Here is a 68,299-nt window from a genome sequence, read left to right as displayed (position 1 = left end):
GACCGTAAGTAACGTTTTACAGCTACACTAGCGTTCGTGAAGTAGAATCCCTACGTGTTGATTGTTGTATATTTTACACTAAAAATATCATCACCCTTCACCGGGCTCGCCCTCTGCGATCCCTATGGGCACACCGCCGCACGGTTAGTGACTAGTACAAATTCAGCTATATTTTTATATGATCGATCGATCCCTTTCCCGGGGCAAATTCCATAACCTCAACAATAGTCCCAACACTACGATTACACCGACGAGATTAGATCCTTTCGGGTTGCGCGACAGGAGCAGACCACCACGCCTGCCCTCCGCCGTGCCCTCTACAGTGCCGTCCGCTCGTCGTACACCACCACTGCGTCCTGATCGGTGGCGAGCGGCAGCGCGGCCAGGTTCTGCGAGCGCGACCGACATAACGCAATGATGGCCGCTTCATCGTTCCGCATACGGTTGCGTCGTTTTTTGCTAAAATTCACCTACAGAGCGGACCGAGACAGACGGAGGACTTTAGGATCGAACCGGAGACCGGATTGTTGGGAAGAACTCACCTTCGCGTACAGCTCTTCCAGGTCGTCCGCATTCGAGAGGGGTCGCTGCCTATTCTTGCCCCACGAGGGCAAGGATCGTGTCCGGTAGGAGGTGCTCGTATCGCCCTCGTTATCGTCGTTTATTACTGTGAAGTGAAAGGAGTGCTACTTAAACCGGCGAGCATCGAAACCAACGGCGCCATGCGTTTACCTCCACTCGAAGCGTACAGTGGGTTGATGGCCCACATCGATTTGTGCAGCTGACTGTGCGCGAGCTGACTCTGTGGTGACTGATGATGGCCAGACGATGATTGCCGATGTTGCTGTTGCTGCGGTTGGCTGTGATGCTGGTGATGATGTTCCCTGCAAAACGAAGACAAACATTAGAATGATTCGTGGGAACCGACTGCGAGCGTTGCAAGTACCTTTGCTGTAGTTGCTGCGGATGATGCTGTTGCTGATGTTGTTGATAGTGTAGGTACTGTTGCTGTTGCTGCTGCTGCTGCTGCTGATGCTGGTGCTGCGCGGGATGATGATAGTACTGGTGTTGATTGTACGGATATTGTTGTTGCCCATGGACATGGTGGCCATGGTGTTGTTGTGCGTGCTGTTGTTGGTGCAATTGTTGATTATACTGTTGTTGCTGGTGTTGCTGCTGCTGTTGGTAGTGTATGCACTGGTGTTGATGATGTTGCGCGTGATGATGATGCGCGTACTGCTGCTGGTGCTGCTGCGGCTGCTGCGAGTAGTGTTGCTGCTGTTGCTGCTGCGGGGAGCTTCCGTACTTTACGTGGCCATAGTCCTGGCCTCCGGATGCCATGCTGCACTGCTGATTGCCGACGGCCGATGCGTTGCAGGTGTGGTGTGCCGACGGCCCATGAGAGGCATGATGAAGCGAGCTGTTACTGCCGCCACCGGCGCCGCTCGAACCGTGGTGCGATTGCGAACCTTGTTGCTGTTGCTGCTGGGACTGCTGGGGCGGTGGAGGGGCACTATACTGTGGGGGGCATATGCCAATCGAAAGGGGCATCACTAGCTGGTTCGAGTCGCTACTACCGGTGCACGATTTCGTCACGATTGAGCTCTGTGATGCTGTGGAAGAGAAGCGCACGATCAGACGGTGTAGTGCCGCACGGGGATGGCTCTGGTCACTTACCGTTCCCGGTGCTCGTGGTCGTTGTGTAGTAGCTGGAGTTGAGCAGCTTGCGGGTTCGGGGCTGCAACCAGCAGCAAAAGAAGAGTGTCGCTAGGATCAGCAGTAGTACCACGATCGTTCCGATCAGTACTGCCCAGATCAGCGTCGGTAGGCCCCAGATCGACTTTGCCGCCGTGGCCTCAATCGGATACATTCGGGCGGTTAGCGTCACCGATTGCTGGTACAGTCCAGTGGTTGTGTTGAGCAGTAACACATCCTCTGGCCCTGGCAGTGGAAGAAAAGTCAGAGAGAGAGAGAGGGAGACAGCAGATTACAACAACAATCCTTGAGGTTGTTGGAAACTCCATCGACGTCGGTCGGAAGCGGGAAATCAAAACAGAATCGTCCCAAACACACCAGTACCTGGATGGACAACAAAATCGTCTGTCTGCACGACCGTGGTCAGGACGGTCGAAGGAGTAACGGCGAACGGGCCATCGTTGCCCGCTGGCAGCCGAATGGCGCCCGGTACGGTTACCGGATAGACTCGGGCCTCCTGGAGCACCGTGGAGCTCGCCAGCTTGTCGAGCAGACTGACGCCTCCACCGTACGCGGTGGCCACCGTGGACGGCATCGGGGCCGTAGTGGGACCAGGCACCGACGCTTGTCGGGACATGTCGGTCGGACTGTCAGCAGAAGTGCCGGAGAAGTTCGTCTAACCGGTGCCTACGTGCCCCACTTGTTGCACTGTTCTGCGGTCGTTGGGTAAACACTTCACCACAAGCCTGGCGCCGGCCAAACGATAACACTCGCTCCAAACGGTTCCACCGGTCCGACCCGTGCGGCTACAGGGCGGACGAAGCACCAGCAGGAAATGATGTTAAATGAGAACCAGAGACCAATCGAAAGTGAAACCTCAGTCCGGTCGGGCCAATTCCTCGCCGGATGGGCGACCATGTTGACAAACTGGACATTATTTTTCACTCTCCGGCCACGTGAAACGATGGCCCGGCGGCGACGACAACCAGGCGACCAGATTGCCGGGACGTTCGCTGGGCGTCACTGGGCCGAAAGGGAACGCTCACCGGTTGCAGGAAATGAAAAGGGAAGTTCCAGTGTTTGTTATTGAATTATCAAACATTCACATTGGCAGCGGACCTTCTTCGGACGGTTCGACAGAGTTCCATGGTCCGAGCGGAATGGGGCGTCGCGCAGTTCGGGGTCCCCTTTCTCGGGCTGAACACGTTTTATGGTAATCGCTTTACTTCAATTAGTGCACGACTTCGTGAGGTGACGCGAATCGTTGACCGCCCGGTCTTTCATTTTCTGCAATCGGTGCCCGGCACGTTACTCATTCCGGCAGCCAAATGTGGCGCCGAACGAGTTGCCGGGGCTTGTTTTTGGGGACTGCCCAAAACGGAAGGGCCATTATGGTGCGCTTCGAACGCACGCCGTGTGAGGGGCTCCATTTTCGAACGACGTGAGGGAAACAAATCGAAAATCAAACACGTCAAACCCGGTCCGCTACCGGGTAGGATAGGAATGCGTTCGTCACGACGGCGATCGACCGTGATACTGAGCGCCCTTGGATGTGGTCAAGGTTTGCAAGCGAAGAGTATTTTGGCTTGGCCCACAGTCTTCATAAAACATACACAGAGTAGACAGTGGAAATGAAACATTCAGAAGCCATCCGGGATAAGATGAAAATGTGTGTTTCTTTGGAAAAATGGTTGGCCCAAGTTTGGAGCCGACTGCCGGGGAAAAAGGAATTTTTAATTTGCTGCTGCTCTCCGTACAAAATTCCACACAAAAAAGCTGCATTATTCCCACCCGGAGCCAAGGAGAAAATGCCGATGAACTTCCAGTACGATTGACAGCATTCCGACAGCCGTTTCCGATTGACAGCAAACGTTTTGTCGGAATTTACTTTCGACTTTGAGCTACAGATTTTTCCATCAATTTTGTGAATAACTTAAACACCTTTTACATTTTATCATGTTTCAAGAAAAAATGATGTAATGTTCTACATCGCCGCAAGCTTTCTTAAACGGGTGACTGAATCTGCGACGCTGTTTTGTGACATTCGTCGTACATTTTGCGGTGCAATTTCCAATGCCTGCTACACATGTGCGCTTCCTTCCTCCGGGTTCCGTGTTATCACTTGGCGCATCATTGCGAAAATGGTGCCAACTCATTTTCGCTAAATGGTCGCTGGCAAGCAACCCCAAGAGCAAAAAAAAGGGAAAAAATAGAAAAACCCTTCGCAAGAAAGGCAAGCTTTCTCCATTTTCTTAATTCTTGCCGCGCGCTCTATTGTAAACCACTGGCGCACAGGGTTTCCCTTTTCTTTGCTGGGAACCATGTTCTTCCCCCATTTTCGTCCGGGAAGCCCCAGGAAGCGCCACTTTCTCTCTGTGCGGGGTGGGGACCGGCCGACGACGAGGATGTCTTTTCGGCTTCCAACCGTGAGAGGTGACCCATTTCGCGATGGCGAATGCATTATTGTGCGAAATTATTTCCGCCCCCAGGAAACTCCGACCAGCTCCGAAGGAAGATGCGACCGCGTATGGCCGCGAAACCGCGGGACACTCTGCATCCGAGGCGCGGCCCCCCACTCTTAGGCCGAGAGTTGTGGTTTTGTGTGTTTTGTGTTGTTTTTGCCTTCTGCTCGCCCTCGTCAACTGTGTCAGCTGACGCGATTTCGACGAGAGTCCGAACTACAGCATAAATGCCACTTACCGCGGCCGGTGCAGGGCCGCGAAGAAGTGTGCCAACATTAACATACGCTTGTGTGCGGCAGAGGCACCATGTGGTTAATTATGATAATGACGATGGGCCTCTGGCGGATGATCAACAATAAAGCGTGGAAATCTGCAAAAGAGAAACCCCGCGGTTTCTATACTTTCCATTCCTTACCGTGGCTACCTCGCAGGTCCTCGCGGGTCCTTACCGCGGCAAGACCGTGGAGCGTGAAGCAGCGGCACATTAATTACGCCGGAAATCAAGGTGGAAATGCGCATAAATCTTTAACCTCGGTGCGCTCGGAGGCGTGCCCAGTACACAGTGGGTCACAGGCATGTAAGCCTATTCGCATTAACGCCGCGAGCAAAACCCCCGGATGATGGTGACTTCTTGTGCATCGCATCTTACATCTGTTTCGCGCGCACCAGAACGCGGTGGACACGGTTCGTTTAGGGGTGTTTTATTGAATTTTTACCTCACGCAAGAGGCACTTTAGGGGAGTGAAGTTTCCGCGTGGCGCAGGAAATTGATGCCCGCAATGGACTGCTTCTTCGCCCCGCCCCGCCTCGCTGCGGCACTTGAGGTGGTCGTGTGGAAAACTAGCACCTTAAGCATCTTGTGTGCCGCACGCGCAAAAAGCTCGACTTTGATCTGCACTCTAACGCAACGCCTTGGTTACCGAATGGGGTAAGCCAGTGAAACAGCGGAATTGTCCACGCATCCATGCGATTTTCTTGGCACAAGTAGCCACTCTTCGAAGTAGCCAATTCACTCTACTTTACCGACGGTGAAAAGTGTCCTCCGAAGTGGCGAATTAATTAGGATTGGCAGAAATGTCTTTCGGTTTCGGGAGGGGTTACGGTTTGGGATCATTCACCAAATTAGCAAAACATTGCACCCGACTAATTAATGAGTGTCGTAAAAGTGATGGTTTTTCGGTATATATTAAATGGGATTTAATTAGCAAGGGTGAACTGTCGGTGCTTTTCAAGCGGTTGTTAACCAGATGTTAGCCCACCCACCGGACGCGATCTTCTAAAAAGTCCCTCGAAGCCAAAGTGTGCCACTGATGCTGCTTCAAACAAGCAATAATAAAGCGAAGTGGAGCCACAAAACACAAAGCGTGTGTCCCACGTAAATGCACTTCAAACGGCACGGGATCGCGTGCAACGACGGCACCCCGGTAATGGTAATTTATTTTGGCTGGCCAACCGCCAGATCCGGACCAGATCCTGTCGAGAGCGGAAAAACTTTTAAGGGGTCCTTGTTTCGGTCCAAATATTTCGGTTATTTGGTTCCATTCGTTGGTCTGCGTTGTTACCGCCAGCTATGGGGACTTTGTAGTGTTTCAAGTGCACAGTGGCAACGAATGCATTTTTAACTAAATTCTTCTAAAACTACGTGGCAAAATGTAAGGTCAAGTGTCTCCAAAATCAGTGCGGAACATTATAGAAGGAATCTACTCAAAAGCATACTAAAAAACACGAACACGAAGGACAAGTGCTAGAGGTCATCATAATTTCGGGCAGCTAAGACGAAGGCGAAAATGTGAAGATTTTTGCTTCTCACATAAAGGCTTTCCCCTACGGGCTGTTTGAAGAAACCATCCATGAGCATCGACCGAACCTGCAACACGTGGCACGGTTCCGCACGTGTAGCAAGGTGTACGGAAGGTGTAGTAGTGCCGGCAGCGAGCTGGCAACCGAATGGCTTTAACATGTTTTGGGCACACTTGAACAAAAAACGAATTCGACGACCTGTTTGGAATTAATTTGAAACTTTCCCTAGGCCCATCAACGCGTTCGAGCTGGTTCGAGCTCCGGCAGGTGACGGTTTTAATTTTTCAGCCACCCCAAAGCTCAGCTCAGCTTCTATTCACTCCGGACCGACAGATCGGATTCGGCACTAATTCACTTAATTCCAAACGCTGCGGCGAAGGTGCGCACCATAGCACAGGATTGAAGTACAGGTGTCGGTGGCGTTCGATTCGGTTGTCATTACCCGGCACGGCCCCATGACCGTGGAAGGAGCTCACAGAGGAATCCACTCCACCTTCACCCCTCCTGTGTGTGTGTGATTCGACCAAGGATCGGCCACCAGGCCCCGGGACAAAGCGAGGCCACAGTTTAGACGCAAAGAAGGTCACAGAGTTGCGGTACTGCACCGAGAAGCCTTCAGCAAGGCGACCTGCGGGCTGCGAAGCGATGAAGAAGTACAATTTCACCACGTAATCCGACTAATCCTATTACCGATCCGGTTCTAGCACCCGACACGCTGAACCGAAACACCGAACCGGGTTCTAGGCGTAGCTTTGTTTGGTTCGTTGTTATGCGCCATGACATTGGGTACTTGGAGTTGGAGGACCGAAGTTAAGGCCGAATCACTCCTGCCGAGCGCTACATCAAAAACGGATTGATCTCCGTCGAGTGTGTATTTGAGCCTTAACACAAGTGTTGGGTTTACAGTACCCAATTCGCGGGATTCGCTGGATGTCCTCATCGAACACTCCGAAAGCAAATAAACACTTTCGCAAGCGAACCACAAAATCTTAATAACAAATCGCGACGTTTCTGTCGGGCTCATTCCGAGAACGAATCGGTTGATGCTGAACCGGTACTTCTGCGAGCCCCATAAAGGACCACTGACGTGACAAACAAATCCTAATAATCACACACACGCGCGCTTGCGAGATCTCGCAAGGTTCCCGGTGCTCCACCGTGGAAGTTGTCGGCGAAGGGCCGGAATCTACGAACAAACAACAATGCGGCTAGAAGTTGTAGTGATGCGCCGTTCGGTTTACGATCATTTTACTGTCGGATCACACACATTGACACGTGTCGCGGAGTTATTCTCGGATGGCACGCGCGGTTTGTGGTTCCCACCGCCCGAGGGAAGCAATATTAATCATTCGCAATCCCGTCGCGAGGTCGTCCGTCACCAACTGACTCATCACTGACTCGGTCTTCGTCGTCGTTTCGGAAAGTTTCCCACTTTCCAGAGAAGGCGCGCTTATCACACACGAAACCGACCAACCAGCTGATGCGGGATGATGTAAACAGAATCGACACTTTGGCCGGCACTAAATCACTCTCCGGTCACAGCTCACAGGTCGCTGGAAAAGCTCAAACGTTCTCGCGCCAATCTGACCCGCTCCGAGGCGAATCGTCCACCTCGCTCGATCGCTGAGCGCAAACTGAGTTGCGTGTAACGCGAAAGCTCCGTTGGTAGCTCCGTTCTGGGCCGTTCCGTGCCGTATGTCTGTCTCGGCTACCGGCTAATGGCTCTCGCTCGTTCCCGCTTACTGCGACGGGAAACTGTTGATACTTGGAAAGCTTCCTCGTGTGCGCTCTCTGTTTCTTGCTTGGTTGCTATCTCTTTCGCCCGACTGCTATGTTGCAACAGTAAAGTCGCGCGGTGACGATCGCTCGGCGAAGCGGCACCCTCGACATATTTCGGTATTTTTGAGGGTTCCGACAGAAGAACCCCTAGAAAAACGGGGCGTCTATTAGTCCACCGGTCGCTGAAGTTCGGGCTCCGTTGGACGTTTTTCAGTAAACCACCAACTCCGGATGGCGCAGTGTAAGGAACCATCGAAAACTCGTTGTCATTTTCATCACTCATCGTGCGGGCCACGTGGCTGAAGGGGTCGACACGCCGGAAAGCCCCCCCGAAAGGGTGGCTGCAGTGGCTTAATGCAAAACTAAATTGCACGGGCTGCATTACCACGGGTTGCTTACATACCGGTGTGTACGCTCCCGGACCCGGAAGTACACTCCGCAGTCGGCCGGCCCGCAGTAACACGGATTTCCCCGGACTCGGTCGGACGGACGGACGGACAGACGGACGGACGGGGATGGTGATAAATTGTTGCACCAACCGACCGGCGGCTCGAAACGGGATAGCACGTGGCCCCGTTTTTACGGTGTCCGTTGCCTGGTCGTGTTTTTCTTTTCATGTTTTCTCTCCACCCGGCTCATCGTTCGCCAGCCTGCCGGCAGGGACAAGCCTCAAACCACCACGAACACAATGAAGGAACGGTGTAAAAAATCGACATTCTGGCATTCAGCGACAACGGTTGGTTGGTTGGCTTCAAATTCATTTAGATAGGTCAACCAGATTGTTTCGTTCGCCTCCGGAACAGGATAATTAGCGGTGAAGTTGGTTCGTGGTGTGGCCGCCGACAACGGCAGCAGTGTTGGGAGTGAACTAATGGGAGACGCTGCTTTAAATAATTAAACCACGTCTAAACGTAACGATGATCGGTAAGTCATCGTTATCCCGGTGTTCGTTCGCCTGCGGCTTATCTTTAAAAAGTGTCCAAACAAGTGTTTGTTTTTCACTAAAACGGAGGAAGACTGAGGAAGTGTTGTGTTAGGTGACTCGCACCAAACCCAACGTGACACGAAACGCTTATTGGCTTAGGAAAGTACAGTGAATTTCCTGGGCGCCGCTGAACGATAAAAAATCCTGACTAAACATTATATTTTTCCGCAAAACCGATGAGGTTAGAAGTTGGTAGGACAAAAAAAAAGCGGAAAAACATCAAACGCGTGCCGCAAACCGTAAAACAATCAACTGACAGTCACAGCGACTGGGGAGTTATGGCTGCAAACCTAGCAACACTGAATGCACCATTCGGTCAAGTGAGATTGTTCAATTTCGATCATAGTAATGTCCGCCACATAGTTTATGCAAAGCATTGGCCGCCCAGCGCACATCAAAGTACGGCATATACTCACTTTCGGATCGTTTGAATTTTTCCAGAACTTTCCGGTCGTTCAAAGGCAACTTCAAAGGTTCCGAAGAATGCAGATACGAACACCGGCGGCACCTGTTTTGGCGCGCATTTTCCCTTGAATGCAACGATTCCGAAAATATCCATAAATTTCTTTGCAAGCTCATTATGGAAACAACAAATGGGGCTGAAATGATGCGGTCGGTCAAATGGTACTTCCGCGGTCGCCCATGTGTGGTCAGTGATTTAATTCCGAATTTTTGTGGTTGCCATAATTGGTCCATAATTAAAATTCGTCGAATGTTTTCGGCTTCAATTTTGAACGGCCACAGGACTCGTTTACAAAACCTAAACAAACGATTTTTGCATAAAAGCCATCCTGTTCCATCCAACGATAACGAATACAACTGGCTTTGAGCCTGTCGGTTCCCGCAGACAGGTCCCGTTAGTCCGTCAACTAATCCGTCAATCCGTTGGCCGCGCATATGCGCTTTCACCACCCGTCGACTAATCGATAAGCCACAGTTATTGCAAAAGATAATTAACATCAGCAGGTGGGCTCGCCCGAAAATCGTGCCCATTCCGTGGTCTGATTATGGAACGCAACATATGACCACCATCAACAAAGGTTTCATCCGAGCGAGGTTCGTTCTCATTTCAATTAGAATGTGGAATGGCTGTTTGAGCTCTGACAACAGTGCACAATACAGCGATGGATCAAGCTCCACGGTGGTGGCAGCAGCCGCCCGGGCCACTCGTTGTCAGAATATTAGTTATTGCTTTGTGGGATCCCATTGCGAAGCGATTGTTTATCTTCCTACAATGTTTCGCATTAGGAAGACGCAGCCGAGCTTGAAACACGACAAACAGAGCCACTGTCACTGTGGGGTAATTATTTTGAAAGTTTTTACTCTGTCTGGAAGTGATTCGAGCAACAGTAGTTTTGCTTTCATGTTGGATTAACTATGAAACATGAACCTTACTATTCAGTTTAAGTGGCCCTTCAGTTTGTCGCCTTGCTGATGATGGCAGGTTCAATTGGTAGCTAAGGCTCAACAACGGGGGGCATCCACCACGGGGGGCTTTTCGAAGTGATGCAACTAAGGAAAATGATCCTCATCAAACGCCCGTATTTGTTTGAAAATTTCAAACAATGCTTCGCTTCGATACACAAAAACCAACCGCAGATGAAAGACAGTGCAACAACTTACACAATTAAACAAACTAACGTGTCGCTAGTTCTTAGACCGTTGAAGATGCCGAGCGCAACGATGCAACTTTTATTTGTCGGCCATGTTTTGATTGATTAAAATTTGCCCACCAACAAGGCCGGCGCGACGGCCGGGACTATCAACACCAGCCGAAGACGATTGCCGACAAGTTCGCTACGAATGTGCCCACCACCAAGGAAAGAAAGTTGTCGTGTCGTGCCGTCCCACGAGAATGCAGACAATTTCTTTGTAATTCTTTCTGACGTGCATAAGAAAATGTGTTCGCGTGAGAGATAGAGAGAGAGAGAGAGATGCACATTTTGATGGGTTTCTAGTTTTGCCCTGCTCAGCGGAAAGAGTTTAGTGTTCGCAAACAATAAACCAACAATGGTGCGGCGCCCGGGAATTGAGCCTTCGAATTGCGCCTGAGAAAAGTGTAGACAAGCCGCGGCAGCATAGTAAGAGACACAATTTATGTGGCGCTGTAAAATGCGCCTGTCTGATAACGCATACCTCGGGTCTGTGGTGTGGAATTTCCTTGAATTTGGCCATTCCAGCGGCCGACATTCCGTGACCGACTTTCCGCGCGTCGCGCTGCTGACAACGCGGCGCATAAAAACCAGGCGAACCAGTCGCCAGTGGTGAGTGGCGAGAAGCGAAATAACTTGTTGGCGGCTTCGCAGGGAAATGAATATTTTACACCATTAGACGGGAGTATTGCAAAAGTTGAGATTAAAAAACAAAACCCGGGCCACAACCCACATTGCCAATGGCACCAGCAACAATAAAGCATATCGCTTCCCCGCGTGGCAAGCATTGCGATCGCTATGTCCCCTTGGAAACAATGTTGTACTGTGGCCAACGAGATCCACGTTCGTTGAAGTGTGTCGGTGGAAGATAGCTGGGTTGTTGTAATGTAATTGGAGAGCTGTGGCGAAATGCAAATGAATAAAACAGAGGGCCCACCGAACTGTGTCACTGACAGAGGCAGCAATTCCGTAAACTTTGAATAAATTACGAGCGATTTTTATAGACAGATGTGTGACACTCGTTACCTAAGCACCAAATGTGTGTCATGCTTTTCAATTAATGAATGAGTAGAAGATTATCGGTTCCATATCAATTTAGCGGCCAGCCCCGCAGGGATATTGGGAACGCCAGTTACGTATTGTGTCAGTTGAGTTGTGGTTTTTTCTTCGATCCACTACCCCCCCGGTGGAGGCGCCTGGTGGCGCGCGTGTCGTGTGAAGTGAAAAGTGGCGCGACCCTCGACCGGCAAAGGTGTCGGTTATTATTAAAGGATTTTTATTGTTTATAGAGTCAGCTTAAGCAGACCGGATATAAAGTGAAGCGGATCTCGGGACCGGTTGCCACCGTTAAGCAACCCGCAGTGGTTGAGCAAAAAAGCAAAATATGGCTTGGAGCTTGGGATTCGTACGAAAGGGTCGCTGGTCCGGACCCGGAGGAAATAATTTTCCCATCCCTACGAACGCCGGTCTGTGGCGAATGGGCTGCGTGGCTCCCCTCGTTTATCAAGGGCCCGGCCCCCTTTTGCGTTCGGCCCGGAAGGGACACGGCAGCAAACGCTTCGGATGACTGTGGGTGAAATTTATTGGGGATTTACTTCGCTACACGAAAGCCCCAAGGATAACATTCTGCAATAATGTCACCGGTGGGGATACTGTGGAACGCAACCGGACGCGGTTTCAAGGGCCCTCGGCCCTACCGGTCCCTTTGCACTTTATCAATCGAACGGAGGAGGATTGCTCGAAGGATAATAACCTTCCCCGCACGTTAACATGTTGTAAAAGCCGGTATAAGTAGTGGTATGAAAGAAAAAACGAGGCAAACGCACACCAGGCGAGCGTTGTAAAGGAATGTAAAGGAAATCCGACCGATAGATTGAGCCCTGAAAAGTTTATTAAAACCCGCGCCACCACCCGGGCCGAACTTTACACATCCCGCCGCCGGTCGGGGCCACTCTTTGCGTCGGCTTTGCGTCGGCCCGTTGCGTACGCGATGAGCGATGGGGCGAAAAGTTATCAAATCAAGAGCTTTCGAAGCCAATTCACAGCAAGTGGTAACCGAAATTATGACGGTTGGTTCCGTAAATGGCGACAGAAGTTAAATGGTCCCCGAATGGGTATTTTCGGGAGCTTACGGGTGATTTGAGGCGGCCCCTTGTGAACCGTCTTTGATTCCCCTTTGTATTTATTCATTGGAGTTTACTCCCCAACAGAGTTCGAACTGAAATGGAGCCCGACAACCGACACAACATTGTGCCAAAATTGAAGAAATTACTGTGTTAAAGATGGTGCAATTGTTTCGTGAATCTTGTTCAGTTTCGGAGTGAATGTATGTGAAATCAAGGAACATAAAACCCCGTCTAACAGCATGGCTTCATGCTGGCAAAAGCAAACTCGGAATTCATTTTGGAACGTCTCAAAACTTTGGCTTACTTTCCCTACCTTTAACACAACGCAACGCCCGTGCGGTGCTCTCAAACTTATCCTCAAACATGAAGGTAGCGCACCCATTTAGGACAAAATCAGGGAAAAGGGACCGACGGTTTACGCAAGGGGTTCGACGGCAGGGTAGTAAACATGGAAATGTATTTTAAAATGGAACAAATCTGTGCGTTCACCGCGTTTGGAAAGTTCGGCAGAAAAGGCACGATGCGAGAATGAATAAACCGACCGATCGGAGCGGCTGGGTGACGGAACGAACGAACCGGTAAAACGATATTATTTTCGGATTTCTTCCCGTCTAGCGAAGGGGATTGTTAAAGATTTTCTTTACAGTTTTTCACCTTGCGCTACCATGTTTCGCAGGCCAACGGTAGACCAAGCTAGAAGCCGGCGTCGGCGACCGGCATCGCTTCGAAGCGGGAAGCGAATAAAAATATGGAAGCAGAAAGCCCGTCCGCTGCTGGCAGAGGTTCGATTATTAAAGAGAGCATTTCCACGGCCACTGGAGCTCGGTATTGATACAAAGTTTATTGCTTTTCCGGGTGGGTCGGCCCCAGACATGGGCACAAAAAACGAAAAGGTACCCTCGACACCGTCGCCGGGCAGCGAATAAAGTCCAAACGGACGGAGAAAATGTAATTGCAGTTTAATAGTTTGTCGCACGATCGTGACATCGACTAATCCCGGTCCCCAAAAAATCGTGAGCCCTTGGACGAAGCAAAGCGTTCGAGCGGAAGGAAATAAAAATTCAGAACATTTCCGGTCGGTCTGAAATTAAAAATTCTTTCACCAGTTGCTTCGGGCACCGCGGGCGGGCTCACGGGTGCGGTTTTAAGCCGCAATGCAAAGTGATTTCGGTGCAGTGCCGAACTGCCGAACGATTAGCGGCCTATTTTCGTATCCCCATAACCGTTGGTGTCGTGGCACCACGGAGTCATTTGGAAATGGGAGCGAATATTGGAAATAAAGAAAAATTTAGATACATTCCTTAGGCACAAAATATATATAACAAAATTGCACCGAAAAAGCAAAGCTAATCACGCACTGAGATTGATTATTTGGCCATCGGTTGCAGATTCAATGGTGAGCAGTTTTATTAACGTGCCCCACTCTTAGTGGATGCTATGTTCAAGAGAAAATTGATTTTTGCCTTCATTCGTTCCTTGCTGTCCCTTGTCCAGCGTATGTGTACGGTAACGTCCTGTTCGTTTCAGGATTTGTTACGAGTAAATAAAATAAATCCCATCCCGAACTAAATCCGGTAAACCGATTGACAGCAGCATCGTTCGGTGGAGACGCCTGGTCGCTCGTGCAACTGACCGAACGCACTGGTCTGGGGGTTAGTTGTTCTTGTTTTACGGTGCCAAACATAAACAGTCAAACCGGTCGGGTGCCCCAGCTGCCCTGCGTTGCAGACCCAAACGCTGCATTAATAATGCATGCTTGTTTACCCTCGGAAAGCCCGAAAGATTGTTGGGGAACCGATTGAAGCGCAAAATCATCGTCCCTTGCGTACGTGTGTATGCGTTTTGATGGTCCGCTTTTACTAGCCTTTCGCTCCGTCTCTGCTCCGAATGGGCGCCAAAAATCGACCACTCGCCGATTCTCTTCGCCGAACTGCGATCGGTAACAACAAGTCAATCAACCAGAACCGCCGGAACAGCTGTCTACTAACTTCGGCGGGGACCTACGACATTTTGTTTTTGCTGTCTGGCTGTGGAAACAATGCACTGACTCATGCCGTATGATTTGATTGCTCTGGCCCTATTGGTTGACCTATTATACGAGTAAAAGACGGAGAAAAAAGGCACAACACACACAAACACAAACCGTGGCGAAAGTAAAAATCGATTTTTTGCCCAAACACAGGCCAGCGCCATCCGTCCGCCGAGCATGTTTGGGGTGGACATTAATTCTTCCTCTACGGTCCCGGTGTCACCAGCCATTTTCCCTGGCCTGTGGGTGTATTTGTGATGCGGGGGCTGAAGATTGCATTTCACTCGCTCCGTCTCTTTCTTTTCCTTTCGGACGCGCACTTGCTTTCATTCTTTCTCTCGCAGTGAAACATAAAGCCCCAAACAAAGAAACCCCACAATGGCGCCCACCGTGAGGTAGTACCTTGTGCTGGTTTTAGCTACCATCGCACCGTCGTCGTCCACGACGACTTCGCGGAGACATTATAACAAAAGGCTCGTGCCATACTTACATCACGGAGCGACACGAAAAGTTGAACGCCTTCAGCGAAGCGGAGCCTTCCTTTTACATAATCCGGACCGCTGTGAAGAACACGGCAACAGTTTTTGGGCTCGTTCACTTGTTTCCGTTTTGGAACTGTTTCACTTAATTATCTCCAAGAATCACGAGAATGACGATGACGATGATGATGATGATGTTTGTGGCAAAATAGTTTCGAGGCCAACACCATAACAATAATATCACATCGTGAAGGACACGCTAAGGCGCGCGCACATCAACCACAACGCACACACTGTGAGGAGAAAATCTGGAAAATCACCAATCTCGGCCACCGCGGAATGTACTCGACACTTACTTTGCTTCCGAGAAAACCCGAAACGGGACATAAATCACCAACGGCACGGCACAACACTCGGCAGGCTCAACGACCTACGGCACAGCAGACGGCAGTCCGATTTCGGATGCAATAAAACGCCAATTAACTACCTGTGTTCGTCCTACCATCAAACGCGGACGCGGACCATCGAGGGGCGAGCGATGTTGTTGGCTCGCCGAAGAAAATCGACTCGCCACCCGGTTGCCATGTGCCTGAGTGCAGCAACGCACGCAGCAGCAGGCTGTGCCTCTGTCGGCGCGACCACAAACATGGGGAGCATGAACACACCACTGGCAGAGCAACAAAAACGGGGCTTCTTACGCGCGTCGAACGCGTTAATGCTATTAATGTTGGTTCGGTTCACGTGAGTGGCCGCCAGTGTACGTGTTTGCGTGCGAATTCGGATGCTGCTGCCGCGGGCTGCTGGATGCTGAGTGGAGCCCGTTCGCTGCACCTCGTTCAGTTCAGCGAGCGACACAGCAGAACTTTAAGATAAACAAAATTCGGAAACTAATAGGATTGATTCTTACGGTCATTTCTTCACTTTCCAACACATTGCACAACACACAGGCCCGATGGCTAGAACAGTATTGAAATTCGACTCCATTAACAATTTTTCCTCCCATGGGGAGATCCTACGGCGAGTCAGTGGAGCCCAACCAACGTGAGTTTCAAAACATTGGTCACTCAGCAGGAAAAACTGTGCAACTGTCAAACGGCGAGGCACTCATGAAAAGCCTTCTTCAGAACAGGCTGTAAAGCGATTGCTGAGAGAACGCGTTCTCTCTCGAGAGAGGTGACTCGACTCGACTCTGGCCGTTACCGAATCCTTGGCCCACAGTTTGTCCTCGCCGTTTTGTGCACAATTCGTCCGCCAGTCATCGCTACTTGTTGCCAGACAGGATGTTTCGTGTTTCCGTTGAGCAGGGCGGAACCGGGGACAAAACTGGTGACAGCGCGAGGAAATGATTTGTGTTTGCCACGGCGTGGTCGTGGGGGCCAGGGCACTGTTGGGGGCTTGCTTTATTGGCTTCGGCACCGGAAACGGGCGCATGTTTGCATTACATTCACGCACCAATCGGCCACCGGTCGGATGGTGGTGGTGGCAAAAAACAAAACAAAAATCAATGACCGTAAAATATAAGGGACGCTTTCCGTAATGGGCCACCACATTATTGTCAGCCACCCGGAACCGCCCGCTGAAACAATTTATCAAACCAAACGGTTGGTCGTTACGCATTAATTGTCATCAAAATGGCACACTTTTCCTCACCGCACCACCGAGCACCGTCGGGTTGTTTATTTGAAATAATCTCATTTATTTCAGCACCTTTCCACCACGTGAACACGTGGGGTCCTTCTCTCAGGGGCTTCTTCGTGGGTCTGTTGGGCGATTTTTAATTTGGTCATTATGTGTGCAGCAGGTTAATTTTCTGGCAGAACCACAAAACCGGTGTGCTTAATATGAAGACTCATAACTCATCACTAACCGGAGCGCCACCGCAAGATCCAGTGTAAGGTGTGTATCATTATGTGTGTTTATTGATTTTTTGTTCACTACGATTTTTTAAACTCTGCGGCCCCCACCCAATGGCCAGTTCTCACAGTTGCCATTTTCGAAATGCTTACAAATATATAAATTAGTTTCATCTGTACCATGCCCCTTGCCTGGCCCTTTTTGTGTCGTCTTTTTTTACTCAACGTCTTTCATGCCCAGTTCCCGCCACGGTGCCGGCCACTAGCACTCACACGATTCCCTTTTGTTTGATTTTCCTGAGAGCTCAAAACATTGCTGAATTCTTAACTGTCTCTACGGATTCCCTTGTCACAGGGCGTGAGTTATATATTCGACTTCGTCGCAGCATCCGTCATCCCATCTAACAAACCCTGTTTCAAACCATCCCGCACTATTCGCTCACCGCGGTGTCACCGCCTGTAACATTCTAAGGTTCATTTGCACATGAATTCTAATTAAAAAAACACACTTTATACATCACTAGCAACAATCATAGTACTTCCACCCTTCGAAAGCGCCCCTAACGGGCGCGTGTGACACAGTCTAACAGTGGTACTTGAGATAAGCAGTTGGGATGCGCTTCATTGATCCCGCGGGAAGGACGCGGCGGGAAAACGGGTCCCGCGCAGGAGCAGGTTGCAATCGTTAATAAATATTTGTTTTATTGTGTGAGTTTGTGCCTTCGCTCGGTATCGCTCGATCAACAGGTCGTACAGTTTCACTCATTAGTTGTGTATATTACGCTTATTCGCTTTGTAGAGTCTCTTGCCGTGGCACGTTGTTTCACGTGCGACCATAAATACCCGATTCACGGGTTCTACAACGGGTGTGGTAATACTTGAAAAATAATGAGCTGCAGGGAAGTAGGTAGCATGTTGGTATTACTACATTGTTGAGGTTACTCGTCGTAGTAGTTTTTGTGTAACAAAAAAGTGTGCAAAACGAGCCTACGAAACGTACCACAAACTGTCCCTGGACGAGTGTCACTGATTGCGCAACGTGCGCTCCCAATGTTTTCTACAGCACACACCATCTCTAGCATCATTCGGTTCGAAATAGATTATTATACGAATGAGTTGAGCGGACACTACCGGTTCCTGAGCCATCCGCAAACCCTTCACACATTTCGTAAGAGAGCCAAAGCCAACGAATAAGAGTGTAATAATAAAAAAAAGAAATGGGAATAACAATACTTTACGAAGTAATGAGACTTTGCACGAAGAACCCACGAAACGCATTGCGTCGATTGAGCTTGAGACAGTTCCAGTGACCCGGGAAAGCCTACATAAAGTCTGCATCGCCCTTCGAAGGGCGATCTTTAACGCGTGCGGTTCACTATGTGCATCTATACCGCTTCTTGCTACGTGTCTGAAGGATGAAGTGTGTGGTTTGTTCTTCTTCTTCTCTACTAACTTCCTCAATAGCTTACACACTAGAAGACTGAAACTACGTAAAATTTAAACATCTTTTCCTCCGGACGCCATCGCCATTCATTCGCACACTCGCATACACACGCATTGTCTTCTTTCTCGCTCATGGTATTGCCCCAGGTTGTCAACCGATTTGGATCGGCAAATTTATTTCATTAGCTGCCAAATGTCACACACGCCGCACACTAGAGCGGTGCCGGCCTGGCATACCGTGTCCGTGTCCGACATTTTAGATCACCTTCACCCTTATCACTTTATAGCTATTTGCTTACACTGTTAACGGGATTAAGTTTGAGTTTTTGATAAAAACTATTTGCACCATATTTCATTTTGTTTTGTTCCTTCTAAGTTCTGTTCTAAGTGTGTGTGTGCCTGTTTGTTGTTTGCTTCTTGCACTTTCCTTTATCGAGTTCTGTTCTCTCGTCCTATCGAGATTTCTACCGTCCTCAAGCTTTCTCAGCACATTCTGTTTATGCACCTCGAGCCGAACCTCGGTAGTAGCGGCGATTTCTACGTTATTTTCTAATGCAATGATGTATGGGGGACTTTTGCTTCACAACTTTATCAGCATCACACTCCCGTTTCCTGGGTATTCTGCTGTTCATCGTTTTCCTAACAAAAATGTGTGTTTTTTTTTGTGATCCGTATTACATGCTAGGTTTACACTTGCGCTCACTTGTGCAGCACGTTGTGAATGAGGAAGAGTACATGATGCATGATGTTTGTTCTGTGAACAGAGCGGCTCACTTAACGGGAGCTTGTCAACGGTGCCCAACTCTACCACCTCGCATGCAGGCTGTTGTGCTTGAAAAATGCAATCGAAAGTAGTAACCCAAACAATCCGGCGTCTGTCAGCGGCAGAAGTAGGATCAGCAGCACCGAGACGAGGAGTAGCGTACAGCCGCGCGGCACCCTTTCGTGCCCTGCCACCTACAACGGGGTGTCGAGCATTTCAATGATAAAGTTGTCCAGCTGCTTATCACCGAGCAGCCGTAGAAAGTTGAGATGATCGATGCACTTGAGGCTGATCGAGCGAAGGGCTGGCAACCGCAGCAGAAGCTGCGCAAACCGCCCATCCTCCGATGGGTGCTGCGTTTTGCAGTACTCGTCCAGACAAGCGTAGATCTTCTCGCGCATCTGATCGATCTCCTTCCGACACTTGAGTCCTCGGATATCTGAAACAGAATGAAACGTCGATTAGGTGTGTCCAGTCAAGGGGAGCTGTGGAATCAGTGCAACGTACCGGAGTTGAACAGGATGATCGCTTTCAGTATGCCCAGCTCGGCCCGATTCACGTCCAGTCTTTTCATTTTGATCGCCAGCTCGCATAGGATGCGATCGAACAGCGAGTCGACACCGGCCTGTTGAGCGCTGTTCCGGTGCAGTGTAAAGTTCGGTCCCAAGCACATGAGCTGTGGCTGCCGGATCGTCACACGGCCATCGCTTCTTCCATCCGCCGGTCGCTCAGTTTCAATGTACTGGAAAAAAAGGCCGGTGGACCACTTAAGTATCGACCGCCTTTACGACATCCACACCGAACTCACCTCCATACTCCGCCAGGCTACGGAAGCGATCAGCATCTCGTTCCAGCCACTGCGCAGCAACGTGACCTGGTCCTCGCGCGGTAGGTTGGAAAAGTTGGGCAACCTTCGAGAAAACTCGATCAGTTGGTAGATCTGCTTGTTGACCATCTGGCATAAATGCGACACGGCGCCCTGAGCGTGAGAGAGGAAGAAATTAGCACACGGTAAGAACACTTCAACTGGCGGGGCTGAACTCTACCTTATATTCCGGTGGAATCATTGAACCCGGGCCAACCCGCAGGTACGGTATGGCATTGTCGCCGCTCTTCTGTTCGCCCAGCTGCTCAGCCTCTAGGAATCGATCGACCACAACGTCCCGCACCGAGCTGGTCGAGTTTATTTCCTCACTCTGTGGGAATCAGTTAGAGAGAGCGTAAGCGAACGTACAGAGAGACGTGTGGCCACCGGCGGCGCATACCTTTATGGAAAATTTGGAACTCCGTTGCCGTTCCTCCTGGACCGCTTCCCGCTTCATGCCGCATGCCAAACATTTCTGGTACCGACAGTACTGGCAGCGGTTTCTTTGGCGTTTGTCTATCGTACAGTTTTTCTCCTCCCGGCAGGCGTATGACAGATCTTTGCGTACCGTGCGCTTGAAGAATCCTTTGCATCCTTCGCAGCTACGGCAGAAAAGGAACGTGAACAATATTAATATGCCCCGCTAGTGATGGATTCGGATATTAAAATTCGTCACACGCGGAGTTCTGATGTCAAACAGGGGAAAATGTCATCGTTTTGGATTCGCGGAGTTTATGAATGATTTAATTTATGTGCGGCCCCCCCTGGTCGTGGTCCGCCACCTCTACGCTCGTTTAGTGACATGAGTTAAAAATAAGCTCCATTCCCAGCCGATGAATCGGCCGCTACAGAAATAGGGACCACGTCTCGGAATCAGACCAAGCGGGCGTTGAAAAATGATGCCAAACATCTTGCGGTGAGAACTCCGCGTTAACCGCAGACGGAACTGCGATCCAGAAACGCAGGGGCCACGGAGGATGATGAAGTCCATCTGACGCGGACAACGGCGGGGCGAGTTTAAATGTCAAACGAAGTCAGTGGCGTCGCCACCGTCATCCACGCCGCGGGCGGCATATTAATTATCTAATGGAAAACTGCATTCGCCGATGACGCTGATGATGGGGGGTGGGGGCGGACGGGAAAGAACACGCCGCGCTGCAACAGCGGTCGGAGTCAGCGCAGGAATGGGAAGCGGCGGTGCAAGCAAATGTCGAGGTCAGATGCATAATTTTCGCGTTTCGCTTGCTCGACCGTTTGATGTTCGTCTCTAACTGGCCCCGCTGGCCAAGTCCGTTCGACTCGAATCGATCTCTTCGATGGCGATGCTATTTGCAATCCACCTCGAACGAATCCGGTTGCTCGAGACGCGGCCCGACGGAACTCTGGTTTGCCTGCAAATCCGCACGTTAATCAATTCGGTGTCTAGTCTTTTATTAGATTATTTTTAAAATAACTTCAAGTGTTGATTAGTTTCAATTCATTTTTCGTCGCAATCGTGCAGTCATTATCAAATTTATAAACACACTCACCTATAGACACCGTAATGCTTGCCGCTGGCCCGATCGCCGCAGATCGAGCAGAGATGCTTCGAGCCGCTGAGCGGGTGGTTGGGCGGGTACTGTTGCGTTATGTTGGACGGTGTTCCAGGCCCACTACCTCCGCCGTTGCTGCCCTGCTGCTGTCCTCCTCCGCCACTACCACCGACCAGCATGCTGTTCTGTGGACCTCCGCCGGCCCCATTGCCGAGGCCAGCGCCGACCAACAGCGCATTCTGTTGCTGAAGAACGGCGGCCGCAACCGGATTGAACGATCCACCACCGACGCTGCCCGGACTTCCGGGGCCACCGCTGCCGCCACAATTGTTGCCGGGCGAGAACGGACCGCCGCCGCTGCCGTTCAGCAGCGAAATGTCCGGCTTCAGGTCGGGCTTCAGATCCGGCGGCGACAGCGGGCCCATGTGGCCGACCAGCGAAGCATCGAAACCTGCGAACGACACAGAGTGATGAAAGAGTATAAATATCAACGGAATTGGTGAATTATGTAGGTGAGACCACCCGGTCATCGGCCACCAGGGTGTGGTGGTTTATGTTCGTTGGATCGTCGCAGGATACGGCACACTAATTGGGTTGCCCTTTCGTAAGTGGGGAGGAAATAGGCCTCACCCCAGTCCGTTCGGGAGGATGTAATTAAAACCATCAACAGGGGGGCGGCACACCGGGTGATCTCCGGGGACACCACCGGGACCGGAGTGTAATGGAAATGGGAATGATTGACTGACATTGCGGGTTCTTGAACGCTCAAGGACTTATGGCACTTATTTCAAATTAAATCATTTGTCCATCAGTATCAACAGCAGAAGAATTGTCCCTTTCAATGATTTAAATATCACATCAAATGTCGGGAACTACAAAGTAATCAACTCCAGCTGGGAAGAAAAAATTGAAAAAAGTGTTATTTATGATTTGACTAATCGATGCCATCAATAATAGAGAGAGAAAGAGCGACGCTGGAATGAGTAGGAACAAGTCGCAAGTCGAGAGATGTCAAGGACACCAGCGCCAGTAATGTTGAATTTATTACATTTTGCTATATTAATCTGCCTATGGGCTGTTCGTCCCGAGTCATTTGAAAAATTGTTCTGCAAAATTAGAGCACAACAAAACTAGTAAAACAGTTAATAGGCTCCACTGTAAAGAATAACTCCTTAGTAAGTATGTGAACTTACAGTAAACTCGACCCAACATTGTTGCAGTCAATCGAACTGCTGCCAGGGAGCAATATCTTCCCTTTGCATCGACAACATCGGCCCGCAGTTACCGTTCCGGAGGAGTGCCACTAAAATGAATGGATCTCAGCCGCTATCTAACGCCGACCGCAAGTGCATCTGGGGTCCCCTAGGGGCGCAGAGGAAGTACTCGTTGTTTACGTGGTTACACTGTTGTGGCCGTCGAGGAGAAGCACCAACGTTGGCGGCGCACACGGACGAACAGGGCCGCTTTCAAGGTGAAGGGAATTCCAACACTCCGTCCGACCGGAGGAGGTGCGAAAGAGACCGAACCGAACGTATGGAGATGTATGCAAAGCAGCATTGCAGCACTGCGGTGCAGATGCAGTTAAGTGTGGCAGGCCCGCAGGGGGATGACAGGCAGGCCCTTTGCAAAGCTCCCGCGCGCGCACTACAAAGGAAGTCCGGCGTGGCGGGACGCCCCTTGCCTTGGTTTACTCCATTAACTCCACTTTCGGTTGGCCACTCGGCCGTACCCAGGCGCCCAGGCATACTGCTAAACGCTAGAGTGGCGAGTTAGAGTGTGCCACAGTGTGATGCATATGCATTAGATGCAATCGATCGGCTCCGTGTCGTGGCGCTGTGCACAACGAGAAATGTTTACTTTCGTTTGGATTACACCGCGTTTGCGAACATCCATTGTCATTCTTTTACAAAAATAAAGAGGCCCCAAAACACACAGTAAAATTGCTCAAATCATATTTCTATTCCGGGTGCTGCTACGTGGCCTCTTGCAGCTGGCGGTGTATGCAATTACCACTTCATTTAAACCAAATATCTTAAACCTGAACACAAATGTACAAAGCATGCGCCAGAAACGCATCAATGGACAAGCGCTCCAACGAGCGGAAAAAAGGCAGCGAATCGAGATTCGATCAAAATAATGGACAAAAAAGTAGAAGACAATTTTCGCCTGCCTTAAAAATCTGCAACATCGATTCCATCAGCACCTGCCAAAGGCCCCAAAAACCCACAGCGTAATGGGGAATAAAAATAATGCACTTATTTATTATCGCATTTGGAAGCCGCCCCGCACTACACCGCCGCTGTACGCCCTGTGGCCATTAGTTTTTATCGCGAAGCAGACCTCACCAAAACAAGCACCGGAAGCACGCGGTAATGGCATTAGAAGTAATAATGGAACGGAAAATAATGTTGTTGCGCTGCAGCTGCCCGGCGCGGCGCGTTCAGCTTCGCGCTGCAATTGCGGTTTCTGTCTCTATCTTCCTCTTCCTACATTGTTCTAAATATGCTGCACCGGGGCGCGGTGCAGGGCAACAAGATGTGCGAAAGTGCACTTGCGCGGCTACATGTTGCACATGTTGGTTGCACATCTCTCTAATGTACGCGCTGCGCTGCTGGCTGGCAGGGCAGCTGGATGAAAGGGATTTTGGTTTTGTAATTTTGTTCTCTTTTGCCTTCTTTGTTTCAATGTCTGTGTTCTAATGTTTTATGTCTGGCCGTCAGACAATGTCAGTTGTACATTTTAATGCACTTGCCCGCCGTCGCGTACATCAGTAATAAGGCAGATGCATTGCTGCACCATGCATGGCGAATGCGATGCGATCGCCAAAATGCAGATGGCCCACTCGCCGCACCGAATTCGGCAGGAGGAATCTGCGGAGGAAGCAGAGCATAATGTTTCTCCAGACGGCGCTTGTGATCGGTACCAAGCGATACAATAGGGGCGGTGCAATTATTTTCGACAGGTGGCTCGACCAAATCACAATTTAATGGCCACACATTTACAGCACCGAATCATATGCTTGAAGAGCGTGAGAGACGCGAACTGACTTGGGAGAATTTTATGTTTCGTGATACGATTTATTTTAAACTGCGAATGCAATTCTGCCAAGGCACGGAGAACATTTATTCAAAGTGGACATTTTGGCCATTTTTTCGGCCAACCACTTTTGGGGGACCACATTCTACACCAAGTACAACGAGATCTGCCATGTGGAATAGTTTAAAAACAACTGGATTAACCATGTCTACATCTTAAGAAACAATTTAAAGCCAAAGTCAACAGAATGAGACAGGAGAGTAAAAAATAGAATGTTAATTAAAAATATGGTAAGAAAAATATGGGTCAGAAAAGGGCAAGTTTGAGACCTAAACTATCTTTTCCACCGTCAGACGGAATGGAGCCCTTAGTGATATTGAAGAGTTGAGACTTGATCGTCATTTAGTACGAATACTCTGACGAAGCCAAGCCAACACGTTTTCCAATTGTTCACACAAACCAAGATTGAAAAGTTAGAACTCAGAAAAATCTAAAAACCCTTTCACAACACAAAATGGGAGTGACATAAATGATGGAAAAGCTTTGCGGAGTCGAATTGATATGTAAAAGAAACAGAACCAAATGCGACCAACGAACGGAACAGAAACAACACGGCGACACAACCCACGGGGAACATTGATCATAATTTAATAAAAATCTATTTGTGCAAAAGCGCACGGAATTGAATCAAACAGCACACTCACCCCATTCGGGGGCGACGAAGGGAGCAAACTGGTAGGCGAACGTGGGCGAAGGCGAACAATGCATACCGTACACGTCACACCCCGCTGGCCGGTGATAACGCGGCGCGGCTTGAGCATGGTCAGGGTATTTTGTGGGGTACCTCCACCGCGCCCACACCCTCCCTTCCATTCCACGCTGACTGTGCGCCAGAGAAACAAACGACGGCGCGAGCGAAATTAGCGAAAAAGTTTGGAGCAAACCGGGCGCGGTTTGAATAATTGAAAGCATAACGTACTGCCCACTGCACGGTCTCTCTCTGTTATGCTGCGTTCATATTCCATTCAACCTGTTTTTGGTTTTTTTTTCGTTGGTGGCCGAGATGTGCACCACATGTCCTTCACCCCGGGAGGGGGCCGCCCGCTTCCCTTCAAACCCCGGTTTGCCGCGTTCGTCGGTGGCGCGTCAGCAAGCAAAAATCGCAGCCCTGCGCAGTAGTTGTTGGATAAAGACCGACCCCGCACCGAGGAGTTGGCCGTGGGTTGGGTGGGAAATTTCACCCACTCCGACGCGGACAAAAGGCGCGAGCGAGAGAAAGCAACGCACACAGACACAGAACTATCGAAAGCGAGAAAGGGCGCGAACCAACCATTTTATGTAACACTCTTGCCGCGCGCCGTAGCATCAGAGGACAACACGCTCCGAACACGTCCTTCAGCGATTAGAAGCCAATGGCGGGGAGCACGAGAAAGCATTCCACCACACTACCGCTGGTCACCCCACCGCCCATGCCCCACGCTCACTCGTACATAATGCATCGCCGGTTCTCGGGTACATAGGACCCCGTCGTCGTCGTCGTCGTCGTCATTTATCGATTATGAACAACCTTCATGACCTTAGTCAATGATTTTTCCGTTGGCCACGGTGACGACGACAACGACGGGTTGGGCGGCTCCGGGGGCCCCGAAACACCCAAAACGAAGGGCTCCTCTCTCGAGCACTCAAACAAGTTTATTTATCATTCGTTGCCATTCGGTTCCGTTCGTTTGGTTTACTCCCATGACATCGATCCTTCCCGCCGCGGTGGTCCGGACCGTCTGGAATGTTATGCAGCAGAAAGCGGTGGCCGTGCCCCACAGCAACAGTTTGAGGTTGGCGTGGCACACCGCACCAGTAAACGTAACGGTGCAAAATGTGTTACTTCAAGGATGTCGGATGACCTCAGGAGTTCGCACCCGTCACGCGCGCGCCAGGATTGCGTCAGGACGCGGTACCGGACCAACGTAATATATCCCGGTCGGCACCGTTGTTATGTACCTTCAAATTGCAAAATAAATGCACATATGTATGAACTGCCGGCCGGGGAGTTGCGAAGTTAGAAGAACGGCAACGGATTTATGTTTGGTTCCTTTTGCTTTTGGGCACCATTTATCGGGTGTAGCATGGAACTTTTGGCTCCGGTACCACTGCGGCGGCCACTCTGCTGGAGAATGCGGGGAGAGCTTTGCTTGGATGCTATTTTTAGATTTTACTGCAATCTGCCCGGTGCGAATGGAAGGATGGTCCCTTTTCCCGGGAAACTCCCTTCGTGTAAAACGGATACCGATTCTGTACGTGAATTAAACTGCTGTTGAACGAGGAAACACGAAATCGAAAGAACTCATTAACAACAACACGACGACTGCGCCACTTCCTATCACTCGGAGGAAGGTCTCGGAGGAAGATCCGCTCGTTCTGTACCTGCCAATCCGGCCAGTGAGCGGTCCCAGCGGCCCTGCGCTTGAATGATGGCGGCCACCGACAGCATAGGTTTTTCCTTCTTCAGCATCGCGGGCGCAGGATACATGGACGAACTGGCCAGCTACGGACGGCGCCACATGGACAGCGGCAAGCGGCACCACACACGCGATCACCACGGTGCGCCCCCTGAACGGAGGATCAGCACAATTTCTGCACCACACACTGACCGAACGAACCGACACACAACACCACCGGCCGATTGTAAACAAATCACAGCACAGGATAAACACGGAGCGAAAGCGGAACAGCGGTTCACTTTCGGTTTCTGGCGCCCTACTCGAGCGGGGGGTTGCGGACTGCTGATTTTGTGGCGCTTTAAAAAACACACACTTGGCTGGGCGGCCACTAATCCCCGTGATTAATCAACCCCCGGCCGTTGCAGCACGCGCGGAATGCGGACCGTGTGTGTCGATGGCGAGCATAATTGGTGCATCTATGTTAGTGCGATTACTGTGTGCGCCTTCACTTTCGTCGTCACGTCACGTCGTTGGTTCCGATGCGAGTTAACACTGAACCGGTTCACTCCTTTACGTTCAATATCGATTGTACTGAGTGTTAAGTTTGGCTGGGGTTCGAGTAGTTTGGTTTCGTTCTAAAGTTGAAAAATGAACTGAAAATTAAGGAAACTTCTAAGACTCGATCACATCGACATCGATTGATCACATTGGAAGAAGTTACCGGTTCAAGCGGCCTGGCCAGAATGGCTTACAAGCTACTAGAGGCTAGCCGTTGCTTTAACCAACTATATTCCAGTCTCAAATCATTGGAAATTATTTAATTATTCAAACCATTGACCACGGCCGACCACGTTTACATTCAGAAACCCCCCTTTTAATGTACTAATTGAAGGCGAAGAGTCCTTAGACACTTACAACATTCGTTAATAAATTTCTTTTGCTTTTAAACCTTTCAAAAATAAAAATTCAACCGATGCACAATACACGATGTGTGGTACTTTGATACTAAATGGCTTGTAAAAAGAAGGATTAAGTGATCGATTGAAATTTATTTATTCTTTAAACTTCACTTTCACTTTCTATTCTTCATATGAAGAGCGTACCAACATAACAAAAACATTAGTCGAGGCTCCTAACTTATTGAATATCCCAGTACATCTTGTGAACTGATGGAGCGCTAAAATTGTCCATATAAAATTGTCCATATTGTTCATTTAAATAATAAAATAAAATCACAAATAATTAGTTTAAAATACGTTTAAACAACATTAGAAATAAGACTTGTTAACTGCACCCCAGACCGGTCCGAGAGTCGGTGATGACGCGTTGCGGAATTGGGACTCGTAAAAAATGCCAACGCGAAACAAAAACCCTCAACCGGAAGTCCCGACCGATTGTTCAATAAAAAAATGTCAGACAGTGCACCAACAAATGTGGCCGGGATGATGTCGTTTGGTGCAGCAAAGAAGGAAAGCTTCCGAAGCGAATGTAATGGAGAAGGAACATCAGCAACCCAACCCAACCGAAGTGCAGTTTGCAGCAGAGCGCCCCCGTCGTCGTCTGATAAGCGCAATCAGTTTGTATGCAAACCGGGCGGGGGTGCACATCACACGCCGCCGAACCGCGGGTGACCCATATTGAGCGGAACGACACCGGCACCACGGCAGGGAGGATGCGGTTATTGGAGCGAGATGGAAAGTAACGTGTAGGGGCGAATGTGAGATTGTTTGCCGCCGCCGCCGCCGCCGTCGGGAGTCCTTGACCCAGTTCCGTCCGGGCCGCTCCCCGGCGGACGTCAGGGAGTGCGCGACGCGACGCATATGGCCGACGATGCCGACGACAAAGGAGGGTGGTGTGTGCACCGGAGACGGTGCACAAGAGAAGCAACTGCAGCCGGGCCATGCCGGCAGTCGCGGAATCGCCAACTGTTGCTACTTTCCGCACCTTCCGGACGGTGGACAAATATTTACATATATCACGCGCGCATATCCACCACGTATCCGCCGGTCCATTATTTGTAGTTTGCAAATTGGTCACTCTGTTGTACATAAACTAGGCGGCCGACTTCATTGCCGTTGAGTCCGAACTGAGGCAAGAGAACCACGAAATCCTAGTTCTTCCTCCAATTGACCGTGCCACTGGATCGATGGACCTGGTGGTGGTACGTGCTTGGACTAGCGGACCACTTGACCCTGGAAAGGGCGAACAAGATAAGCGTCGGCCACTGTCTGCGGGGCCCTCCTGCAGAGAGCACTTACGACGGAAGCACCGGTCACTCGACAGTGCCGTGTGCGATAGTCCGAGGGGTTTGCGCTGTACCCAAGACGATGTGCATTTGCATCGATGATAACGTGCAGAGCAGTGGCGACAAAGTATGGAAATTCGAATGCACAGTAAGGTCACGTCACAGCCCTTCCGTGTGTTGCGTAACGCTCGGGGAGGAAGTGAACGACGTTCCAAACGGGTTCCGTCCCAAGGTTCCGTTCTGCGTTGCGTTCATTTGCGGAAAGGAACAACAAATCCACTTTCCTAACGTCTTCACAGATTAATACCATTGTGTGGACCACAGTACGGGACGTCCTGGAAGGTACGTGATAGCATCCACCGAGGGTGAATCGCCACGTGTTCCCTAGCTCTAGCATTACTGCGCCACAGTGATGCAATTGCAATTTATCCTGAGCTATCCGACTAGGAGCATTCCTTAAATTCCGGACGCAACCGTCCCCCGGGGGGAAAAGTGCACGTGCTAACGTAACTTTATTTTATTAGCCACTAACCATCGTCCTTGGTCGGCTAAGCTTCAGCAGCACCGTGGCTCCGATGATCCTGGGGATTCAATGGAAACTAATGTCCAGTCCCCGGGGTGCTCCGCGGGATTAATGTACAACAGCACCCGCCAGTACGGGTGCAGAATATGTAATTCAATTAAGCCGAGTAATCGTACCCATCGGTGGTGAGGTGAGAAAATGCGACAACTTTACAATCGATCCTTATTAGTGGTGTGGTGTTTAGAAATGAATCGGCGGCGAAAATTGCCACAATAGCTCTGGGGATCGATGGAAGCGGTCACGGCGCAATTTGCGAACCCCAGTTGACCACGTTTTCGCGTTCTTATCACACAAAGTGCTGCAAGAAGGTAGTGATCTTACACCAAACATTCTGTCCTCTGCAGTTGAAGCTGCACGACCAGAGGGTCTCGTAATGGAAGTGCGCTTTTAACAACCTCGAAGGGTTGCCCATTACCTCCATAAACCCTAATTACTTCCTGCTTTCGCGCGTGCCAGAGCAAACGACATGCAAAGTGGCGACAAGCGTTGGCGTCTCCCGATCGCCCAAGTTACGTGTTACATGCGAGCTTCATGCGAGTTTCCGTTATTTGATGATTCACACATAAGGCCCGAGTCTCTGAAGTCCTCTAAGATATGAAAACAATATGTCGAAGTTGCTCGCTAGTCACTCCTGGAGACCATAAATCCTCTAAAATTGGTGGATGTCCATTAACACGGGCTTAAAAGTTCCGGAAAGCCCAGATGGGCGTTGTTTTGTGGCGCATGGATTAGTAGTGTCGCGCTATGGTGTCTCTGCCCCGATGACAGCTGAATCGCTTCAACGAAGGGTCATTTGTGCGAATGGGGCCGGGACAGGGGGCCGCCACAAAACCCGGCGACATGCACCACTGGGAACCTTGAGAATCGTTGTGGTTCATTTTTCGATCATTTTCCGACATACTTTGGACCCGTGTAACCCGTGACGTGGTGCCAAGCGATCGGCAGCAGGTCGCAGGATGATTATTGTAGTACGATAAAAAATGTCTATCAATCTCTAATGTTTCCCTTAAAATTTGTCAAACCGACGGCCAACACCGAAACGTGTCGTTGGCAAAAAAAACCGACAAAAACCTGCACCAAAAAATTGGTTCCACGCGCTTCGGCGAGTTCCACAGAACGCTGCACACGGGCGGGCGGGCGAAAAGAGAAACAAACACACCAAAAAACAGCGGACACAACCCGCTCCAATCTGAGCTCAACCATCTGCAACGGGTTCCAGATCTGCGCACCCATACACACGCGCCGCGCCGCGCCGGCCGGCCGCTTCTTCGCCGGGGAGCCCACTGGTGCTGTTGCCGCAGCCGCCGCCGGCGCGATCGTCGAAAATAACATCTTTCAAGGTCATCCTCGTCCCGCGGACACCCCCCAGGGGGCCGGATCTCGAGCGCATGATCTCGCCGGAATGCTTTATATGGGGTACTCCTGCTGCGATGGGTGGGGAGGGCGATCTTTTGCCCTTTTTTACATTACACGCCGCTGCATCCCGGGCGCCCTTTCTTTGTCTGGCATCTCTTTGCTGGGGAGCTACTGACTAGTAGACCTGGACCCGGGTAATGCAGCCAACTCGGAGGTAGCTTGGCCTTGCTTACACCGCGCGCGTGCACTCGGCTCGGATTGAGCCGTCAAAAGTCGTTCGTGTCTTCGTCATCGGTCCATCGGTCCATCCGTCGTCTGGCCCTTCTGGATTAGTCACATTCTGATCACCAGGCTGCGGTTCGCGGTACGGCACAGTTGATGCGGCTGGTGACGATGACAAGCCGTCAGTCAGTCAGTCAGTCAGTCAACTAATCATTTGACTTTCTAATCCGATGCAAATGCGATACGCGCGTGCAAATGCGGGCCTGGGAGGGCCGGCCCAACATCGGACAGCGAGCGAGCGAGCGAGCGAGAGAGATAGAGAAAAGTCACGGCAAAAGAAAAGCCGTCGATTCAGAAGCGATTCCGCTAGCGAGACACATAACCTTGAAATAAATGGCGGGCGCAAATGACGAGCCGCGTGCGCAACAGGGTGTCGGTGGCGTGGCGTGGAATGACAACAATCAATGCTGGTTGGCCTGACGATCACCAACACCCGTGGGGACAGCCGAGCAGAGCCAGAACCGACACCGGAATGGCAACAGCTTCTGCAGGCGTCCAGCTCCATTTGCAGCTCCCGGTTTGTGGCGGGGAAATTAAAAATTCGTTCAATTGACACGGACAAGACGCACACACTGGTCTGAGATCCTGCAAGCTGAGTCAATAACTGGACCGAGCAACCCCGAAGTAGTGTCAACCGCGTTCCACGGCACCGACACACCACGAATCTGAATATCACTTCGTGTCGTCCCGGTGCCAAAGTGCATTCGTTGCAGAATCTCGCCGTCCAGCGCCGATCAAATTTCGACCGCATTCCGGCGAATGTCACTATGCGCCCCGTGGGGCTGTCGGTCTTCCTCTTTCGGTCGCTTCCACATTTGCTGTCTCGAACCACGCCTCGGACGCCTTCTGGTAACTCATAATGCACACCACACAGACCCCGACGGCTAAGAAGGCGCACTAGAATGGTGGCCACTGTTCCGGATGGACGGGTTCCATGGGGGTTCGGTGCCCACGGTAAATCCGGAACACATTAGCTGTGTGGTCTGCCGGCCGAAAGTGAATGTAGCCGCCATCGAAACGATCACCGATTGGAGCTAATTAGAAACACACCAAATCCGCTGGTGAGGAATTTGTGGCTCCAAACGTTTACTAAATCGAAACTCGGTTGCCGAACAAAGTGGCACACAATCTGCTCACGGAACGGCACCGTAAAAGAACACATTCGTCGCTCTGACTTGTACAATTTCATGTTCGAAAACCACGGAGGTCGGTTGCAGACCCGCGTGATAACCATTTGAAGGTTGGTTCATCTTCATTAAAGCCTCGTTTTGTCGAGCTTCGCGTTCGTCGCCTGAGGAGTCACACAAATTTGGCTGGAGAGCGCTGATTCGATTTTTCTATAACATTAACACTAATATCCTTAGTCCAAATAAATCACAAAAATCTGTTGCATCTTCGTCGTCATCGGTGCACTCGCTTTTTGGGCGATCACTTTCCGGAGGGTCACCTGGAACCAGTGTTTTCCATTTCTACAATTGCTCTTCATTATTAGATTCGATTCCCCATTTTCTCATGGTTTAATTTAATTTCACATTACACAATCGCGGCACACACGGCTGGTTCCAGAACGGCGCCAAAACACGCGATCTCGATCGCGCAAACACACAGACCCGCCGAAAGATCGATGCCACAGCATATGGTGATAAACTGCACACTCGAAACTACAATTGAGCCGATCTCCGATCAACGTTGACGCGCCGCGAAATGCACCAGAGGCGCGACTCGAGGCGCACACACGTCCTGCGTATGTGTGCGAAAAAGGCGCCGGGAGCTCCGTCGATGCACAAGCGCTCCACGATGGAACTGGGACCGGACTGAACCTGTGACAATCGCGGGCCCGTCCCGTTGCAAACCGTGCAAAGCCAAGAGGAGCTAATGGTTCTCTCGGGGTGAGTATGGGCAAGAGCGAGAGAGAGATCGAACGGGAGCGCAAGGCGAGTTTCGTCGCTTCGGATCTTTCGCGAATGCAACGCGACGACTCACACAGCTCCAGCACCCGATAACAACACAGCAGGCGAGAGAGAGAGAGAGAGAGAGAGGCGTCGAAGCTGGCGCTGCATGCGATGCACCATCGGAAAGAAAAGGAAAGGACACGCGAATAGAAGGAAAGCGAAAGCGAGACGCAACAATCGCAGTGGGCGAGCCAAAGGGTTTCGAGCATCCAACAAACGCGACTCTCGGCAATGGAACGCGATCTGCCAGGACGGTGATAGTAAAGTAAGGATACTAAAAACGTTTGAAACAAATAAGGAAACAAGATTTAAGAAAATCATTAATTTAAAATAAAACATATCTAAGGGCGAAACAACATATCCAACGCGAAAACAAACGATCAGTATTAGTACATTCGTATTGGAGGAATTGGAAGAGAAAGGTCACGAGTCCATCAATCAGGTAACGGAGCATCCTGTCGCGATTGCTCAATATTGAACCGTCGATGGTGTTCCTCTCCTTCATCACCTCAACGCAAAGCGCATGAGATTAAGGGATCTACTTACATATTCATTATCGTGTGTTTAGTGGCGTGTTTTGCTAGGATAAACAATCCGCTTGAATGTTTCGGCGTACACTCACCTGCGAAGAGAAAGAAATAATGGAACACGTGAATAAATTGGTATGCTCTACACAAACACCTATCACCGGAGAGCGCCAAAAACCAAAACCAAAGAGATGCGAAAACAGAATTTTGTGGACTAGGATCAAGTTTAAGGGCCTTATTCGGTTAGCCACAATCCGCATTACAGAATGTTGAACTGATTGAGCTTTATAAAAAAACATCCCATTTTTCCATGTTTTAAGGAGAGAAAATTAAATGTTTAACGTGACACCGAGAAGAGTAGAAAAAGAAAGGTCCCCACACTAATGGCTGTCAGCTGTGATGGCGGCGGTCATTTGCCGTATGTCGTAATTAGGATATCCTCACAAACCACCGCCGTCCTTTACTCGCCACCATCATTGCCCGGCCAATCCAACAATAAAAAAGGAAACCACCCTTCCAACACGGGACGGGTATAAAATGTGGTGAGAAATGGTGCGCGATGAGCCGAGTGCCATGACCTAGCCTAGCCCAAAAGGTGGGATTTTCCAGGAGCTAAAGCTCGATTGTGCGCTTTTTTGCAAGCGATGGGTGACTATAAACAGGAATCTCGTGTCTCTTTAAATAAATTCAATTGTTTTGTGATTATCCTTAAAAATTGGCAATTTTTTTTCACTCGGAGAGGCTTTTAAAACATTTAAACAACCTCCTCCAGTTGTCGGATGACACCAAAAAGGTTCATCTCATTGGAGTTTCCTCCAGCCGTTGCACGTGGCGCAGAGCCCGAACCGAAGCCGAACCACTCGGAACTGCAAATCACAATATTAAACACTGGCCAAAGGACCACCGCCGAGCACGGTCGTTCAACGGACGCTCGAAAGCCCACCAAAAAATCCTAAACACCACAGCCAGCAGAAGGGCGGTTATGTATTTTGTGTTTGCCCCGTTTAGGCGAAGCGGTCCACGAAGCTCGGTCCGCTCAGTGGAAACGACCTTTCCAATCGGTTCCTTGAACTTGGCGCGGTTGGTTGCATGGCACAGTGCGGTTTTATGTGCGCGCAAGGATACGATGAAAGAGCAAAATTATGTAGAACTGCGAACCGGGAGTGACAGAGAGGTCTCGGTCGGGCGGTCGGTCGGTGATGATTGAAACATTTCGCGCCGCGCGAGAAAAAGCGAGAAGGATGCCTGCGTTGGGTCGAAAAATCGAAACACAAAACGGCACACCGAAAACTGGTGGAAAACTTAGTTATGCTCCGGGACATAGACCTGCAACTTTGGGAAATGGGGCGGCCAAACGCGATTGTGTGTTTGTGTTGTGCTCTTAGTGAGGTAGTCCCCGGGAGTGTCCCATTCGGCGCTTTCCACCACCACAAAGAGAAAGAGAGAGAGTAAATAAAGGTGACGACACTTGGCTTGGCCATCAAAACCGCCAGGAATGCGAGCCGAACGGGCGAAGGTAGTAAACGGCGCCAAAGGACACAACAGATGGATGGATCGCCACGTTCCACCAGAAAGGTGTTGGCAGCGTCGAGAGCATCGGCCGCCGGAGTACATTACCGGTGTGAAAATATTATGTTATAGCCACCGAATGCACAGCGCGCCATCCCGTGGGGCTTCCACGCTGGTTGGGCATTAAATATAATCGGCACTCCTCGGGCAGGAGCCGTAAAAAAGGACGTGTGGCCTGTTTCCACCGGTGGTACATATGTACACCCTCACGGTTGGGAGGATTCGAACGAACGTTGACTTGTTTGCCAAACGGTTGGTGTAAATGTGGATCACCGAAAGGTAACGATGAGGCGCCCATCGTCAACCGGATGGAGGTCAGTGGAGTAGCAGTGGGTAGATTCCCTTCCAGCAGCATTAGCCATCCGTGGCCACCCGCACACATCCACTGTACCTCGCGTTCCTGACCAGCACAACATAGTTTACGTTATGTCGTTCGCAAATTTTGCATCACTCCGCCGTCAAGTGCACAATCCGCGGACGAAAAAAGGAAACCCGAACGAAAGTGGACGCCATTTATTGGAAATAATTGCACCCTATTGCACCCGATTATGATCATCAATGGAAAGATGGGGATGAAACGATCGTGTATCGGAAGTACTACTCTTCAGCGTACAGCCTAGTGCATGGGTCATCCAAAGAGTGAGATTACTAATAAAATCATTACCATTTTGTCATTGCATTTGTCAAGTTGTCAAATCATTATCATTAAAGATGGCTATCGACCATCGGACGAAAGCCGTGATCAAACAAACCAAGAACATTCAGAAGATTCGGCAAAAATTCGACCTTTGTAAAATATTTTGAATAAATTACCCTCCTATAGCCCCGGTCGAGTGAATTCCAACCTTTTCTTCCTGATCTAGTTCACGTAACACACGGATCCACGAAATCTGGCTCGATGATCAAACACGTATGGGATCGTCACAACGGCGTCGCATCGACAAGAAAAAGAAACTCCGCTTTACCTCCCCTAGCGCTCGATCGGAGTGGTGCAAATTTATGCAAACGAAAGAAGACTCGCGTTCCATCTTTCTTATTCTTGTTGTTGCAGAAGTTGATCGGCAAATGCTTGATTCCTCGGCCGCTTCTCGCGGTTTCCACGCGGTTTCAAGGTTGGCACTACCGGTTTTCGAATGTTATTTTTTTAAGCTCTTCGTATGGCTACGTATACCCCAAAAAGTCCGCGAGAGCCCAAAGATGCGCCTTTGCGAGTCGATCATCTGTCAGCTTTTCTGGTGTGTGTGCTCTTGATTTACACGTTGACCGGTGGGAGGCAAAACCGGACGAAAGCTTTGGTTAGAATTTTCTTTTTCGCCTGCGTGAATCTTCGAAGATCTTTCAAAAAGACTTGAATCACAATATAAAAATTTCAAAGCACTTTTTATTCAGTTTTGATCCGATCGCAATGGTCACTCGGATTCCAATGAGGCCATTCTTTAGTCCACATTCGTCCCGTTGGGCTTTGGCGAGGGACACAGCCGATAGGCCATTATGCATCCATGCATTACGGATCCCGACGAAGACAACCCACATCTGGCGACCCAACGAAAGGGGCAACCTTTTTAATATCACATAGGACCTTGAAATTTAAACAAACAAATCTACTGTGCTGCCCCCGTGTGTGTGAGTCGTAAAAAGCTGACTTTAGTTTGCATAATCCGACTGCAAGCCACCGGAGCGGCTGGAGCCATCACGCGGAAACGGTGGCCGCCGTTCGACGGGGCGACTAGGAGATGCGCGTTGAATGCATAATTTTTCGACACCACAACGGCATTGAGAGAATTTGCACAATCCGCGGGATGACGCGTCGTCGTGTGTGGAAAGGACACAGAAGGCAGCCTCCTACGGCTTTGTCAAACCCTGCCAAAGGGGTTGTAATGCATGTTTTATTGGCAAAGTTTTTCTCTCAATGATTTCATCACCATTTGGACCCCCGCTTTACTGGATAAATAGTCAAAAGGGACACTCTTTGGCCTTCAACTCAAACCTTCAACATGGTGCCGCGCTCCTTCGTCGCCAGTTGCCACGATGGCCCATCAACGATTTAATGACTTGCATCGAAGGACGACCAGATGGTACACTTGTGGCGCACTCTCTCCCTCCGTTCTGTCTACAGAACTCTCTTTCTGGGCAACACACTTCCTCTGCTCGCTTCGTGACCGAGAAGACGGTTCTGTTTACAGACACGGTTCTCGTGCAACGCGAAAGACAGAAAGAAAGACTGCAACCGGCACCGGAGGATGCGCTGCGGATACGCGGATCGAATCTTCGCGGTGTGTCTTGGTTGGGGGGTTTTTTCTTACAGAATACCGTCACCGACGAAAGATACTCAAAATCCTGCAATCACCCATCGATTCCCAGACTCTCTGGCAGACGACATCGCTTCTCCACGGTAGCTTCACTTTCAACATCTGGGAAGCTGGGAAATCCGCCTTCGTCACACCCCAAATGGGTCAAGGATGTGCTCTTCTTCCAGTGCGCGAAAATGAGGCCATCCTCCACGGCAGCGCAAGCAACAAAACCGTAATGCAATTTGCGTCAGTAGCTCCCGGAAAGACCACCCCGTGTGCTCCAGGAAAAGCAGCTTGGCCATTGTGAGTTTTACGACCGACTTCCGGGACTGCTTTCTTGCCGATATCATCCGCTTTCGATAAAAAGGGAACGATGGCTTGCGATGCTTCATTAGCGAAATGTTTACACGAGGAGGACCTTGGCCACTGAAAGACCCAATTGGGTCACGGAGCCAAGCACGGGGAGGTTGATCGTAGTGCGCTTTTTCTCGTGTGTTATCAGACAGACAACCAACAAGTATGTCATGCAAGGGGGGACCCGGTAACCGGTGAGATATTGTCATCCACGGGACGGCCTACCATTCCGGTGCATTAGTCAGCCGGTTGAACTCGTTTCGCCATTAAAGTTATACGGGGGCTGGGCTGAGTTTTTATGTCCCGCGAGGTTTAAAACCACAATTCCTTGCCTGGTTTGATGGCAATTAACCAGGGACAACTAACATGGTCCAACCAAAGCCCTTAATTGGCAGCAAACAACTGAAACTTGTGTGCGGAGTGGCTTTGCTAAAAATCCAGAGAAAGTTTGCTTCCGAGCTAGGGAGAGTGGGCCCAATCCGGTTCCTGTGTCGCTCTTTTGTCGTGGTTCTATGTCGCAGAACTTACCTCTATCTCCCGTGTCCATAGCGGCACCGTAAGCGTGAGAGCTTATGCTGCCAAGGTACTGCTACGCACTGAAGTAGCAAAGAATGCAGAAGCAAGCGACTTCCGGTTTGGTCGCTGACTTTCAGTTCCGCTCGTTCTGCTTTTGAGTGAAAAGAGAGTCGAATTCTCTCTTCTTTGTCCCAACAGGCGACTTGTGCGTGGTGGGTCCTTGCCACAAATCAATGCTCTCGCGTTCTGTTCCGTGTGAATCTCGATTAATCCGACTGTGGGCGGACGATATGAGGCCAGCGGCCGTTGGTCCGACCCCTCAGGAGTACGCAGTTTCGTGGTTTTACCGCAGAGAAGGCTAGATTAGGCGCACTTCGAACATCCGAAACGAAGGCAGCGGTAATTAGGGTCGTAGTAGGCGCTGCGGAAGCAGCAATGCAGTGACTGGGGTGTGTGTTGTTACGTGCGTTGTTCACTCACACGCGTCCGCGAACCGTACGGCAACAATGGCAACAAACACAACACAACGAAAACGCGCTTTGGTGTCACGGCGGCGGCGGACATACGCAAAGCTCACACGCGCACTTCTCCTTTTTCGCTGCTCTTTCCCGTGTATGGAGCCACCTTTCACTTCTTATCCCCGTGTTACCACCTCGCTCCCCTTCCCTTCTTTGACCATTGATTGAACGAGGTCAGGGAGAATGCTAAGAATTGCGGAGAGAGAAACAGTAACACAGAGAGAGAGAGACCCTCACACACTGCTGCTGCTGCCAGGGGGTGGTAAACGGGACACGGGTGGCCTAAGCCGGGGGTGGGTTGTTTTTTCTTTCCTTTTATTTCATCTTCTCCTTTTGTTTCGTGTCGCGTCGCGGCACACACACACCCAGGCGCCTCGCGGGGTAATTTCTTCCGAATTTCTTCACTCGAAAACTCCTCACTTCACGACGCGCTGCAAGGACGCACACACATACAGTCAGCACGCACGTACTCCATCACTGTCGCCGCCAACTACAAAACACTGTGCACTGTGCGCCAATAGTATTGGCGCGCGCGTTGTCAGGTTGCTTCTTTTTTGTTTTGCCTCTATTCAGGATGATCTGCCTTAAGCTGGGAGCGTCCCTTTGGCTGGAACAGGCAACGAAGAGAAAGAAAAGAAAACAGTAAATTCAGCCCGATCCGTGTGCCATCAAGGGCATTGCGTAGAACCTCGGTGGCTCGTTCGCGTTCTGAATTCCGGAACAAGTTTACATGCGGCCCACGCAAACTGTCAAAAAATCTGTGTCACAACGGAAAAGCAGATTCCGGTGGAACCCCGACAGCCAGCGGTTGTTCTAGCCGTGGGGTTATTACATTTCTACGGGTGATTACTACGAGCAGCGTCGTCTGGAACTGGCCGTATGGCACACGTGAATCGCACGTCCGGGGAGCTGAGAGAAAGGCAAAGTCCGTCTTCACACACGCATACGATGGGCGATGGTAGTTGCACTTTGAGTTCCCCACACCACGATCGCAAACGAGCCGCACTCTGTGGGGTGTACACGGGGCTCCAACACCACGGCAGCAGCAACAGCAGGTCGATGAACCGCGGCCTCCGATGGACGACAGGTTTGCGGTTGCTGATGCTGCGCCTCAGGCCGTAGTAGCTCCGGGATGATCCGTTTAATACGAAAGCCCCCCCCCAAGGAACGTTGTCCTTGGAATTGGACGTACAAAAGGCACAGCCACACACTCTTCGTAGATGCTCTTCTTTCTTTTCGTATCTCCCGTACACCTCGCACCAGAGCGGCCTCCGTTGTGCTTTGCTACACGATCGAAACCACGATCACCGTCACAGCGATAGCATTCGCAGGAATCGGGTCAAACTGTTCCCGTGTGACCACGAATTGATTACCGAGGGGGGATCTCGAGCGTGCATTGGGGAGCTATTGCTATTGTTGCACAAAACACCGATCACAGCGTCACTTGGATACATTCGCGCACTGCTTTTCTGCGTTTACCTTTTTGCTTAGCAAACACGAACGCGGACGTGAACATTTGTCGGAATGAAGCTGCCATTAGTACCGAATGTCAACGTTGTGTGTTCCAAACATGGAATCGTTGCCACGCGTTTACAGCCATGTGATTCAGGAGTTCAGTTGCAGCAGGTTGTACTAAACAACAATCGCACATTCCGTTCGTGCTTTTCTTATCATGGTATAGTTTCGCTTTGAATCATTGCAGAGAGAACTAAGTAGGAAACCGTAAACATTACACTTCGTCAAACTAGCGATTGTTTGATGAATCGAAGAAAATCTATCGAGTAAACCAGCATCGTTATCTTGCGCAAACTGCTGCATCGCAATGTTGACAGCTCGTCGTGTTGTGTTCTAAATCCCCGTTCGTATCAGTATGCGTGCGGCAGCGTGTTGGCCGGGAATTGTTTACTTGTTGACCCGTACCGCGCTGGTCAGACGAAAACGGGCCCAGACATCCGCTGCTCCGGAGGAGAGGATCATTTTTGTCTGGCTCCTGCTTGTAAGGGAACTGTTTCTGCACTTTCAAACTGCATACTGTATAAGTGATCTTTCAGGAGCACCGATCGTTTCATGCAGGTCATTGGTGATCGTGAATGGTGGAAATTGTTTCATAATTCCAAACACCGTCCGTTCGATTGGTGTCAATCTAATTAGCCCACGGTGGCCGTAGCGTAGCGTGGGAGGCTAATTAATTAATTAGATTTGTCTTTGCGTCCCGGCAACAATTATGTAAGCGTACCCAGTCAGCATGTGACCGCGATCCGCGCACCCCACCCGGATACGATATAGCAACGAAAGAAGAAGGAAACGTACAACGACAACGCGTGTGTGCGCGGGTGTGTGCCCTACGATGCTTCCGAGGATTTGTGTGAAATTCAAGCTCAAGTATGTCCTGGCCACCGTCGGCAGTCTGTACATGCTGTACTTCTTCGGTGCCTTCACACACTTCTTCGAGAAGGACTTCGAGGCAACGTTCGACTACCCGCTGAACGGTGACATCCTGTCGGATGTGTATCAGTTGCGCCATGGCCAGCAACCAGCCCGACACCCGATCAATCGCTACAACTACACCTACATCACGGACTGTGAGCACAAGTGCAAGGAGGACGACCGGCTGATGGCTCCGCGGCTCGTGTTCATCGTAAAGTCCGCCATTGAGCACTTTGATCGCCGTGCGGCGATACGCAAGACGTGGGGCTACGAACGACGGTTCTCGGATGTGAAGATAAGGACCGTGTTTGTGCTGGGCCGATCGCGGATCGAGCCGAACCGACGGCTACAGTCGCTGGTCGATCTCGAGTACAGCACGTACCGAGACATCATTCAGGCCGATTTCATCGACGAGTACTTCAACAATACGATCAAAACGATGATGGGCTTTCGGTGGGCGGTCACCTACTGTCCGAGGGCAAAGTTTTACATGTTTGCTGACGACGACTTCTACGTGTCGGCTAAAAATCTTCTAAGGTACGTTCGGAACCCGGTCAACTATCCCGAGTATCTGGAGGAGACCGACGAAGCACTGCGTAAGCTGGCGCGACGGTTAGCTCACACGACGGACAACAGCAGTGCAAGTGTGGAAGCAGAGCACCGGTCAAAAGATCGCACCAAGAGACAGCTCATGACGGAAATGGAGCTGCCGCCCAACGTGAAGCTGTTCTCGGGGTTCGTGTTCCGTTCGGCACCGCACCGCCACCGGAGCAGCAAGTGGTACGTTTCGCTTGACGAGTACCCGTGGGATATGTGGCCAACGTACGTAACGGCCGGTGCATTTTTGCTCTCTCATGAGGCCCTCTTCGAGATGTACTACGTCAGTATGTACACGAAACATTTTCGGTGAGTTCGGAGCACTGAGTTCATCGAGCAGGTCAACTAAGAGTAACGCGTTTCCGTTGGCACAGGTTTGACGATATCTTTCTAGGAATTGTTGCCATGAAGGCGGGAATTGAGCCGCTCCACTCGGAGGAATTCTACTTCCATAAGGCTCCTTATCTGGGGCCACAAAGCTACAAGTACGTGCTGGCAACGCACGGCTACGACGACTTGACTGAGCTGACCAAAGTGTGGAACGAGGTGCGAGCTGCCGGATACGCGTAGAAACAACCGACATCGAACGTAACTGTGCCCCGAGCGTTGGATTTGAAGTGCGAGAAGACTATAGGAAGGGAAGATACCGTTACCAGCGAGATTCCGGTGTTTGTTAGTTAGTTAGTGGTTTATGACGTTTTTTCCCACCTTATGAAAAAAGCGGGTCCAAAGAGCAGCGGTGGGTGGCCCACGGTTTTCACGGTTGCCCCAACTTTCACAAGTCAGCGGACGGAGTGAATGTAGCGTAGTGATTGTGACACATGGAGCGATGTCGGTAGGGATTGAAATTGGTCGTGTACTCGAAACTAGATCAGTAGAAGCGTTCATTTTTCTAGCTCGTTCCGGCCCCCCGTGATAGGTATATTCAGGTAGTGCAACGAAAATCGTCGTTTTTCAATTGATTAGAACTTATGAAAACATACTAAGGTAGTCGGGTTGGGTTTTACTCGAGGCAGTGTTTTTTGCTCGTATTTATCTTTCCTATACCGAAATGTGATAGTATGCAGTGGAAAATAATAAAACTAAATCTAAACTAAACACAAAACGGGGCACCATTCAGTCGTCGGGAAGTTTTCCTTTCTCCTTCGCGGACAACAGCAACAGTTGTAACGTGTCTACCACTTTCTGGTACCCGGCTTCCGTTTCCGTTAGCCGTTTCGAGCACTCGTTCAGCTTACGCGTATCATCTGCTATCGAACTTTCCACCTCGCCCAACGCTCGTTGTAATTTATCTATGTCCTTCCGAAGGTGTGCTTTCTGTTTCTCTTGCGTCGTTATCCGCTCCTCGAGTGCTTTCCGCTGTTGGCGCAAGGTATTGAGGCACTTGACCATCTCTTCGTTGTGGTTCTGCAAACGGGCGGCTGTTTCCGACATCTTCTTCCTGGGGTATTTGCTGGTGACCGAAAAGTGATACGAATTACTTATTTTCAATGTACAATGTCCAGAAACTAACTGTCGTAAACAAACGCAACGGTTAGGACGTTAGTTTCGCTCGCTGTGGGGCTATATTCACGCACAGATAGGTTGGTGTTTTTTATTTAACTTCAGTCTGACCATTTTTGAATTTGCCAATACGTTTCAACTAATGTTTAGAAAAAGTCATCAATTTGAATATAGGTAAAATGATATTTGCAAAATATTTATGCTTTCCTTTACAGAATTTCTGATAGTTTGTGAAAAGTGCCCTGTCGGAGTGTCGGAGTCTTTGACAGCGCTTCCAAGCCGGCCAAATTCTTGCTTTGTTTACTTGCCAACCGCGGGACTGGAGCAAAACACTCCGTTTCTGCACTGTTTTGTAGCTTTTCAGCCTGAGAACAACCTAAACGCTTAATTGCAGGTATTCACATTTGATTATAGCGCTACAAAGTCAACGGTAAAGCCCAACGATGAAGGACGAACAGACGGTTGAAGACAAAAATCTTCTCAAATACAGAGACCAACTGTACCGACTGATGATCAGGTAGGTGCTTCGAGTTTGAGAACGTTTCAACGTTTGTTGCCATTCCCTCATTTTGCTCTTCTGCCTTAGCCAACTGTTCTACGATGGTCACCATGGTGTTGCGATGGAGTTGACGAAGGTGGTCCGAGCTGATCCACCGTGCCCACCGAGTGATCGGTTGATGAACATTTTCAAGCAAGCGACTCAGATCGAGCAATCGAAGCAGAGCAATCTGTTCGATGACCTACCGTGCGGATTGGACCTGGAGTTTGAAACCGAGGGCTCAACACTGGCACCGGAGCCGGCTTCCTACGAAACGGCGTACGTTACATCCCATAAGCTCGCATGCCGTGCTGGATGCTTCAGTGCCGATGGGCAGCTGGTGGCAACGGGCAGTGTTGACGCGAGTATAAAGATACTGGACGTTGACCGGATGCTGGCCAAATCGGCCCCAGATGACGCCGACCCGGGCCGAGAGCAGCACGCGCATCCAGTCATCCGCACACTGTACGATCATACGGACGAGGTGTCCTATCTGGAGTTCCATCCTAAAGGAAGAATGCTGGCGTCCGGATCGCGAGACTGTACCGTGAAACTATTCGACATTTCGAAACCATCGATCAAGAAGGCACACAAGGTGCTGGGCGATTGTGTTTCGGTGCGCTGCTTAACGTTTCATCCAACCGGTGACTACATGGCCGTTGGCACCGAAAGCAACGTGCTGCGCATTTACGACATCCACACGGCGCAGTGCTTTGTCGGTGCCATTCCGTCGCACCAGCACAAGGGTTCGATTACGTGCGTGCGGTACGCCGGTACGGGGAAGGTGCTCGCCACCGGCAGCATAGACGGTTCGATCAAGCTCTGGGATGGTGTAAGTGGTCGCTGTGTCAACACCTTCGCCCAGGCCCACGATGGAGCGGAAATTTGCTCGCTCCACTTCACCCGCAATGGCAAGTATTTGCTGTCATCCGGGCAAGATTCGTTGGTGAAGTTGTGGGAACTGAGCACCAGCCGGTGTCTGATTGCGTACACTGGTGCCGGAACTACGGGCAAGCAGGAGCATCAGACACAGGCCATCTTCAATCACACCGAGGACTATGTGCTGTTTCCCGACGAAGTAACGACTTCCCTGTGCGCCTGGAACTCGCGGAATGCCGCTCGTTGTCATTTGATGTCGTTGGGACACAATGGGGCTGTTCGGCACATCGTCCACTCGCCAACGCATTCCGCGTTCCTCACCTGCTCCGATGACTATCGGGCACGTTTCTGGGTGCGAAGAACTAATAATCACTAGACCGTGACTTCACTTCGGCTATTCGAATTCTACCATATGTTTGTGAAATTGTGTAATGACTGTTTCAAATAAAAATACTTTCCGTATTCTAGGGCTTATAAAAACCATTTATTGTACAGTTTGAAAAGGATAACAAACAATTTTGTCTGGTTTGCGTGTGGTGAAATGCCCATCTCTAGTATGTACCAAGCGCGGCTGAGCATCTCTAGACAGCGACCGGCGCGGAGTTTGCATTTTGACAGCTGTTTCCCGGCGTATCATAAACAAAAACATTCGGGACCCCGTCGGAGGTGATTTTGTCTTCATTGCGTGTATGAATTAAATAACAAAAATGAGGTAAGTTGTTGTTGAATTGACCCTAAACCCTAACGCTACCTTGCTGAAATCCGCAAATTGTTTAGAATAAGTGTCGACGGTTTGTTGGTGTACTTCCCGTACGAGTACATCTACCCGGAACAGTACGCTTACATGCTCGAGTTGAAGCGTACGTTCGATGCAAAGGGACACTGCTTGCTGGAGATGCCTTCGGGGACGGGCAAAACGACCACCCTGCTGTCGCTAATTGTGGCCTACATCATGGAGAACCCGCACATCGTACGTAAGCTGATCTACTGCTCGCGTACCGTGCCCGAGATCGAGAAGGTTATTGCCGAGTTGAAGCATCTGATGAACTACTACGAAAAGCAGACCGGCGAAATGCCAAACATCACCGGGCTGGTGCTGAGTTCGCGCAAGAACATGTGCATCCACCCGGAAGTGAGCCGCGAGCGGGAGGGCAAGATTGTCGATGCACGTTGCTACGGCATGACGGCCAGCTACGTGCGGGATCGCGCGGCCCACGACGCAACGGCACCGGTCTGCCAGTACTTTGAAGGGTTCCAGGCGGAAGGCAAAGAGAGTCTGCTGCCGCCGGGAGTTTACTCGATCGACGATCTGAAGGAGTTTGGCCGGGAACGAAACTGGTGTCCGTACTTTTTGTCCCGATTTGCCATCAATCAGGCCCACGTTGTCGTGTACAGCTATTACTATCTGCTCGACCCGAAGGTGGCCGAAGTGGTGTCCAAGGAGCTGACGCGCGAATCGGTCGTCGTGTGCGATGAGGCACATAACATCGACAATGTCTGCGTGGATTCGATGAGCGTTAAAATCAACAAACGATTAATCGAGCGGAGCACCACCGGTATCCACCAGCTGGAGCGCCAGATTTCGGAGTGAGTAACTTGTGTGGTCTCTGCTCATGGAGATGGATATATTTTTCGCTTCGTTCCGCGCTTTCAGGTTGAAAGAGGATGATAAGCGGCGACTAAACGAAGAGTACTTCCGATTGGTGCAGGGCCTCAAGGATGCTTCATTCTCGCGCGAAACCGACATGGTACTGGCAAACCCGGTGCTACCGAACGAAATTCTGCGTGAAGTGGTGCCGGGCAACATCCGCAATGCGGACCATTTCCTTAGCTTCCTAAAGCGTTTCATCGAGTACATCAAGTCACGGTTGCGTGTGCAGCACGTGGTGCAGGAGAGTCCGGCCGGCTTCTTGCGTGACGTACAGCGTCAGGTGTGCATCGAACGCAAACCGCTGCGCTTCTGTGCCGATCGGTTGCAGTCGCTGCTCCGAACACTCGAGATTACCGATCTGAGCGAGTATGGGCCACTGTCGGTGATTACATCGTTCGCGACACTTGTGTCAACATACACCAAGGGCTTCACGATTATTATTGAACCCTTCGACGATAAAACACCGACCGTGCCGAATCCGATTCTGCACTTTAGCTGCCTGGATTCGTCGATCGCGATGAAACCAATCTTTCAGCGCTTCCAGAGTGTGGTCATCACGTCCGGCACGCTGTCGCCGATGGATATGTATCCGAAGATACTGGACTTTGAGCCGGTTGTGATGAGCTCGTTCACGATGACACTGGCCCGGCCCTGTCTGCTACCGATGGTACGTTCCGGCCGATGGTTCGACCCTTGCTCAATTTTTTAAACATTTCCCTTTGCTTCTTAGATTGTAGCCCGTGGCAACGATCAGGTTGCCATTTCATCGCGTTTCGAAACGCGTGAAGATACGGCCGTGACACGCAACTACGGTCAGCTGTTGGTGGAAACTGCCAAAACGGTTCCGGACGGTATCGTTTGCTTCTTCACTTCGTACCTCTATCTTGAGTCGGTCGTCGCGTCCTGGTACGATCAGGGCATTATCGATACGCTGCTGCGCTACAAACTGCTGTTCATCGAGACGCAAGACAACGCCGAAACATCGTACGCCCTGATGAACTACGTGAAGGCGTGCGAGTGTGGTCGCGGAGCGGTGCTCCTTGCGGTCGCTCGAGGGAAAGTGTCCGAAGGTGTCGATTTCGACCACCATCTTGGACGGGCCGTGCTGATGTTTGGCATTCCGTACGTGTACACTCAGTCACGCATCCTTAAGGCGCGCCTCAATTATCTGCGCGATCAGTTCCAGATCCGCGAGAACGATTTTCTCACCTTCGACGCACTGCGCCACGCAGCACAGTGTGTCGGTCGTGCCATTCGGTAAGTGGGGAGTGGGGAAGAGGGTTGTTTGAAGGAATTGAATAACTTTCCGCATTCTTTTCAGTGGCAAAACCGACTACGGTATTATGATTTTCGCCGATAAGCGTTTTTCGCGGCAGGATAAGCGTGGCAAGCTACCCAAATGGATACAGGAACATCTCACCGACAATCTTAGCAATCTGAGCACGGAGGAATCGATGCAGGTTGGACTCTGCCCGATTTTGAAGGGTGTATGAGATTTACTTTTCTTTTTTCGCTTTCTAACAGCTTGCCAAACGATGGTTACGGCAAATGGCGCAACCATTCACTCGCGAGGATCAGCTGGGTGTTTCGTTGCTCACCCTGGAGCAGCTACAAAGCATGGAGCGCGAGAAGCTGGAGAAGCAGGCCCAAGGCAAAAAGTAGAGCTTGGGAGGGACGGTTCACTATTTTGTAATTCTATGGTCGGTCTATAGCATAGACTGAGTTAATATATCGAGTACGGAGCAACACAAAAGTTTAGCTTTGATGTACTGTTAACCATCATTTTTTGTATACATATATTTCACTATTGGTTCATTTCAACAATCATAATTAAATAGGTTTTCATCTTTTGGACTTCATTCGCTATCCTCTTCTCATTTTCCAAAAGTTCCCATTCCATTTCACCATCTGTAGAATTATTGCCACTTCCTCGAAAGGGTCCTCGTATGCTGTACTAAAAAATGCTATGGGAATGTGGCTTTCTTTTGCCATTACTAAATAAAATCCGGCTCAGCCATCGCCAAGCACCATTGTGTTCGCAGTGTTTGTGCGCATTTCAGTCGCCGTTCTGCGTTGGTCACGGCTAAAGGAAGATACTCTAGAGGAAATCACGACGAGAGATCGTTTCACACGCCGGTTCAGTCTCGTGTTTTGCTTTGTCGGAGGGTAGCATGCGACCAGAAGGATCCAGAATTTACAGGGCGAGATCGAGCGTTACTAGCACCAGACAGGTGACGGTCCACCCGAACACGAGCGTCAACCAAAGGTTTCCCTTGAACGGGCTCCGGAACTGGTTAATGATCCCCCGGCCGATCATGTTGTCGCAGCGACGGCGCGCCGACCAGACGAGTGCCAACGGGATGAGGTACTGAATGCCGGTCCCGGCGTAACATCCCGTAAAACCGACGAGGTTGCTAACACTTTCGGTAAAGAAGCACACCATCACCGGTGGTAGAATAGCGAGCATCGCGAAAAACGCCCGGTGACAGCATACCATGTACGGCTCGAGGTCAACCTGTGTAGAATCGTAAAACAGTGTCTGAAGGTTGTCGCGGAGTGTGATCGCTATGATCGGAAAGCTTGCGGAGAGCGTCAAGACGGGAAACAGCGCCAGGAAGTACTCGATCGCCTTCAGCAGCCCGTTGGTTTGGTCGGCACTCGGTATGAAGTTCAGCGTGTAGAGGTCCTTAATATCGCCGAAAGCAAACACTCCCGTGAGGGCGAGCAGGAGGTAAAACACCCCAATAAGGGCGTAGTCAAGTGACACCAGCACCTTCAGGTTGTTCTTGTTGGCGATCGGAGTGAGAAGACTGGGTAGCGAATGGTGACACATGAACGAGTAAATGCACGTCCCGATCAAGTATGGCAGGGCAGTAATATCGGCTCGCTTCGGCACAATCGGGACTGCGTCGTCGACCGGTGCCAGTAAACGATGCACGGCGATACTAATCATTACGCTGAACGCCAACCAGCGGAACATCACGGTCAGCAGCTGGAGGTACTTTGTCTTCTGTACGTTGAAAAGGGCAAATGGACCGAGGAGGGCCGCGAATCCTACCTCACACAACCGGTACACGTCCAGTCGCGTCAGTAACCCGCCCTGCCAACAGAGCTCCGTCCGATCGTCCGCATCGGTCGCATTCGCCGGTTGGTTATGGGCACACATCACGTCCCGCAAGCTTTTAGCGACGGCTGCCGTATAGATGCTCAGATCACCGTACAGGTAAACGGCGAGACAGAGGTAGAACAGGAAGCGACCGGTGCGCCCGAAAAACATGTTGGCCATCTCGCCGAGCTCGATTTTGCTCGAGAGGCTGTAGTACGTCTGGCGGCAGTACATAATGTTCAGGGGCGTCTGCTCGATGTTCGCATCGTGGGCCATCAATTGTTGCTGCTCCGACGGGTTTCCTTCATCCGAACTGATTTCGGATGGTGCCGGTTCGACGATCGTTTCCACGTTGCTGTCCTCGTCGTGTTCCACGACCCGATCGCGCTTGATGCACTGTAGCCGCCGCCAGTTTTGGACGGCATTGGCACAGGCCATCGTTTCAATAACAAACGTAACAGTAACGTAGCTCACGAAGGCTAGCACCACGATTGCGCACGTCCCAAGAATCCATCCTGCGCGGCTGAAGGCAGACGGAAGTGCCAGGGCTCCCGTGCCGACGATAAGATTGAAAATGAACACACACCCAACCTGGAGAACAAGCGAGCCTGGTCAGTGTAGCCCCGCTGTTGGGAGTAGACGCTAACTTACCCACGAGGGATACTCCTCCGCCTGTGCGCCTCTTGCAGGCATAGCTAGCGGATGGATTGTAGGTGGCGCCCTTTCGATTCTACCCTGTAGAACTGATGGCCCTAACTCGAGGGCAGATTTTCTATTTAGCTCGCATACAGTTGACGACGTTGCAATATCGGCCCAGATGTGGCCTTTATCACCGCGGTTCGCGTTACTGTGTGATAAAACAAAACAAAGCCGTGGAATAGTGTGGGTGCCCGCATTGGCCAGTTGAGTCATGGGGAACGTTGTCGGACTGTGGACGTTTGAAATAATTGAGCTTTTACCTACCGATGATTGAAAGCGGTTGCATGGAACGATTATATCTATTTTCTAACAACTGCTGCTGAAAGTGGCTTCACAAATTATTGAATATATTCAAACATTAGTAACAAAACGCATCCACGCGATGCGAAAAGATCCGGGTGAGTTTTGTCGGAGTTCCGGCTTCGTTGCTCTCGTCCTTATTTTCGCTCATTCTCTCTCTCTCTCTCTCTCTTGGTTGTCAAAGCGGTGTTGTTATGGTTACCGGCACGCTCGCTCAGCTGTTGATGAACAATAATCAAAGTAACCAATCGAAGTTCGCACAGTTCGCTGGAGTTACAATCATTTCCTGTCTTTCCAATAGAACCATTTAGAAAACAGTGAAAAATAGTGAACGACACTTTGCAAAAATGGCCACCGAGGCGGACAACAAAGCATACATCGAATCGTTTTGCGCGAACGTACAAAATCCCGACCGCTCGGTGCGGCAACGTGCTCTGAAACAGTTCGCCGAACAATGGATTCTCAGTGTACCGGATTCAGCTTGCGTCACCGTGTTCGATGACACATATCTGTACCTGCTCCGCTGCTATAGTGACCGGTTCGAGTCGATCCGAACCATGGCAGTAGAAGCGGTGAACGCAATGCTTGAGAAACTGCCGGCAAACGGATACTATCTTGGATACATTGTTCCGGTGTTGGCCAAACGGATCGGTCAGGCGGAGATTGTCGAAGAGAGCGAGGAGCTTAGGTTACTGTTGCTGGAACAGCTCGAAAGGCTGATCGAAAAGTATCGTGATCCCGAGGGAGCCGGCGGCGATCCGTTGCTGAAGGTGTTTGACGAAATTGTGGACGTGCTGATTAAAACTCTGCGCGACCCGTTTCCGGCGGCACAGAAGAAGAGCTGTGAGATTGTGATCGCTCTCTCGACGGCTACTCCTAGCTTGCACTATCGAGCAGAGGCGCTGGTCGTACCGGCCAAGTCGGTTCTGGCCCACCGTCACTCCGCCAATCGGATTGTGGCGATCGAAATGCTGGGCGTACTGTCGCTGCACATTCTCTCGAACGGCGATCGTATTTCGGAGATTATTATGGCCGTTTCTCCACTGCTGATGGATGATGTACCGTTCGTGAGGCGGGCGTGTGGCCGAGTCGGCTGTCTGATGCTCCAGAAGCTGCGCGATCGTTACTCGTTCTTTCACCGTATCCTACCGTTGGTTTTGAATTGGTAAAGTATTGAACTATATTCGATATCCAAACACTATTCTACAAGTTTGGTTTTATGTTTCAATTATTTTCGCTCTGCAGCTTGTCCGATGATACGCAGGAAGTTCGGGATGACGTACACAGCCGGTGGAAGGAAGCCGGTGAGCTGTACTATCGGGAAAATGAGACCGAACTCGCGAAGGTTGCTTTGCTGGAACAACTTCCCACTGCTTATCCCGTCGAACGGTACACTCGCCCTACGCTGGGTTGCCGTGCCATAGTCCAGCGAAGTTTACGGGTGGTCAATCTGGTGCTGCATGAGATGGAAGAATGGAAGGAAAACATTAGACTACACGCGACGAAGCTTCTGAAGCAGATCGTACTGCACGCCGAACATTCCTTTTCGACACTGTTCGCCGAGGTTAATCCCGTGCTGGCGAAGGCCTGTATGGAACAACCGATCGTGTCCGAGGTACGTAGTAGGTTGTGTTGAAAGAGAATATTAAATTTTTACGTTTACCCACCTTACTGATCGGCGGTCACTGGCAGGCATTGAGTGTTTGCGAGCTGCTGGGCGTGCTGCTGGAGTACGAAACGTGGAGCAAACATGTGCTGCTCCATTTCCGGAAGTTTCCAACAGTCGGACAGTTGCGCTGTATGCGCACAATGTATGCTCACTGCCAGCACGGTGAGCCGAAGCGAGCGGACATCAAACAGTTCGTGGCCCTGCTGCTCGACGTAGACGTTTGTCACAACCTAAACGAAGAGTATCAGTTCGAGTTGCTCGAGTTTAGCGGCGTTCTCGTAGCGGACAGCCGAGGACGGGAGCTGCCGGCGATGCTGGAAGAAATTTCCGTCAGCGATGGAGATAACGCTGGAGAACAATCGCTCGAACGGATGCTGTACACCGTGGTGCTGAAGGTGGTGGCCTTTTGTTACGATTCGAAGGACACGATCCGTGCGAAAGGCTTAAGCGTGTTACGCCAGCTCGATTCGGATGTGGACAAACTCCACGAGCATCATCTGTCGAGTGTGTTGGGTAGGATTGAACACCTGGAAAGTGAAAACTCTGACGCCAGTGTCAGTCTTTTGCTCCTGTGTGGCATTGTTTCGGTATGTGGGTTTCAGGTTGGTGTCCCTCGAATTCAATTTGGCGCGCGAACTGAGATGGATGATAAATTTGTATTGTTTTTGTCGCCCCCTGAAAGGAAACATATTTCGAAACGATGCAGGCCACCCTGGACAAAGCGATAAGCCATGCGGCCCCCGAGGGAAAGGTTAAACTGTTTAGTGCCATTTCCGTTGTATGTGTTTGAGTTTAGGTTTTGGGTACACGCATTCGGTTAACCTTATTCCGGTTCACAGGCTATGCTTGCGTGGTCCGAACGGAACTCTCAAACCACCGACGTCCAGCTGTCCCTGCTGAAACCGTTCACTGACGGTAAGCTTTAGGGACGGATCGAATTCGACAAAAATTCAAATTTATTTTCCATCCGTTATCTCTCGTGTTGGCGTTAGTGGTCATTACACCATACCTTGTGTGGACTGTGGGAAGAAGTGCAGAATCGATACGAGCCATGGCCACCGCATGTTTCGCTTCGATGGTTCAGGGTGTGAATGCTGAAGTGGTTAGTATATTCATTAATGCATCAGCGCCACAGTTCGCTCACTGATGGAACTGGACTCTTTAAAACCGTGCCCCTCTCAAATCCGAACAGTATGCATCGCTGCTTCCTTCCTATTTGAATCTATTGGCCGGACTGATCGACGATAACAGCATTGCGACGCGGGCTTACACCCTGAGGGCCTTGGTACGTCTGGAACCGTTGGATTTCGAGTCCCTGAAGCTTTTGGCGTTTCCCATCATGTCTCGATTGGACGATCCGAGCGGTGAAGTACGTGAACTGGCAGCCACCTGTCTTGGGTCGTTGCGGTTTGCACGGGCGACGCCGGAAGACCACGCAACCTATGCACGCTGGCAGGAGATATTGAAGCAGATCCTAACGGTGATGTTACTGCACCTGGAGCACCCCGAAATCAAATTGCGGACGGCCATTTCCGGTAGGTACATTTCGAAAGAGAGCGACGGCACTGCCGCGTGTTATCGTTACAATCAGCGCTAACGATAGCAGCTGCAAGGAATGGCTCCCCAAAAGGCTCGTAGCCGACAGCTATGATGCCGCCAAATCGTTAAATTCCCTTGGGCGGCGAGAATTTGGTTTTCGTATTCAAGCAGGACGGTTGGGTTTACGGGGTTCCCTGTCCCGTGGGTGATTGATGCATTTCAACGTTTGGACTCTTACACAGTTTCGCTGAGGCGGCTGTACGCCGACAACCGGGAGCTAATCAAGCGCTTGGCTAATGAAGCACCGTCGGGATGCTCGTACAAGATGGATCTCGACCGGATCGCAGCCGACGAACAGTAGAGCAGTGGCACGAATCGGACCTCTGGGTAATGTTACATCCGAAGGGCCAGTGGGCTTCGGAAACGTTGGACAACGTCGAAGAAGAGGCTGTCGATGGATCCACTGTGCCCCGTGCCTTAAGAGATAATTAATTCAACTCCCAGTGCACCCGCCTTCGCAGTGTTCTGCACCATCCTCAATTTGGCTTCAGATCGGAGTGTCACGATCGATTGTAAATTGCATTTTGGTTCGCTCACAACAGTCAAAGTTCTCATCGTTTCATTTGGGCTCAGTCTGCGAACCCGCTATCGCTGCAAAGGAATCTAGTTGTGTAGAAACTTTTTTAAAGTAAAATAAATAAATACAACCTGAAAAAGTTTCCGAGTTTACATATTCATTTATTTTTATTTTCGGTCAACGACAACCTTGTGGCAGTGTCACGAGGCATTCAAAACAGCACTAAATAACGTGCGACAAACGGAGTTATGTAGATCATTAAAATAACACTGTCCAATCTCCAGACATTCTAAAGCTTTTTAGCACTGGACACTGCATTCTGTTTGAAGGCGCACAGATTGTTTGCATTTTCGCTCCACTCCGTGCGGACTGACCTTCGGGGACGTTTGACCTGCTGGCGTTCGCGGAAGTTCCGTGAAGCACGCGGTGGCACAGCGAAATGGCATTATTTTGCCGTAAAAGCTTTTAGTGGCCCGGCCTTACAGCCCGCGATCGGCCAGAACTCGCAATCATTTATCGTCCCACCGGCATCAATGGCTTTCGCTTGCAGTTCGGTATGGGCACGTAATTTTATTCCATCTCGTTGCGTACGGTGATGAACGGTCCCGGGATTGGAGCCGGTGGAGCCGGTGGTGAATCAACCATTTGCCGAGGTTTCAATACGTGCCACACGTCACGGCGTCCGTTGCAGGATGGCGGGCAAGTATTCGCCGACTGGTCCCGATGACTGTCGGGCTGATGGATGGATGGACGATGACTGATGGCGGTTGGTGCAGGAGGAGCAGGACGATAGTGTTCCGTTACTGCCGTTTGAGTGAATGATGGCCACGATGGTGATGATGATGATGATGATGACGCCGGTGATGCAGTTACGCTGCGTGAAAGCTCTCGTTTTTTTTATTTGAGGGACGAAGGAAGTGCATAATTGAGTTAGAAGCACGACCGGAAGCGGACGAGAGCGGTAAATGAGAGCTCGCCCGCCGATCGTTTTAGGGTTGGCATGTAATGGAACTGAAAGTTATTACCGACACTTTAAACACAAAGTGGGTGGTTGCACGGTACACACACACACACGCGCGCGTGTGTGTGGCAAAGTCATTTTTGGGAGGATGGTGCATTAAGGGAACGACGCCCCGGAATGTAAACCGATGTAGGCCAGACCCACTCCTCGCAGGATATGGCTTGCTGATCGCATTCTGTATGCTAACGGGTAGAGGTAGAAATTGTGTTTAAATAAAATATTTAATCATGATATTCATTTTAATTAAATATTTTAAACTACCTGCAGTAAATCGTTTTACATAGATTCTTGGTTGATTGTATTGTTTCTAAAATAGTCTTTACTTTGAGCCGGTAATGATTTGATAAGTCCAAATAACTGAAAAATAATTACTGTATGCTGTGTTCTGATTCCATCGCGGAAATAAGTCATCTGAAATCCGTGGTGCGGTTCTCGTTCCACGAACCCCGATCATTATGATTTACTAACTTTTATCCCGCACCTCTGTAAGATTGTAACGGGCTCTGGCGCTTTGATGAACTGCTGCTCGGTCGAATGCACTCCAATTAGAGTGCGTTTTGCTACGTGGCGACGCAATTAAACTTTGTCTATCAAATTTCAAATGCCCCAACTGTCACCGGTCGCTCGGACCTCCACGGCCACGGTCCGCACTGAGCACCGATCTTATTGGCCGTCGTGAGTGAGCTCTTGTTGCTTGCATTTAACTTTCCTTCACGGAACTATTAATTACTTCCTACATTGCTCGACGAAAGAACATCCAATCTACGGCATACGACATTACTAACGGCTGTGCGTTTAGAGTTTCCACTTCCATTTTTTGTTGTTTCGCGTGAAAACCTAGCCAGTCCACCTTGGCGATTGGTGAAGTGTTCGTAGAAGGTACGAAACGAATTCCCGTTTTTAATTGCTTCCATCATCCGGTACGCACCAGTGTCGGGTGTCGGGTTCAAGATGTCAGATGTCGTTGTGGGCCTATGTTTTTTTTTTCGTGTTCGTTGTAACACAAGCGATCCTTCGTGTTTGGTCCGTACAATGGGGCACAGGCGTACGCACCATGGACTTTTTCTGTCACAGTCTGATCCGGGTATCGCATGCCAAACGGCAGACCGTCGGCCGTTGGATAGAGTCGATTACTGGGCACATCGATGGCGTCCGGCCCGTCCTGTCGATAATAAACACACGCACATGGTGCAATTTTAATTAGACCATCAGTCCCGTGTATTTCCCGTCCAGGCGGAGCCCTTCACAAAGTCACGGACCCTTCACGGACTGACTCGCCGGGAGACAAACTAGCGTGAAACATGTGACACGCGCTTGTCAGACCCGTCACGTTGTCTAATGAAGTTCGGAAGTTCGGTGGCGCGTAGCTCCGTGGCGGAGCAACGGATGTCGTAAAGCGCGCGAACCGCGAACCCATACGCGAGGTGCAATAAATGTGGGACAACCTGGGGCTTTTTGAGTGCGCCCATAAAACATGTTGCCACCTAATGAACTGATTTTAATTAAATCAATTAGTGGGGCTATAATTCTACACCAAATCAATACTGAGGCCAGCGCGGCACCATCGGAGAGCCGGTGACGGGAACCGGATGCTGTGATGATCGGTCCGGCCGGCGTAGTCGTATTCATTACGTGTGCGGTGCACCGCAATGCAGAGCCGTAATAGGGCGTGGGTGTCAGTAATTTTGTTTCGCCAATTCAATATGGCGCCGGCGGATGAATTAAATTGTGTGCTTGAATTCAATTTTCGCCCGATTGATGGGACCCACAATGTTTGAGAGTAGCGTGGGCTGGCGAAAGGTTCGCGCGTTCGGCAGCCAGTAAATTATTCTAATCCGATGGTACCGAATTTGGGACAGGGTGACAGGGTTGCTACTGCTGTGTATTGTTGGGTCATTAGGGCTGATTATGACTGTTGACAGTACGGTACGCCAACAATTTATTTTACATAATTACATTTGAATAACCACGAAAGCATGTTGCATGGCTGAGGCTTATTTGTAGCTATTAGTTTCCATTCGATAAATTCCACGAAAGAAATCGAAAAGGTGCAGTAAGTCAACTACACCTTCAAAAAGGTTATCCCCCGCGGTATTAAAGAGTTAACCCAAAATTGAACCGGTAACCCGTGCGTACTCCGCGTAAGACCTACCGAATGCATCGATTTCAAACTTGACAACTTTGGTGGCGCCCCGGTCAACCTCGCCACGATCGGCACGGTCTCGCATCCCGGAGCGGGGTGGACAAATAATGTCCCAAGTCAATAAGTGAACCACGGGAAACGTTTCGTTCCGTTCCGATTGGGTCGCTTTGATGGTGCTGGACACGACGCTGGACATGATTTGCCTTTCGCGTCGGGGCCGTCGTTGGGTTTCGCCATCGGTGGCCACCATAGCGAGGGTCCGAGCGGCAACGAGACGAGCCGTCCTGGTCCGTTTGATCGACACGTGTGCGCCGGAGTTCGCTGCATCGGTGCTTCCGGACCGAGAGCCACCCGCGAACGCTGTCCGGATTTCTGGATGCGGTTCTTAGCTCTTGCATCGCTTCTTGCTAATCAATTCGTTCGGTTCGCTTCTGCGGTTGCGGCAGAATGTCGCATATCGGATTGCCTCGATGGTAGCCAGCAACGCTACGTATATTGTCAACCGGCTTAGACAGCTGGTTTTCATCGGGCCACGGTGGGTGTATCGGGCATCGGAATGAAAGGTAATGTTAAATTTCACAATTCACAGTTTGGCCGTCCCATCGGTTGCGGTTTACATCACGTGGTCGATGGGTTTTGCTGGCGAAATTAAATGGCGTTCAATAATGATTGATTTCAAATGGACCATACTTACGATAAAGACGCGAGCAGCGAGGCGTAGCCTGTCCATATCCTTCGCGGAACTGGGCTGTAACCTTGTAAACATTCCACCAGAAACACGCCGTAAAATTGGATTGGATTGCTAGCAATGATCGAAAACAGAGTTGCGAGTGGGAAAAAAATAAACCGGGAAAGAGCTACAACAACGGATCGAAACAAATAGGGCGGCCCGTAAACAAACGCGGACACGAGTGCGCGCGAGAATAAATTAATCAAAAGCTGTTGTTGCGGTTGTCCGGATGTTTGTAGCATTCTTTTCTCCTTTTTATGTTCAAATCTGGTTTGGTTTTATTTGAGTATAACCACAGGATCGAACCGGCCACACGGGCCGCGAACGTTTCCACAACCACGAGTGGCTGTCACGGGCAGACCACAGAGTGTTGTGTGTGTGTGTGTGTGTTGAGTGCAATGGTGTGAAAAGTTCGCGCTTTTCCCGCGGTCGTCGGTCCCGAAAACGCCCCAAGGATGCTGTAGCGTCCCCGTCCCCGGATGGACGAGGACCAAACGCCAGCACTCGGGATCGGGGTGGGGTTTGGCTGACTCCGCAATGTGTTGGACACACACACACACACACACACACCCGATATGTTGGGGGTCAATCGCACAGTGGTTTAACCTAACGCTGCCATCGCAAGACTCTTATCGTTTCACCACAAATCACACGCCGCGTATGATAAATGAACAAATATGATTAATATTTTTATCTTCACCCGTGCGTGGTGGTGGGCTCCGTGAAGACACACGCCGAGGCACGACGAATTGCCAGTGATGAAACGGTGAGAAACCCGAGCCACCCAGAAAGCTTATTGATCATCGGTCCGGAGGCCGTTAGCGTGGGATTTATACTAAACTCCTAATGGTTGTTGTTAAATATTATTTTGTAGCGTTACATGGCAAACCTCGCAGTGAACGAAAGCCTTCAGAATGGGGCGAGCGAAACAAACAAATAATTTCTCCTAATGCATTAATGCGGACTTTCAGTCTGGCCGCGTGTGTGTGTGCGTTTGCCAATAAGCGTAAGTAAGCACTTAAATAAGATTTCATCGCCATTTCGTCCCGGTTGCCGGTTAGGATTAACTGTTGGCCTTCCGGTTAGCCAGTTGGTGTTGGGGTGGCACAGCCCCAAGGCTATAGTTGGCTCCGTTTTTGTTTGGCCCTCCATCGAGACGATTCGGGCTGATGGTGGGCGACGGAAGTGGCGTGCGGTGAGCAGAAGCATAATAAAAAATAATAAATAACAGCTTTCCGCCGTTTTGGGCCGTGCGCCAATATTTCCTACTTTTGGGCCCAGAGCCCATTTCCATCAACATCATCGCGCGTGCAGTGGGGCCTCGACGGAACAGGAAGTTAAATCTTTACCCACAATATCCGGAACCGGCACCGACACGGGGGCGTTCCGTGGCGCTGGCGGCGATCCGGTGATGATTGTAACGCGCGCTCATGAGGTTAGCGACACATCAATAAATAATGACAGTTGCCGCCGTGTCGGCTGTCGGCTTAGGCCCGCCCGGTGCCGCACGTGATAGACGACTTCCGGGGAGAGCTTCCGGTGAGGCCGGGAGTGGGGGCGAGTTTAATGCGAGATGGGGAGGGCGCTTTTTTACGCACCCACCGGATGTTGTCGAGGAAGTACGGATTAGGGGCTGCGAGAAAGCTACTTACAGGGGGCGATGGCGGATAACATTGACCAGCTCCAGGCGGGCTTTAATCTAGCGAAAAGCCCGGATATACGGCATTAGGGCCGCACGGGTGCGTGTTGAAATAATATATCATTAAAGTGTGCGGGTCGGCCGTTGCGGAGCGGTGGGTTGGGGGTCGTTGGTGGTCGCTGTATATTGATGGCTGGTGAACTGGAAAATATCGATTTGGTGCCGATTTGACTGAACGCAAGCCAGAATTTATGAAACGTTAAACGATTTTGATGTATTACGTACCTAAGAACTGAGAGGGACCTTCTCATTCAAAGGGAAGTATTTATCTCACTATCTAACTCAGCATTCTCACTAGAATACTAGAAGAGCATTCTCACTAGAATACTAGAAGAGCATTCGCATTTTCACTATGATGCACCATTTTCCTTCGACCGAATAGCTTCTGTATATGTATACTGAGATGCCCTTCTTTGGGAAATAAAATATGCCTTTGCCTTCAATGTTTAAATTCGCTGTCGTCTCAATATTTACCGTGGTTTGCCGCGACCAAAGTCTTGCCGTGTATCGTTTTAGAAGGTAAAATATATTGGCCCGGCATCACAATACGGAATGGTGTCACTAACGCACAGCAAATGGCCCTTTCGAAACGATAGATTACCACACGAAGGTAATTGTTTAATGAAAACATAAGTCAAAATAATGCCCCTTTAACTTGAATGCACCGTGCGAGGAGCCCTCCCTAGGCCGGCTCCTTATTTGTGCGGAAATTCATGCACCAATTAGTGTGTCCTCTTTTGCCGGATAAGATTTGCGTTCGTTCGTGGCACGTTCCGGCAATGGTTCCATTTTTTATTATCTTTCTGTGGCACCATCACTGGCCCAGTCCGCCGCTATCCTCGATTCGTTATCCCACCGGTGGTTGTCCACCGGTTGCGTACTGACCACCTCGAGATGGTAACCGGCGAGCGAACGTTACGGTTCCGGGTTGCCGGAAGCCATCGGCCGGCATCGGTGGCTGCGATGCGTATGGCAAGAGAGATTTTAATTGCTACTTCCTTACGTGACGTTGCAACGGGGGCTCTTCAGTTGCGTTCCTTCAGACGGCCGGAGCAGTCGGAGTGTCGGATCCATAAATTCAATCTATGCGCTTGTAACAAGTTATCTTAGGCGTGCTATCTCACCATTTGCCAGCATCGTTTCGGGCCGGGGCTTTCCGCATGAACGATGTGCCTCACGTCGGCCGGAAAAGGGGCTTCATTTGACGAGAGCCTTTAGCCGGGCGGGCCTGGCCGGGCTTAGAATGTTTCAACGGCATTAATCCACGTTCGAGTCGAGCTCAAGGATCTGCTGGGTGGGGCGCCCGTACGAATGGGACTTGTAATTTTTGACACACTCCACGATCGGTGCAGAACCGTTGCTGAACCGATAATACCGATGGCACCGGAGCGTCTAGCCCGGGACGTGAACTCCTACACGAGTGGTACATGGTGCTGCTGCAGATAAAGCAAGTGTCGTGTGGCAAAAGTTTCTTGTTCACTTTGCCACTGGGGCGGTAGGGCGCGCTGGAGCGTGCGAGAAGCGATGGTGGCAATCAATTTATTCATAGATCTTACCGAATCTTCCACGTGCGGATAAATCTCGGACGCACGTGCCTGGAGTGCGCTTTTGGGGCACTCCGAAGCGATCGCCGTCTTCCAACGTGAGGCTCGTTGTTTCGATAACTCCAACGCCCGAGCCCGCTCTCTAATCAATTCCTTGGAAAACCCCATTTTTATGCACTTTCGGGGTCTATAAAATCAACACACATTGAAGCTTAATCTGAACAAATCGACCCACTCTCGTTCCAGGCAGGCAGAGCTCGGGTTTTTGTTGTTGTTGTACAAGGCACAGCTTCCGCCGCCGTCGCCGATCGGCAGGGCAATTATGCTGGAGATGCACTTAAAGTTCGATGGGCCCAGGAAGCCCCATGCGTTAGCGTACCGTGCACACGTACCGCAGTCGCTGCAGTCTCGGAAGTAAGCCCGGGCGTTCGGGGTGAACATCGAGAATTTGCTCACGTTGCGCCGGCTTCGGTCCGGGCAAAAGGCATGCGGCTTTCGGCGTGTGGGAATGGGAAATAAATTTGAATATTTGTTGAACTGGCGTAACTCGCCGGGATTGATGTCCGGGGCCCGGCACACGCGGTGCGGTGGAAAACTAGTTTCTGTAGGACGCCTTCGAGCCGCCAGGTACTCCTGGATATCGGAGATCGCCGGGGTCGGTGCCGGGGACTAATTGAATTTTGTAGACTTTCAAGTTTCATGCTCTTAGGCTTTTTTCCGACAACCCCTCGGCCCCTCGGCCCCTTCGTTCGCTATCATCCTGGGCAGAACTGAAGGACGGCGATTAGTTTCGGGCACGCAAACTTCGGTGGCGGTGCTCTTCGGCTGGTACTGCTGCAGCATTAGCAAGGAGCCCACCTACGGCCGAGGAGCCTTTTATCTGGCCTAAACCCGAGAACATTTGCCTATCTCTAATAGTAATCGGTACCTTCGGTTGCCCGGTGGCCTGGATTGGACGTGTCCTAGTTCTTGAGCGCCCCGGCACCGGGTTTGCGTGAAAATTGCTACATTCCGGCCAGTACGTGCCGGTTCCACCTTTTGACCGTACTGTTTGACTATTGATAATGGAATCATAACTCATGTCGGAGCCGGTCGGGCTTTGGGGTTGAGAGTTTCAAGTACGACTACGCTCAACTGCCTCGAACGTTGGCGCAAGGCACCGGCGATGGCCTTCCAGCTCCGTCGCCTTTCGCTAGATGAGAATGTGATTTATTGTTTTATGATGGATTTTAGATGGTCATTTTGGTGTTGTAGAGGTCTCCCTGGGGTCTGGCTTGGCTTGTCGGACGGGCCGGAGTGCTGGGCCGGGCTGGCTGGCGGTGTTTAATGGCGTTTTGTTGACTTATTTTACAAATTTGCGTGCTCGTGGTCGGCCGGCAGGTGAGGGCCAGCTAGCGGTAATTGATGGGTTTGGTTAAAGTGGGCTTAACCTGTTGAGCGTGGCCGTACAGTGAGAGCGGTGCCTTTATTCGGCAATTAGCGTTCACAGTGCACGGAAGGTGTTGAGTTGCTGCCACGAAGAACGATTTTAGTGACGCATCATTGATTTCGTCACTTTAAGATCGTCAAAAGTGGCTGCTTTAGAGGTACCTTTAAATATGTCGGTCGGAACAGGTTGGTTAGACGAATGAACAGAACAGTAATGAAAGATTAACGGTGAGTGCCTAATAAAGGAATGGTCGTTTTAATTCGTAACGTATTTTTCTCTTTTGATTAAAAGGGAGCATTTTTGGTGAAAACAATCACTAAATTAATCACCCAGTTCTTGTTTTATTAGACTGAACCAAATTGCTTGTATGAATGCATCGTTTTTCATCTTCATCAGATGAATAAGTACACTAATACGAACCACAACATAAAAAACGGTTAACTATAGTCGCACGGCTAGACATTGTAACTAGCCCTAACTGTTTTCTTTGTGTCCTCCGTGAATGTAAATGTGGCGCAACGCGTCACGCATGTCATTTGAGTCAAACTGGCACCGCACGCCATTTGACACCATTTGATCGGATGCGTCAAAAGCAACGTTGCGGAATGCTAACTTTCTCGCAACCTTTGGCCACTGCCGATCCAAAGACCTTGCACCCACCGTCAAAGTATCGCACGGCGAGTGCAGTGCCAATTGCCAAACAGCAAAAAATCACCGAATCGTGTCTACCGACGCAGTGTTCGGACGCCAACCGTGTGTACGACTCCGACTGGTGCTTTTATTGGTACTTTTATGTCTCAGCCTCGCCCGGGTTAGGCCAACCGGGGCACGATATTGAAAACCGAGGGCGACAAGAGAGAATTTCCAATAAAAAATGGAAAACCACTAACCGCCATTACGTCGTCGTCGTCGTCGTCGTCGTCGTTGGCCACCGGATTCCTTAGCAGTGGCGATGAAAATTGAGATTCCCTTTATCACTCCCTCGGATTGCGCTCTGCTGTGATGGTTTGTTTTCTTGGGTCTCGGTGGTTGCTTTCCGGCGCTACCGTGCGATCACAAGACATGGGATCTGTATTGTCTTACGCCGGAGCACAGGCGCTGATGGAGGCGCATGGTGGCCCGTGGCTGGTGGGATGACTTTCCTCCGCTCGACGGCGGAAACCCCGGTGAGCCAGGAGCCAGTTTTCAATTTCTAATAGCACCAGAGATCCCCTGTCGACCCTTGTACGGGTCGGGCAACTGCTGCTGCTGCTGTGGCCATGAAAGCAGAAACATGCAACGATCGCATATCGGTACAGTCGTTCGAAGACATTCAAGATTCCCGGAGGAAATTGGCCATTCCGATGGGTTTTGCCGTTTCGTCTCACCATGAATGGCAAGTGAACCAAGTGTGGGGTGTAGTGTTTTAATTTTCCAAAAACACCACTGTGACCTCTTCCAGAGGTCCCTGAGTATTGAGTGTATAAAACTCGAGTAGCACGGTTCGGCGTTAAGAAGCAGCCGCATTTTGTGGCCCAATTGTGCCGACTACCGACGGAACCAAATGGAGCTTCGTAAGTTGAACAAGTATTTTCTGTCGAGTAGCATCAGAGACCGAGATTTGGGCAATGTAAATTCCTCGTAATTTAAATAAATGTTGACACTACCATCACGGTGAACCGGAAAAATCAAAACTAATGCGAATTTTGATTGCCTACGCCGGTAAAAGTGGCCGCTTCCTTCCGTTCCTTTCCGATGCCAACCGTAATGACATGCCATGCTGCCGAGTGTTGATCGGCCGACCGGGAGAACTTTTACCGGCGGACCGGGATGACGATGGTTTGCAGATAGTTTTCCAACATTTCTTGCCAGTTAAATACTGCTGAGCCAGCGGCCGCCTGGGCCGGGGCCACTGCAAACGCAGGAACTATTAGCCCGTGGCGCTCTTTATCTGAACCGGCGGCGAGAACCGGCGAAAAATCGAAAGGCGAAAAGAGGATAATGGTAGCAAAAACGCTTCGAAGGACACGGAAGTGGTTTTCGAAATCGCTTCGACCCGACGGCTATCACATTTCGCTCCTCTTTCGTTTTGCTCGCTCGACATGAATTTTCCATTATTTAAATCAACAAAGAAAATTAGCGAAATTGATTTTATTCAAAATATTTTTATTATATAATTTAGCCCATTTTAGCGCGTCGGTGAGCTACTTCCTTCCGTGGCTCTCGTTCAGCTTCTCGATTCGATTTTGATCGGCACCGTCAGTAGATAGCCCGTGGGATAAGGATATCGTTCGGCTGGCCCCCGGCCGGGCTCTTCCTTCCCAGTCCGTTTCGGGTAAGAGCGAAACGGTTTCGTGATTTAAATAAACTCGAACTCGGATAAATAAAAAAGAAACCGCACTTTAAGTTCGATAGTGAAACCGTGTTTTCTTCTTTCTTTATATTTTTGTTCGCTTTCCTGGCGAAAGTCAATAAATTATTCAACACCCGGCTAATGGCCAATGGCGCCCGTTCGGTTCGGCCAGCAATCTGCCAGCTCGCGCCGGTCAAGATGTTTGGCCGCGAAAATTCGATTACATCGTACGAAGCTGGCCGATTCGGGTTGCAGGATTTCGCTCTGCCGTGATTTGAAAGTTGCTTGCTTGAGTGCTTGAGGTGCTTACGATGAGGTGCATACATTCGAGATACATTTTAAAGCGAAACACGCTCTTAAAGTCAATTCTTTGCAGCCATTGCCACTCCACGTACGTTATCATTCTCAATACAGCCCGTGGCTGTATCGGTACGTGGAAAACGAAACTCTCCACCATCGAGGATCGGGGACGCGAGCGTTCGTCACATTAAAGTGCCCGGTGATTGAAGAAGGTTAATTATTAAACAATCAATCGATGCCTTTCTCCGGCTCGGCCATCGGATCGGCCACGAATCCGGAATGGAGCCCGAGAATCGAAGATAGTTCATTAAATTATCTGCATTTCAGCACACAGCGCACTCTCTCGTCCGCTTGCACCCGGCACACCCGGTGCAACAAATTGTGATGCTTTCAGCGGGCTGCAGCTCCAGCACCGGCCAGCGAAAGCGATAAAATTCTAATTAGGACTAATAAAATTATCGTCCCGGTGACCCGGCCTGGTCCCGGAGCAAGGTTTGGCGCCTGTTTACTCAGCTTGCCCGTTGTCCGTAGCCCGGCGGCGGGAGGAGTTTTTCTTTCTGCGTCCCCCCGGGGCTCAGGCGCCACAAACAGGATGCCGAACACGTGTGGTGTCCGGATGCACCCGGATGCATTAGTGCCGCAAGACTTTTTCTCCCGATACTGCCAGAGGAAAGTTTAATGTTTGCACTTGCACACACACACACACATCCCGATCTAGATGGTCAGCAGCGGATAGCCGTAGTCGTTCGCCAGAGTAAAACCGGAATTGAATTGAGTTTTCATCAAATTTTCCCGACCAAAGTTTCGCTCGTTTGACCGTTGGATACCGGCCGGGGAATGGGCTGGCTGGCCGGATTTGGTAGCCCTTTCCCGGGTGGACGCTCGCTTGTTCGGGGACGTTTCGCTTTTAGGCAAACTAATGGACCCCGGCCGGACGTGCCGGGGTTCGCCATTATTGGTGTGCGATGATGAAAAGGCTTCGGCTGCGCTGCGCCGCGCTGCACTGGGCTGCGCTGTGCAAATGATTTGTTGGCAACATTGACTGTCCGGTGATCGAGCCCATCCGGGCGGCCATTGATCAAGCGGCGCAGTGAAGTAGATCGCTTCATCAGCACTAGCACCGTCATCATCGGCGGCCGTCGTCACGGTCGTCGTCCCCTACGTGCGTTATCATAAATGGTAATTATGCTACCGGTATAAGCGTCAGAAATTGAGCCTAATTGATTTATTTTAATTAGGTAACAACATCCATCCTGTCGGAGTTGGAGGCACGTTATGACGCGGGAGCAAAAAACAGGACACACCAGCGGGCGGGTTGTCCTCTCCGTGCCGGAGGAGGACATGTTGTCTCGTTCGGGCCGTGCTCGCAGTGGGAGTGCGTTTTTGTTTCTAACCAGCTACCGGGGCAGGGCACGGGCACCTTATCAACGGCATCGGCAGCAAGGACCCTCGGTCCCCCGGTGGGTTGGCGCCACGATCATCATTATGATAATTTAATCTAATTACAAACAATCTCGCTCTCGGGCTCCGGAGTGACTCCGAGTTGGTTGGATCCGGGGCCCCAGTGCAGTGACTCTGTGTGTAGTTGGAGCAGTTGTTATTGTTGGGCCTTTGCTTGCGTCTGCCATCGTCGCGTTGGGTTTGTGGTTTGCGAAAAAGGACACCCGCCGGTGCGACAGGACAACGGCCTACCGACCGGTCGGCCACCGGGATCCGTTTCTGGTGCAGTTCATGAAACATTGGTCCTTACGGGTGCGGTGTCCCGTTACCTAGTGTGGGCCTGGTCCTGGTCCTAAAGTTTACCTTTCACGCAGGGTCGAAAAATTCAATTTTGACCCCAGGCCATGAATCCCTTTTGGCGGGCTCCTATTTTTGGGCCAACCCGACCGGACGGGCATCTCGGGTTGTGGAGAATGATGAAATTTACCCAGTCGATGGCTAAATACACGCGAGCGGCTTTGACGCTCAGATTACCCAGACGGAGCGCGTTTCCCGGAATATCCATACGGCCACGTGTAGCATGTTACGAACGCGGTAATGTAAGCATAATTGACAGCATATCGCATGGCTGTCGTCCAGAAACCGGGCTGGGTGGCCCTACAGCAGCGCTTGTTCCTTGTGAGGCACGCTTATCATGAACGGGAACGGCCTGGGAGAGACATTCTGTTGGCACCTGGCATGCTGACATCAATGGGCTCGTCCCAGAAATAGGCCTTACCTGGCACGTCGACAAGGGACCTGTTGAAAATAATTCAGTGTATGTAGCTGGGTTGTCTAGCCTTGACATGATTCTAAATTAATTAGAAGAAAAGGAAGCATTTTTGTTTACAATAAATAACCCACAACCGAGATGCTTTCAATCTGCGTCAAATGGTGTCCGTAACTCTTGCCTGAATCAATCTACCGTTGGGAAGCATTTATTTTTACAGCCACAGGCCCTCGGGGCAATTTCCAGTACTTCACGCACCGCGTCGAAAGCGGAAAAT

At 50.5% G+C, this 68,299-nt stretch overlaps 8 protein-coding genes across 8 annotated transcripts; 4 read left to right on the top strand and 4 right to left on the bottom strand.

Annotated features, from left to right (window-relative positions):
• Nucleotides 1–317: 317 nt before the first annotated feature.
• Nucleotides 318–2,332, bottom strand: LOC128269803 (G-box-binding factor-like). The gene is made up of 6 exons (XM_053007206.1): nucleotides 2,080–2,332; nucleotides 1,678–1,941; nucleotides 947–1,613; nucleotides 733–884; nucleotides 543–667; nucleotides 318–470 (listed from the first exon to the last, which is right to left on the bottom strand). The coding sequence occupies exons 1-6, from the start codon at nucleotides 2,330–2,332 to the stop codon at nucleotides 318–320; spliced, it is 1,614 nt and encodes a 537-aa protein (XP_052863166.1).
• Nucleotides 2,333–17,493: 15,161 nt separating this feature from the next.
• Nucleotides 17,494–27,098, bottom strand: LOC128273060 (protein ultraspiracle homolog). Its single transcript, XM_053010973.1, has 7 exons — nucleotides 26,921–27,098; nucleotides 21,461–21,914; nucleotides 20,332–20,533; nucleotides 20,113–20,262; nucleotides 19,875–20,045; nucleotides 19,574–19,808; nucleotides 17,494–19,505 (listed from the first exon to the last, which is right to left on the bottom strand). The coding sequence occupies exons 1-7, from the start codon at nucleotides 27,024–27,026 to the stop codon at nucleotides 19,261–19,263; spliced, it is 1,563 nt and encodes a 520-aa protein (XP_052866933.1). The 5' UTR covers nucleotides 27,027–27,098; the 3' UTR covers nucleotides 17,494–19,260.
• Nucleotides 27,099–41,161: 14,063 nt separating this feature from the next.
• Nucleotides 41,162–43,246, top strand: LOC128271626 (beta-1,3-galactosyltransferase brn). Its single transcript, XM_053009224.1, has 2 exons — nucleotides 41,162–42,463; nucleotides 42,529–43,246. Exons 1-2 carry the CDS (start codon nucleotides 41,478–41,480, stop codon nucleotides 42,722–42,724), a joined length of 1,182 nt encoding a protein of 393 aa, XP_052865184.1. The 5' UTR covers nucleotides 41,162–41,477; the 3' UTR covers nucleotides 42,725–43,246.
• Nucleotides 43,185–43,596, bottom strand: LOC128271627 (uncharacterized). The gene has a single exon (XM_053009225.1). It carries the CDS (start codon nucleotides 43,586–43,588, stop codon nucleotides 43,271–43,273), a length of 318 nt encoding a protein of 105 aa, XP_052865185.1. The 5' UTR covers nucleotides 43,589–43,596; the 3' UTR covers nucleotides 43,185–43,270.
• A 391-nt stretch (nucleotides 43,597–43,987) lies between these two features.
• Nucleotides 43,988–45,472, top strand: LOC128273295 (cleavage stimulation factor subunit 1). The gene is made up of 2 exons (XM_053011233.1): nucleotides 43,988–44,174; nucleotides 44,244–45,472. Exons 1-2 carry the CDS (start codon nucleotides 44,101–44,103, stop codon nucleotides 45,448–45,450), a joined length of 1,281 nt encoding a protein of 426 aa, XP_052867193.1. The 5' UTR covers nucleotides 43,988–44,100; the 3' UTR covers nucleotides 45,451–45,472.
• A 431-nt stretch (nucleotides 45,473–45,903) lies between these two features.
• Nucleotides 45,904–48,387, top strand: LOC128273390 (general transcription and DNA repair factor IIH helicase subunit XPD). The gene is made up of 5 exons (XM_053011337.1): nucleotides 45,904–46,661; nucleotides 46,729–47,392; nucleotides 47,456–47,982; nucleotides 48,047–48,185; nucleotides 48,250–48,387. Exons 1-5 carry the CDS (start codon nucleotides 45,919–45,921, stop codon nucleotides 48,385–48,387), a joined length of 2,211 nt encoding a protein of 736 aa, XP_052867297.1. The 5' UTR covers nucleotides 45,904–45,918.
• Nucleotides 48,388–48,619: 232 nt separating this feature from the next.
• Nucleotides 48,620–50,524, bottom strand: LOC128272998 (transmembrane protein 104 homolog). The gene is made up of 2 exons (XM_053010900.1): nucleotides 50,483–50,524; nucleotides 48,620–50,422 (listed from the first exon to the last, which is right to left on the bottom strand). The coding sequence occupies exons 1-2, from the start codon at nucleotides 50,522–50,524 to the stop codon at nucleotides 48,920–48,922; spliced, it is 1,545 nt and encodes a 514-aa protein (XP_052866860.1). The 3' UTR covers nucleotides 48,620–48,919.
• Nucleotides 50,525–51,177: 653 nt separating this feature from the next.
• Nucleotides 51,178–54,411, top strand: LOC128273812 (dynein axonemal assembly factor 5). The gene is made up of 8 exons (XM_053011857.1): nucleotides 51,178–51,995; nucleotides 52,076–52,445; nucleotides 52,523–53,101; nucleotides 53,182–53,277; nucleotides 53,339–53,414; nucleotides 53,492–53,601; nucleotides 53,692–54,034; nucleotides 54,281–54,411. Exons 1-8 carry the CDS (start codon nucleotides 51,178–51,180, stop codon nucleotides 54,397–54,399), a joined length of 2,511 nt encoding a protein of 836 aa, XP_052867817.1. The 3' UTR covers nucleotides 54,400–54,411.
• Nucleotides 54,412–68,299: the final 13,888 nt, after the last annotated feature.

The sequence above is a fragment of the Anopheles cruzii genome, chromosome 3, assembly GCF_943734635.1.
Source record: "Anopheles cruzii chromosome 3, idAnoCruzAS_RS32_06, whole genome shotgun sequence".
In the NCBI taxonomy this organism is placed as follows: Eukaryota; Metazoa; Arthropoda; class Insecta; order Diptera; family Culicidae; genus Anopheles; species Anopheles cruzii.
This window is presented reverse-complemented; position numbering and strand designations above follow the sequence as displayed.

Excerpts from the sequence above, each read along its gene's own strand:
- LOC128272998 (XM_053010900.1), bottom strand. The coding sequence starts at position 50,524 with ATGCCTGCAAGAGGCGCACAGGCGGAGGAGTATCCCTCGTGG. Across the intron at positions 50,423-50,482 it reads CGGAGGAGTATCCCTCGTGG|GTTGGGTGTGTGTTCATTTT; the intron begins GTAAGTTAGCGT and ends CTTGTTCTCCAG.
- LOC128273295 (XM_053011233.1), top strand. The coding sequence starts at position 44,101 with ATGAAGGACGAACAGACGGTTGAAGACAAAAATCTTCTCAAATACAGA. Across the intron at positions 44,175-44,243 it reads CTGTACCGACTGATGATCAG|CCAACTGTTCTACGATGGTC; the intron begins GTAGGTGCTTCG and ends CTTCTGCCTTAG.
- LOC128273812 (XM_053011857.1), top strand. The coding sequence starts at position 51,178 with ATGGCCACCGAGGCGGACAACAAAGCATACATCGAATCGTTTTGCGCG. Across the intron at positions 52,446-52,522 it reads AACAACCGATCGTGTCCGAG|GCATTGAGTGTTTGCGAGCT; the intron begins GTACGTAGTAGG and ends GGTCACTGGCAG. Across the intron at positions 53,415-53,491 it reads GCTGAAACCGTTCACTGACG|TGGTCATTACACCATACCTT; the intron begins GTAAGCTTTAGG and ends TGTTGGCGTTAG.
- LOC128271627 (XM_053009225.1), bottom strand. The coding sequence starts at position 43,588 with ATGTCGGAAACAGCCGCCCGTTTGCAGAACCACAACGAAGAGATGGTC.
- LOC128269803 (XM_053007206.1), bottom strand. The coding sequence starts at position 2,332 with ATGTCCCGACAAGCGTCGGTGCCTGGTCCCACTACGGCCCCGATGCCG. Across the intron at positions 1,942-2,079 it reads CGATTTTGTTGTCCATCCAG|GGCCAGAGGATGTGTTACTG; the intron begins GTACTGGTGTGT and ends TTCCACTGCCAG. Across the intron at positions 668-732 it reads ACTGTACGCTTCGAGTGGAG|TAATAAACGACGATAACGAG; the intron begins GTAAACGCATGG and ends TTCACTTCACAG.
- LOC128271626 (XM_053009224.1), top strand. The coding sequence starts at position 41,478 with ATGCTTCCGAGGATTTGTGTGAAATTCAAGCTCAAGTATGTCCTGGCC. Across the intron at positions 42,464-42,528 it reads ATGTACACGAAACATTTTCG|GTTTGACGATATCTTTCTAG; the intron begins GTGAGTTCGGAG and ends CCGTTGGCACAG.
- LOC128273060 (XM_053010973.1), bottom strand. The coding sequence starts at position 27,026 with ATGTATCCTGCGCCCGCGATGCTGAAGAAGGAAAAACCTATGCTGTCG. Across the intron at positions 20,534-21,460 it reads AAGCATTACGGTGTCTATAG|CTGCGAAGGATGCAAAGGAT; the intron begins GTGAGTGTGTTT and ends TTTCTGCCGTAG. Across the intron at positions 19,506-19,573 it reads GATCATCCTGTTCAACTCCG|ATATCCGAGGACTCAAGTGT; the intron begins GTACGTTGCACT and ends ATTCTGTTTCAG.
- LOC128273390 (XM_053011337.1), top strand. The coding sequence starts at position 45,919 with ATGCTCGAGTTGAAGCGTACGTTCGATGCAAAGGGACACTGCTTGCTG. Across the intron at positions 46,662-46,728 it reads CTGGAGCGCCAGATTTCGGA|GTTGAAAGAGGATGATAAGC; the intron begins GTGAGTAACTTG and ends CCGCGCTTTCAG. Across the intron at positions 47,393-47,455 it reads GGCCCTGTCTGCTACCGATG|ATTGTAGCCCGTGGCAACGA; the intron begins GTACGTTCCGGC and ends TTTGCTTCTTAG.